The sequence below is a fragment of the Idiotropiscis lumnitzeri genome, unplaced genomic scaffold (assembly GCF_059441095.1).
Source record: "Idiotropiscis lumnitzeri isolate Australia: NSW breed Sydney's pygmy pipehorse unplaced genomic scaffold, RoL_Ilum_1.0 HiC_scaffold_34, whole genome shotgun sequence".
Taxonomy (NCBI): Eukaryota; Metazoa; Chordata; class Actinopteri; order Syngnathiformes; family Syngnathidae; genus Idiotropiscis; species Idiotropiscis lumnitzeri.
Window position 1 is genome coordinate 509,298 of NW_028283572.1, and position 72,089 is coordinate 581,386.

Below are 72,089 nucleotides of genomic sequence, written 5' to 3' on the forward strand. Positions count from 1 at the left end.
GAGGTTCTAAATATGAACGACAACTCGTGAAACTTTACACACACATCAGGCCGAGCAAATTTATCAATATTTTATACGTTAGTTGTGCAGCTTTTTTGAAATGGCTCGCCATGGCCCTCGAGAAATGTTCAAAAAAGCAGCCCTGATTGAGTGTTTCACCTCGCTTTTTGTAAATTTTATGGAGTACAGTGAACCCTCGGTTATCGCGGTTAATGGGGACCGAGACCACCCGCGAAAACTGAAAATCCGCGAAGTAGCGGCGCACCTTCAAAAATGCTTAAAAAAAATATACAATATATATATATATAGATATATATATATATATATATATATATATATACGGGGAGAGAGAGAGTGAAATTCATTTTATAACAAAAAAACCAAATTATTATTAAAACGTATTATTTTTTTATTCCCCAGCCATTCTTTTTGTATTTATTTAATTACTCCGACTTTTACCTGCTGGTACGCCGTCCGGTGTGCCCTGTGAAATGAAAGGTGGCATTCTTTATTTATTTATTCATTTATTCATTCATAACTGACAGCCTCGCGCTCCGCTCGTGCCCGGGCGGAAGAGGTGCTCCAATTCGGCTTAACTGTGACACACGCCCGCCCTCCTCCCCCGGAACTTCCATTCTGTTAAACTTAGGGGCCGCTTGGCACCGCCCGTGCCCGGGGAAGGTGCTCCTCTTCGGCTTACTGTGACGCGAGCATGCCCTCCTCCTCCGGAGCTTCCATTCAGTTAAACTTAGGGGCCGCTTGGAACCGCCCGTGCCCGGGGAAGGTGCTCCTCTTCGGCTTACTGTGACGCGAGCATGCCCTCCTCCTCCGGAGCTTCCATTCGGTTAAACTTAGGGGCCGCTTGGAACCGCCCGTGCCCGGGGAAGGTGCTCCTCTTCGGCTTACTGTGACGCGAGCATGCCCTCCTCCTCCGGAGCTTCCATTCGGTTAAACTTAGGGGCCGCTTGGCACCGCCCGTGCCCGGGGAAGGTGCTCCTCTACGGCTTAACTGCCACGCACGCCGGCCGGAGCTCTGGTACGGTCCGAACCGCGCGAAACGTCGCCACCGATCGTGTCCGGGAGAACGTGCTCTTCTTCGTCCACTCTCCTCTTCGCCCACGCTCTTCTTCGGCGCACGCCGGCCGTCTAACCGCTCCAGCGCCCCATTTGAGGATATTCAGGCCCTGAAGACGGCTGCCAACTTATTTTTGATCGCAGTGGTAGCGCCACCAACTGGTTAAAACAAATACAAATTATTTTCGTTGATTTTTTTCTCCGGGCAGGTTAACAAAATCTACCTTACATTTGCTCGGATGAGTGTTTAGGCCTTGAGGATGTCACAATACGAAAGTCTTTCGCCTTCTTCAGAGTGTCACATGATGGTGTCTTGTGGCCCGTCTTTATCAGCTGATGTTCCATGAGGGCGTGACTTACCTGTCACAAGAATGAAGGCAAGTCACGCCCCCCGCTGTCCGTTCACTCCGCCAAAATGCTGCTCCAGGTGGTAGGTGCTCCAATTCGGCTTAACTGTGACACACGCCCGCCCTCCTCCCCCGGAACTTCCATTCTGTTAAACTTAGGGGCCGCTTGGCACCGCCCGTGCCCGGGGAAGGTGCTCCTCTTCGGCTTACTGTGACGCGAGCATGCCCTCCTCCTCCGGAGCTTCCATTCAGTTAAACTTAGGGGCCGCTTGGAACCGCCCGTGCCCGGGGAAGGTGCTCCTCTTCGGCTTACTGTGACGCGAGCATGCCCTCCTCCTCCGGAGCTTCCATTCGGTTAAACTTAGGGGCCGCTTGGAACCGCCCGTGCCCGGGGAAGGTGCTCCTCTTCGGCTTACTGTGACACGAGCATGCCCTCCTCCTCCGGAGCTTCCATTCGGTTAAACTTAGGGGCCGCTTGGCACCGCCCGTGCCCGGGGAAGGTGCTCCTCTACGGCTTAACTGCCACGCACGCCGGCCGGAGCTCTGGTACGGTCCGAACCGCGCGAAACGTCGCCACCGATCGTGTCCGGGAGAACGTGCTCTTCTTCGTCCACTCTCCTCTTCGCCCACGCTCTTCTTCGGCGCACGCCGGCCGTCTAACCGCTCCAGCGCCCCATTTGAGGATATTCAGGCCCTGAAGACGGCTGCCAACTTATTTTTGATCGCAGTGGTAGCGCCACCAACTGGTTAAAACAAATACAAATTATTTTCGTTGATTTTTTTCTCCGGGCAGGTTAACAAAATCTACCTTACATTTGCTCGGATGAGTGTTTAGGCCTTGAGGATGTCACAATACGAAAGTCTTTCGCCTTCTTCAGAGTGTCACATGATGGTGTCTTGTGGCCCGTCTTTATCAGCTGATGTTCCATGAGGGCGTGACTTACCTGTCACAAGAATGAAGGCAAGTCACGCCCCCCGCTGTCCGTTCACTCCGCCAAAATGCTGCTCCAGGTGGTAGGTGCTCCAATTCGGCTTAACTGTGACACACGCCCGCCCTCCTCCCCCGGAACTTCCATTCTGTTAAACTTAGGGGCCGCTTGGCACCGCCCGTGCCCGGGGAAGGTGCTCCTCTTCGGCTTACTGTGACGCGAGCATGCCCTCCTCCTCCGGAGCTTCCATTCAGTTAAACTTAGGGGCCGCTTGGAACCGCCCGTGCCCGGGGAAGGTGCTCCTCTTCGGCTTACTGTGACGCGAGCATGCCCTCCTCCTCCGGAGCTTCCATTCGGTTAAACTTAGGGGCCGCTTGGAACCGCCCGTGCCCGGGGAAGGTGCTCCTCTTCGGCTTACTGTGACGCGAGCATGCCCTCCTCCTCCGGAGCTTCCATTCGGTTAAACTTAGGGGCCGCTTGGCACCGCCCGTGCCCGGGGAAGGTGCTCCTCTACGGCTTAACTGCCACGCACGCCGGCCGGAGCTCTGGTACGGTCCGAACCGCGCGAAACGTCGCCACCGATCGTGTCCGGGAGAACGTGCTCTTCTTCGTCCACTCTCCTCTTCGCCCACGCTCTTCTTCGGCGCACGCCGGCCGTCTAACCGCTCCAGCGCCCCATTTGAGGATATTCAGGCCCTGAAGACGGCTGCCAACTTATTTTTGATCGCAGTGGTAGCGCCACCAACTGGTTAAAACAAATACAAATTATTTTCGCTCGGCGAAACTACAATGCCCCCGAATATTTTTTAGACCCGCGAAGCACTGAACCCGCGAAAGGTGAACCGCGAAGTAGCGAGGGTTCACTGTATGTATAAGACCAAGACCTACAAAAAAGTCTCTTGGAGCAATGAGCTAGGTTTTACAGGAAGTCGGCCATTTTGAATTTACTTAAAAGGGGGCGGGTCACCACAATGGACTTTGTGTAGAAATTATTATTGGGGCCCGAGCAGCGACGGCGGCGAGGTCCCTATTGTTTTTGTAGAAATTATTATTAGGGCCTGAGCAGCGACCGCTACGAGGTCCCCATTGTTTTTGTGGAAATTATTATTATTTTTATTATTATTATTATTAGGGCCCGAGCAGTGACCGCTGCGAGGTCCCTATTGTTTTTCTAGAAATTGTTATTAGGGCCCGAGCTGCGACGGCTGCGAGGTCCCTATTGTTTTTGTAGAAAATATTATTACTTTTATTATTATTAATATTATTATTATTATTATTAGGGCCTGAGCAGCGACCGCTGCGAAGTCCCTATTGTTTTTGTAGAAATTATTATTATTATTATTTTTCCGATTGTTCGATCGCATTTTTGACCCCCGAAACATGCACAAAAACTCACCAAACTTGGCAGTCTCATCGGGCATGGCGAAAAATTTGATATTTTAACGTCTAATATGAACAGGAAGTGAGTTATGAATTTTTGAAAGTCCGACTTTTGCCCTTTTTTGCATGTTTACAGGGGTCATTCTTTTGCACCCTGATCCTAAAGGCTTCATCTGATTGCCTTAAAATTCTGTCTGTAGCATCTGAAGACCTGGGACAAACACTGGGGCTAAAATTTTTTGTTTCCGAAATACTATATGACGGGGGCGGGTCTTCAAAGTTTTCACTGAAGATTTCCTTCGCCGCAATGGACAAAATGCTTAATAACTCTCCTGCACATGCTGCTAAAAATCCAAAACTTCACATGTACATAAAAAGTCTGTACCTGAAGACATCTATATGTTTATATTCAGTTATACACCTTGCGCCAATCAATATCATTTTTTACATTTTGACGTACTGCACGGTGCCCTTTTAACGAATCTGATTGAAAATTGGCTAGAAAAGACTCAAGACATTGATCTTACTCTATCCCTATTTTTGTGACTTTCCTTCGAAGGGCGTGGCTATTACGGTGCCGCAGAGTCTGATTATTCTCCGTGGCAACAAAAGTTCCTGCAAAATGATTCAGATGATCCATCTTCTCGAAATTTTTCACATTTGAGGATATTCAGGCCCTGAAGACGGCTGCCAACTTATTTTTGATCGCAGTGGTAGCGCCACCAACTGGTTAAAACAAATACAAATTATTTTCGTTGATTTTTTTCTCCGGGCAGGTTAACAAAATCTACCTTACATTTGCTCGGATGAGTGTTTAGGCCTTGAGGATGTCACAATACGAAAGTCTTTCGCCTTCTTCAGAGTGTCACATGATGGTGTCTTGTGGCCCGTCTTTATCAGCTGATGTTCCATGAGGGCGTGACTTACCTGTCACAAGAATGCAGGCAAGTCACGCCCCCCGCTGTCCGTTCACTCCGCCAAAATGCTGCTCCAGGTGGTAGAGAGGATGAAGGCTCCCTTGTCTCTGTTCATGGTTTTTATGCCTCGCTTGCAGATCTCAATGGCCTCTCTGATCCAGCGCTGTTGTTTGTTCTCTTCGGTGCGGATGACCCTGCCCTTCTCCCGGTCCATGATGTGGTTTTCCCTTTTGCAGTGGTCAGTGATTGCTGATTTGTAATGTTCATGTTGTGCTTGTTCTTTTACTGCTCTGATTTTTTCATTTTTTTGACAGGTAAGTCACACCCTCATGGAACATCAGCTGATAAAGACGGGTCTCAAGACACCATCATGCGACACTCTGAAGAAGGCAAAAGACTCGCCGAAACATGTCAGGTAAAAAATTAACCTAAAACATAATTGTCTGCTTTTAATGAATCAGTCAAATATCAATAATAAGAAGACAAAATGAACCTAATACAAATAAATGAATGCTTAATAACTCCCCTGCACATGCTCCTAAAAATCCAAACCTTCACCTGTAAATAAAACGTCCCGACCTGAAGACATCTTAATGTTATTATTTTGTTATACACACAGCGCCGCCAAGTGGAATCAAAAATTTGTTTTTATTTTAATTTTCACGTACTGCACGGTGCCCTTTTGACGAATCCGACTGAAAATTAGTCAGAAAAGACTCAAGACAATGATCTTACTCTCTGCCGAATTTTGTGACGTTTTGGCAAAAGGCGTGGCTATTACGGTGCTGAAAAGTCCGATTGTACTCTGTGGCAACAAAAGCTCCGGCAACATGACTCAGATGATCCTATCTTCTCGAAGTTGTACACATTTGAGGATACTTCAGCCCAGAAGACATCTACCAACTTATTTTACATCGTAGTAGTTGCGCCACCAACTGGTAAAAGCTAATACAAGTTATTTTCTTGGATGTTTTTCTCCGTGCAACTCAACAAGGTCGCCCTCATATATGCTCGGATGACTGTTTCGGCCATGAGGATGTCACAATACGAAATTAGTCCTTTTTCGTGAAAAGTTGTGGGAGTGGCATTGCACTGTTCGGAAATAAAACAACGCTGATTATGAGGTTCTAAATATGAACGACAACTCGTGAAACTTTACACACACATCAGGCCGAGCAAATTTATCAATATTTTATACGTTAGTTGTGCAGCTTTTTTGAAATGGCTCGCCATGGCCCTCGAGAAATGTTCAAAAAAGCAGCCCTGATTGAGTGTTTCACCTCGCTTTTTGTAAATTTTATGGAGTACAGTGAACCCTCGGTTATCGCGGTTAATGGGGACCGAGACCACCCGCGAAAACTGAAAATCCGCGAAGTAGCGGCGCACCTTCAAAAATGCTTAAAAAAAATATACAATATATATATATATAGATATATATATATATATATATATATATATATACGGGGAGAGAGAGAGTGAAATTCATTTTATAACAAAAAAACCAAATTATTATTAAAACGTATTATTTTTTTATTCCCCAGCCATTCTTTTTGTATTTATTTAATTACTCCGACTTTTACCTGCTGGTACGCCGTCCGGTGTGCCCTGTGAAATGAAAGGTGGCATTCTTTATTTATTTATTCATTCATAACTGACAGCCTCGCGCTCCGCTCGTGCCCGGGCGGAAGAGGTGCTCCAATTCGGCTTAACTGTGACACACGCCCGCCCTCCTCCCCCGGAACTTCCATTCTGTTAAACTTAGGGGCCGCTTGGCACCGCCCGTGCCCGGGGAAGGTGCTCCTCTTCGGCTTACTGTGACGCGAGCATGCCCTCCTCCTCCGGAGCTTCCATTCAGTTAAACTTAGGGGCCGCTTGGAACCGCCCGTGCCCGGGGAAGGTGCTCCTCTTCGGCTTACTGTGACGCGAGCATGCCCTCCTCCTCCGGAGCTTCCATTCGGTTAAACTTAGGGGCCGCTTGGAACCGCCCGTGCCCGGGGAAGGTGCTCCTCTTCGGCTTACTGTGACGCGAGCATGCCCTCCTCCTCCGGAGCTTCCATTCGGTTAAACTTAGGGGCCGCTTGGCACCGCCCGTGCCCGGGGAAGGTGCTCCTCTACGGCTTAACTGCCACGCACGCCGGCCGGAGCTCTGGTACGGTCCGAACCGCGCGAAACGTCGCCACCGATCGTGTCCGGGAGAACGTGCTCTTCTTCGTCCACTCTCCTCTTCGCCCACGCTCTTCTTCGGCGCACGCCGGCCGTCTAACCGCTCCAGCGCCCCATTTGAGGATATTCAGGCCCTGAAGACGGCTGCCAACTTATTTTTGATCGCAGTGGTAGCGCCACCAACTGGTTAAAACAAATACAAATTATTTTCGTTGATTTTTTTCTCCGGGCAGGTTAACAAAATCTACCTTACATTTGCTCGGATGAGTGTTTAGGCCTTGAGGATGTCACAATACGAAAGTCTTTCGCCTTCTTCAGAGTGTCACATGATGGTGTCTTGTGGCCCGTCTTTATCAGCTGATGTTCCATGAGGGCGTGACTTACCTGTCACAAGAATGAAGGCAAGTCACGCCCCCCGCTGTCCGTTCACTCCGCCAAAATGCTGCTCCAGGTGGTAGGTGCTCCAATTCGGCTTAACTGTGACACACGCCCGCCCTCCTCCCCCGGAACTTCCATTCTGTTAAACTTAGGGGCCGCTTGGCACCGCCCGTGCCCGGGGAAGGTGCTCCTCTTCGGCTTACTGTGACGCGAGCATGCCCTCCTCCTCCGGAGCTTCCATTCAGTTAAACTTAGGGGCCGCTTGGAACCGCCCGTGCCCGGGGAAGGTGCTCCTCTTTGGCTTACTGTGACGCGAGCATGCCCTCCTCCTCCGGAGCTTCCATTCGGTTAAACTTAGGGGCCGCTTGGAACCGCCCGTGCCCGGGGAAGGTGCTCCTCTTCGGCTTACTGTGACGCGAGCATGCCCTCCTCCTCCGGAGCTTCCATTCGGTTAAACTTAGGGGCCGCTTGGCACCGCCCGTGCCCGGGGAAGGTGCTCCTCTACGGCTTAACTGCCACGCACGCCGGCCGGAGCTCTGGTACGGTCCGAACCGCGCGAAACGTCGCCACCGATCGTGTCCGGGAGAACGTGCTCTTCTTCGTCCACTCTCCTCTTCGCCCACGCTCTTCTTCGGCGCACGCCGGCCGTCTAACCGCTCCAGCGCCCCATTTGAGGATATTCAGGCCCTGAAGACGGCTGCCAACTTATTTTTGATCGCAGTGGTAGCGCCACCAACTGGTTAAAACAAATACAAATTATTTTCGTTGATTTTTTTCTCCGGGCAGGTTAACAAAATCTACCTTACATTTGCTCGGATGAGTGTTTAGGCCTTGAGGATGTCACAATACGAAAGTCTTTCGCCTTCTTCAGAGTGTCACATGATGGTGTCTTGTGGCCCGTCTTTATCAGCTGATGTTCCATGAGGGCGTGACTTACCTGTCACAAGAATGAAGGCAAGTCACGCCCCCCGCTGTCCGTTCACTCCGCCAAAATGCTGCTCCAGGTGGTAGGTGCTCCAATTCGGCTTAACTGTGACACACGCCCGCCCTCCTCCCCCGGAACTTCCATTCTGTTAAACTTAGGGGCCGCTTGGCACCGCCCGTGCCCGGGGAAGGTGCTCCTCTTCGGCTTACTGTGACGCGAGCATGCCCTCCTCCTCCGGAGCTTCCATTCAGTTAAACTTAGGGGCCGCTTGGAACCGCCCGTGCCCGGGGAAGGTGCTCCTCTTTGGCTTACTGTGACGCGAGCATGCCCTCCTCCTCCGGAGCTTCCATTCGGTTAAACTTAGGGGCCGCTTGGAACCGCCCGTGCCCGGGGAAGGTGCTCCTCTTCGGCTTACTGTGACGCGAGCATGCCCTCCTCCTCCGGAGCTTCCATTCGGTTAAACTTAGGGGCCGCTTGGCACCGCCCGTGCCCGGGGAAGGTGCTCCTCTACGGCTTAACTGCCACGCACGCCGGCCGGAGCTCTGGTACGGTCCGAACCGCGCGAAACGTCGCCACCGATCGTGTCCGGGAGAACGTGCTCTTCTTCGTCCACTCTCCTCTTCGCCCACGCTCTTCTTCGGCGCACGCCGGCCGTCTAACCGCTCCAGCGCCCCATTTGAGGATATTCAGGCCCTGAAGACGGCTGCCAACTTATTTTTGATCGCAGTGGTAGCGCCACCAACTGGTTAAAACAAATACAAATTATTTTCGCTCGGCGAAACTACAATGCCCCCGAATATTTTTTAGACCCGCGAAGCACTGAACCCGCGAAAGGTGAACCGCGAAGTAGCGAGGGTTCACTGTATGTATAAGACCAAGACCTACAAAAAAGTCTCTTGGAGCAATGAGCTAGGTTTTACAGGAAGTCGGCCATTTTGAATTTACTTAAAAGGGGGCGGGTCACCACAATGGACTTTGTGTAGAAATTATTATTGGGGCCCGAGCAGCGACGGCGGCGAGGTCCCTATTGTTTTTGTAGAAATTATTATTAGGGCCTGAGCAGCGACCGCTACGAGGTCCCCATTGTTTTTGTGGAAATTATTATTATTTTTATTATTATTATTATTAGGGCCCGAGCAGTGACCGCTGCGAGGTCCCTATTGTTTTTCTAGAAATTGTTATTAGGGCCCGAGCTGCGACGGCTGCGAGGTCCCTATTGTTTTTGTAGAAAATATTATTACTTTTATTATTATTAATATTATTATTATTATTATTAGGGCCTGAGCAGCGACCGCTGCGAAGTCCCTATTGTTTTTGTAGAAATTATTATTATTATTATTTTTCCGATTGTTCGATCGCATTTTTGACCCCCGAAACATGCACAAAAACTCACCAAACTTGGCAGTCTCATCGGGCATGGCGAAAAATTTGATATTTTAACGTCTAATATGAACAGGAAGTGAGTTATGAATTTTTGAAAGTCCGACTTTTGCCCTTTTTTGCATGTTTACAGGGGTCATTCTTTTGCACCCTGATCCTAAAGGCTTCATCTGATTGCCTTAAAATTCTGTCTGTAGCATCTGAAGACCTGGGACAAACACTGGGGCTAAAATTTTTTGTTTCCGAAATACTATATGACGGGGGCGGGTCTTCAAAGTTTTCACTTAAGATTTCCTTCGCCGCAATGGACAAAATGCTTAATAACTCTCCTGCACATGCTGCTAAAAATCCAAAACTTCACATGTACATAAAAAGTCTGTACCTGAAGACATCTATATGTTTATATTCAGTTATACACCTTGCGCCAATCAATATCATTTTTTACATTTTGACGTACTGCACGGTGCCCTTTTAACGAATCTGATTGAAAATTGGCTAGAAAAGACTCAAGACATTGATCTTACTCTATCCCTATTTTTGTGACTTTCCTTCGAAGGGCGTGGCTATTACGGTGCCGCAGAGTCTGATTATTCTCCGTGGCAACAAAAGTTCCTGCAAAATGATTCAGATGATCCATCTTCTCGAAATTTTTCACATTTGAGGATATTCAGACCCTGAAGACGGCTGCCAACTTATTTTTGATCGCAGTGGTAGCGCCACCAACTGGTTAAAACAAATACAAATTATTTTCGTTGATGTTTTTCTCCGGGCAGGTGAACAAAATCTACCTTATATTTGCTCGGATGAGTGTTTAGGCCTTGAGCATGTCACAATACGAAAGTCTTTCGCCTTCTTCAGAGTGTCACATGATGCTGTCTTGTGACCCGTCTTTATCAGCTGATGTTCCATGAGGGCGTGACTTACCTGTCACAAGAATGAAGGCAAGTCACGCCCCCCGCTGTCCGTTCACTCCGCCAAAATGCTGCTCCAGGTGGTCGAGAGGATGAAGGCTCCCTTGTCTCTGTTCATGGTTTTTATGCCTCGCTTGCAGATCTCAATGGCCTCTCTGATCCAGCGCTGTTGTTTGTTCTCTTCGGTGCGGATGACCCTGCCCTTCTCCCGGTCCATGATGTGGTTTTCCCTTTTGCAGTGGTCAGTGATTGCTGATTTGTAATGTTCATGTTGTGCTTGTTCTTTTACTGCTCTGATTTTTTCATTTTTTTGACAGGTAAGTCACACCCTCATGGAACATCAGCTGATAAAGACGGGTCTCAAGACACCATCATGCGACACTCTGAAGAAGGCAAAAGACTCGCCGAAACATGTCAGGTAAAAAATTAACCTAAAACATAATTGTCTGCTTTTAATGAATCAGTCAAATATCAATAATAAGAAGACAAAATGAACCTAATACAAATAAATGAATACTTAATAACTCCCCTGCACATGCTCCTAAAAATCCAAACCTTCACCTGTAAATAAAACGTCCCGACCTGAAGACATCTTAATGTTATTATTTTGTTATACACACAGCGCCGCCAAGTGGAATCAAAAATTTGTTTTTATTTTAATTTTCACGTACTGCACGGTGCCCTTTTGACGAATCCGACTGAAAATTAGTCAGAAAAGACTCAAGACAATGATCTTACTTTCTGCCGAATTTTGTGACGTTTTGGCAAAAGGCGTGGCTATTACGGTGCTGAAAAGTCCGATTGTACTCTGTGGCAACAAAAGCTCCGGCAACATGACTCAGATGATCCTATCTTCTCGAAGTTGTACACATTTGAGGATACTTCAGCCCAGAAGACATCTACCAACTTATTTTACATCGTAGTAGTAGCGCCACCAACTGGTAAAAGCTAATACAAGTTATTTTCTTGGATGTTTTTCTCCGTGCAACTCAACAAGGTCGCCCTCATATATGCTCGGATGACTGTTTCGGCCATGAGGATGTCACAATACGAAATTAGTCCTTTTTCGTGAAAAGTTGTGGGAGTGGCATTGCACTGTTCGGCAATAAAACAACGCTGATTATGAGGTTCTAAATATGAACGACAACTCGTGAAACTTTACACACACATCAGGCCGAGCAAATTTATCAATATTTTATACGTTAGTTGTGCAGCTTTTTTGAAATGGCTCGCCATGGCCCTCGAGAAATGTTCAAAAAAGCAGCCCTGATTGAGTGTTTCACCTCGCTTTTTGTAAATTTTATGGAGTACAGTGAACCCTCGGTTATCGCGGTTAATGGGGACCGAGACCACCCGCGAAAACTGAAAATCCGCGAAGTAGCGGCGCACCTTCAAAAATGCTTAAAAAAAATATACAATATATATATATATAGATATATATATATATATATATATATACATATATACGGGGAGAGAGAGAGTGAAATTCATTTTATAACAAAAAAACCAAATTATTATTAAAACGTATTATTTTTTTATTCCCCAGCCATTCTTTTTGTATTTATTTAATTACTCCGACTTTTACCTGCTGGTACGCCGTCCGGTGTGCCCTGTGAAATGAAAGGTGGCATTCTTTATTTATTTATTCATTTATTCATTCATAACTGACAGCCTCGCGCTCCGCTCGTGCCCGGGCGGAAGAGGTGCTCCAATTCGGCTTAACTGTGACACACGCCCGCCCTCCTCCCCCGGAACTTCCATTCTGTTAAACTTAGGGGCCGCTTGGCACCGCCCGTGCCCGGGGAAGGTGCTCCTCTTCGGCTTACTGTGACGCGAGCATGCCCTCCTCCTCCGGAGCTTCCATTCAGTTAAACTTAGGGGCCGCTTGGAACCGCCCGTGCCCGGGGAAGGTGCTCCTCTTCGGCTTACTGTGACGCGAGCATGCCCTCCTCCTCCGGAGCTTCCATTCGGTTAAACTTAGGGGCCGCTTGGAACCGCCCGTGCCCGGGGAAGGTGCTCCTCTTCGGCTTACTGTGACGCGAGCATGCCCTCCTCCTCCGGAGCTTCCATTCGGTTAAACTTAGGGGCCGCTTGGCACCGCCCGTGCCCGGGGAAGGTGCTCCTCTACGGCTTAACTGCCACGCACGCCGGCCGGAGCTCTGGTACGGTCCGAACCGCGCGAAACGTCGCCACCGATCGTGTCCGGGAGAACGTGCTCTTCTTCGTCCACTCTCCTCTTCGCCCACGCTCTTCTTCGGCGCACGCCGGCCGTCTAACCGCTTCAGCGCCCCGTCGTGCCGCTCGGCGAAACTACAATGCCCCCGAATATTTTTTAGACCCGCGAAGCACTGAACCCGCGAAAGGTGAACCGCGAAGTAGCGAGGGTTCACTGTATGTATAAGACCAAGACCTACAAAAAAGTCTCTTGGAGCAATGAGCTAGGTTTTACAGGAAGTCGGCCATTTTGAATTTACTTAAAAGGGGGCGGGTCACCACAATGGACTTTGTGTAGAAATTATTATTGGGGCCCGAGCAGCGACGGCGGCGAGGTCCCTATTGTTTTTGTAGAAATTATTAATAGGGCCTGAGCAGCGACCGCTACGAGGTCCCCATTGTTTTTGTGGAAATTATTATTATTTTTATTATTATTATTATTAGGGCCCGAGCAGTGACCGCTGCGAGGTCCCTATTGTTTTTCTAGAAATTGTTATTAGGGCCCGAGCTGCGACGGCTGCGAGGTCCCTATTGTTTTTGTAGAAAATATTATTACTTTTATTATTATTAATATTATTATTATTATTATTAGGGCCTGAGCAGCGACCGCTGCGAAGTCCCTATTGTTTTTGTAGAAATTATTATTATTATTATTTTTCCGATTGTTCGATCGCATTTTTGACCCCCGAAACATGCACAAAAACTCACCAAACTTGGCAGTCTCATCGGGCATGGCGAAAAATTTGATATTTTAACGTCTAATATGAACAGGAAGTGAGTTATGAATTTTTGAAAGTCCGACTTTTGCCCTTTTTTGCATGTTTACAGGGGTCATTCTTTTGCACCCTGATCCTAAAGGCTTCATCTGATTGCCTTAAAATTCTGTCTGTAGCATCTGAAGACCTGGGACAAACACTGGGGCTAAAATTTTTTGTTTCCGAAATACTATATGACGGGGGCGGGTCTTCAAAGTTTTCACTTAAGATTTCCTTCGCCGCAATGGACAAAATGCTTAATAACTCTCCTGCACATGCTGCTAAAAATCCAAAACTTCACATGTACATAAAAAGTCTGTACCTGAAGACATCTATATGTTTATATTCAGTTATACACCTTGCGCCAATCAATATCATTTTTTACATTTTGACGTACTGCACGGTGCCCTTTTAACGAATCTGATTGAAAATTGGCTAGAAAAGACTCAAGACATTGATCTTACTCTATCCCTATTTTTGTGACTTTCCTTCGAAGGGCGTGGCTATTACGGTGCCGCAGAGTCTGATTATTCTCCGTGGCAACAAAAGTTCCTGCAAAATGATTCAGATGATCCATCTTCTCGAAATTTTTCACATTTGAGGATATTCAGGCCCTGAAGACGGCTGCCAACTTATTTTTGATCGCAGTGGTAGCGCCACCAACTGGTTAAAACAAATACAAATTATTTTCGTTGATGTTTTTCTCCGGGCAGGTGAACAAAATCTACCTTATATTTGCTCGGATGAGTGTTTAGGCCTTGAGCATGTCACAATACGAAAGTCTTTCGCCTTCTTCAGAGTGTCACATGATGCTGTCTTGTGTCCCGTCTTTATCAGCTGATGTTCCATGAGGGCGTGACTTACCTGTCACAAGAATGAAGGCAAGTCACGCCCCCCGCTGTCCGTTCACTCCGCCAAGATGCTGGTCCAGGTGGTAGAGAGGATGAAGGCTCCCTTGTCTCTGTTCATGGTTTTTATGCCTCGCTTGCAGATCTCAATGGCCTCTCTGATCCAGCGCTGTTGTTTGTTCTCTTCTGTGCGGATGACCCTGCCCTTCTCCCGGTCCATGATGTGGTTTTCCCTTTTGCAGTGGTCAGTGATTGCTGATTTGTAATGTTCATGTTGTGCTTGTTCTTTTACTGCTCTGATTTTTTTCATTTTTTTGACAGGTAAGTCACACCCTCATGGAACATCAGCTCAAGACACCATCATGCGACACTCTGAAGAAGGCGAAAGACTCGCCGAAACATGTCAGGTAAAAAATTAACCTAAAACATAATTGTCTGCTTTTAATGAATCAGTCAAATATCAATAATAAGAAGACAAAATGAACCTAATACAAATAAATGAATGCTTAATAACTCCCCTGCACATGCTCCTAAAAATCCAAACCTTCACCTGTAAATAAAACGTCCCGACCTGAAGACATCGTAATGTTATTATTTTGTTATACACACAGTGCCGCCAAGTGGAATCAAAAATTTGTTTTTATTTTAATTTTCACGTACTGCACGGTGCCCTTTTGACGAATCCGACTGAAAATTAGTCAGAAAAGACTCAAGACAATGATCTTACTCTCTGCCGAATTTTGTGACGTTTTGGCAAAAGGCGTGGCTATTAAGGTGCTGAAAAGTCCGATTGTACTCTGTGGCAACAAAAGCTCCGGCAACATGACTCAGATGATCCTATCTTCTCGAAGTTGTACACATTTGAGGATACTTCAGCCCTGAAGACATCTACCAACTTATTTTACATCGTAGTAGTAGCGCCACCAACTGGTAAAAGCTAATACAAGTTATTTTCTTGGATGTTTTTCTCCGTGCAACTCAACAAGGTCGCCCTCATATATGCTCGGATGACTGTTTCGGCCATGAGGATGTCACAATACGAAATTCGTGATTTTTCGTGAAAAGTTGTGGGAGTGGCATTGCACTGTTCGGCAATAAAACAAAGCTGATTATGAGGTTCTAAATATGAACGACAACTCGTAAAACTTTACACACACATCAGGCCGAGCAAATTTATCAATATTTTATACGTTAGTTGTGCAGCTTTTTTGAAATGGCTCGCCATGGCCCTCGAGAAATGTTAAAAAAAAGCAGCTCTGGTTGAGTGTTTCACCTCGCTTTTTGTAAATTTTATGGAGTACAGTGATCCCTCGGTTATCGCGGTTAATGGGGACCGAGACCATCCGCGAAAACTGAAAATCCGCGAAGTAGCGGCGCACCTTCAAAAATGCTTAAAAAAATATACAATATATATAATAAATATATATATATATATATATATATATATATATATACGGGGAGAGAGAGAGTGAAATTCATGTTATAACAAAAAAACCAAATTATTATTAAAACGTATTATTTTTTTATTCCCCAGCCATTCTTTTTGTATTTATTTAATTACTCCGACTTTTACCTGCTGGTACGCCGTCCGGTGTGCCCTGTGAAATGAAAGGTGGCATTCTTTATTTATTTATTCATTTATTCATTCATAACTGACAGCCTCGCGCTCCGCTCGTGCCCGGGCAGAAGAGGTGCTCCAATTTGGCTTAACTGTGACACACGCCCGCCCTCCTCCCCCGGAGCTTCCATTCGGTTAAACTTAGGGGCCGCTTGGCACCGCCCGTGCCCGGGGAAGGTGCTCCTCTTCGGCTTACTGTGACGCGAGCATGCCCTCCTCCTCCGGAGCTTCCATTCGGTTAAACTTAGGGGCCGCTTGGAACCGCCCGTGCCCGGGGAAGGTGCTCCTCTTCGGCTTACTGTGACGCGAGCATGCCCTCCTCCTCCGGAGCTTCCATTCGGTTAAACTTAGGGGCCGCTTGGCACCGCCCGTGCCCGGGGAAGGTGCTCCTCTACGGCTTAACTGCCACGCACGCCGGCCGGAGCTCTGGTACGGTCCGAACCGCGCGAAACGTCGCCACCGATCGTGTCCGGGGGAACGTGCTCTTCTTCGTCCACTCTCCTCTTCGCCCACGCTCTTCTTCGGCGCACGCCGGCCGTCTAACCGCTCCAGCGCCCCGTTGTGTCGCTCGGCGAAACTACAATGCCCCCGAATATTTTTTAGACCCGCGAAGCACTGAACCCGCGAAAGGTGAACCGCGAAGTAGCGAGGGTTCACTGTATGTATAAGACCAAGACCTACAAAATAGTCTCTTGGAGCAATGAGCTAGGTTTTACAGGAAGTCGGCCATTTTGAATTTACTTAAAAGGGGGCGGGTCACCACAATGGACTTTGTGTAGAAATTATTATTGGGGCCCGAGCAGCGACCGCGGCGAGGTCCCTATTGTTTTTGTAGAAATTGTTATTAGGGCCCGAGCTGCGACGGCTGCGAGGTCCCTATTGTTTTTGTAGAAAATATTATTACTTTTATTATTATTATTATTATTATTATTATTAGGGCCTGAGCAGCGACCACCTTGCACCACCCAGTGGTGACAAAAATTATAATTTTTTACATTTTGACGTACTGCACGGTGCCCTTTTAACGAATCTGATTGAAAATTGGCCAAAAATGACTTTAGACATTGATCTTGTTGAATCCTTTTGGGCAATTTATCGATACTCATAGTGGTGTCTTTGAAAAAGGTACCGATGACGCGCTGGTCCAATGATCAGCATCTCGGTTTTATCTGAGTTAAGACGCAAAAAATTGAAAGACATTCATAGTTTAATTTCGGCAAGGCATGCCTCTAATTTATAGCAATCACACGGATTCGTTATATCCAACGGCATGTATAATTGCGTATCATCAGCATAACAATGAAAACTAATGTTATATTTCCGTATAATATCACCAAGCGGTAGCATCTAGTACCAATCCCTGCGGAACTCCGCGTGTGATCTTACAAAGATCAGAAGTCGCATTGCCATGAATTACACGGTGCCTCCTCTCCGACAGATACGAATTAAACCAAGAAAGCGCTGAACCTGAAATTCCAACACAAGTTTCAAGGCGTTTTAATAATATGTTATGATCAAGTGTCAAAAGCGGCGCCAAGATCGAGTAAGAGTAATACAGTGAACCCTCGGTTATCGCGGTTAATGGGGACCGAGACCACCCGCGAAAACTGAAAATCCGCGAAGTAGCGGCGCACCTTCAAAAATGCTTAAATTATATATATATATATATATATATATATATATATACGGGTAGAGAGAGAGAGAGTGAAATTCATGTTATAACAAAAAAAAATTATTATTAAAACTTCTTATTTTTTTATTCCCCAGCCATTATTTTTGTATTTATTCAATTACTTATTTTTGTATTTATTTAATTACTTCGACTTTTAACTTCTGGTACGCCGTCCGGTGTGCCCTGTGAATGTTATGATCCTCCAGCAGAGCTGGAGGATTGAGCAGGACTCTCCAAACGCAGACACAAGTAGGATAACAATCCGACGCCAGGTAGTCAGTGTAGGTGGTAGTGAGTGTAATCAGTGAGTGAATGGGAATCCGGTGCGGGGCTGGTGGGCGCGTCTCGCAGCAGCTGACCGCATGGCGCGAGACGATCGCTGGAGGAACGCCCACACAGCTGAAAAAACAAAAACACACGCGGCATGACAGGCACGGATCATGCCAGTGAAATGAAAGGTGGCATTCTTCATTTATTTATTTATTCATTTATTCATTCATAACTGACAGCCTCGCGCTCCGCTCGTGCCCGGGGGGAAGAGGTGCTCCTCTTCGGCTTAACTGTGACGCGAGCATGCCCTCCTCCTCCGGAGCTTCCATTCGGTTAAACTTAGGGGCCGCTTGACACCGCCCGTGCCCGGGGAAGGTGCTCCTCTTCGGCTTAACTGTGACGCGAGCATGCCCTCCTCCTCCGTAGCTTCCATTCGGTAAAACCTGATTGGAAAGGTTCAAATTGATTATTACTAGTCATATATTCATTAAGTTTTTCAAGATTTTTGCAATAAACGGAAGATTTGAAACCGGTCTATAGTTGTTGAGACTCTCTGGGTCGAGGTTTGGTTGCTTAAGTAGCGGTCGCATAATGGCGGTCCTAAAGCTGCTGGTACTATACCCGTGGTAAGTGATAGATTAATAATATTTAAGACAGACGGTCCTAGGGTCATAAACAGTTCTTTAATTAGTTTGCCAGGAAGCGGATCGAGCACACAAGTTGTCGGTTTTGCCCCACTAACCAATTTTGTTTGGCTTTCAAGAGATACTTTTTTAAATTGAGATAAGGTTATCGGACAGTTATCAGCCCTAATGTCCCTATTAACACCATTTATGACGGAATTCAACGGAATTGTAAGAACAGTGTCTTTAATCTCATCACGAATACACTCAATCTTCTGAGTAAAGAATTGCATGAAATCGTGAGCTGAATAGGAAGAGCTATCCGAGGTTGGTTGCTGTTGCGTTAGCATTGCTACAGTAGCAAATAAATATTTAGGGTTGTTTTTATGTAAAACAATTAATCTAGAGTAATAATTAGTTTTGGCTAGATTGAGCGCTTCCTTGTATAAACTAGCGCACCATGCCTGACGGAAGACCTCCAGTTTGGTCGCACGCCATTTGCGCTCAAGCTTCCTACAAGAATCGTTTCAGTATGCGTGTTTCCTCATAAAACCACGGAGTCAGCCTCTTTGGACAAGTTTTAGTTTTTAAAGGTGCGACGGAGTCAGGCGCATTTAACAGAGCGACATTAAAGTTGTTTGTAAGATCATCAATCGTACCAATATAATTAGGAAACGAATCGGTTACTAAAGGGAGTAGCTCAGAGAGCGCAGCGGTGGTTAAGGAGCTAATGTTGCGGCTGCTATAGCTTTGATCATGGTCAGAACGATGGCAATGCGCCAAGACTTCAAATTTGATTAAGTAATGGTCAGCTATAGCACTAGTATATGGTAATACAATTATTTTTGAGGATGCTAAGCCCCGGGTTAATACCAAATCTAACGTGTTACCATTTATATGCGTTGCTTCATCTATTATTTGCATGAAACCAAACATATCAATTATTGTCCGAAACGCCACGGTAAGTGGTTCCGACGGGAGATTCATATGAATGTTGAAGTCGCCCATGATATATTATCCGCATGAGTTACCAAATCAGCCACAAATTCAGAAAATTCATCTAAAAAGCCTGAGTAAGAGCCAGGGGGACGGTAAAAAACGGCAAGATAAAACGGCAGTGCGGCCGTGGATCGCATAATGAGAACTTCAAATGTTTTGAAGGAATTGCTAGGACGAGGACTAAGTTTTAGATTAAATTCGGAAATGAGGGCTACACCCCCATCTTTCTCATCATTGCCTCTCGCAGGCAAGGGGCCAGAGACAATTACTCGACTCAGACTCATCTTTCTGGCGAGATCACAAGTCCTTGCTATGTTTTTTCTTTGTGATCTCTGATTGCTTCATCCTAGTTGTTGGAGCAGTTTTCTTTTGAGTAATGCAGTATGGCAACACCACCACTAGGGCAATTGATGACGTCAGCACTGGTTGCGTTCATCCATAAATAACAAATGCAGGACAGGTGGGGGAACGCTGGTCGGATACCGTTTTTCAACCGCACTTACTCAAGACGCATTATTTATGTACAAACTGGAAGATAGAAGATAGTATATTGTATTGATTACCGCATATGCGCGGATGTTTTTGATTTGAAGTTTGGAAGACCGTAGCCATTGATTTATTTATTTGATTTACTTGACTTCACGGCATGACATCTGGACTGAAATGACTACGATTAAGACTAACCCTTGACTGTTTGACGTGACATACATAACTACACATCAACATCAAGACCAGTGAAGCCGAGCGAACGTCATCGCAACTTCAACCCATGGTGAGTGAGTGCGCGTTAAAACTTTCTTTAGCCAGCGTATCATTGAAACGGCAGTAACACTAGTGTCATTGGAGCCGACGTGTATTACTATATCTGAATAGCTAGCGTTGTTTGCACTGCGCTGGTGTCTAGGTCTCTTGTGTGCTAGCTCCATAAGATTAGCTTCAATGTCGGGTGCTCTGGCCCCAGCAATACACATTCTGTGGTTGGATTTTCAAGCTTAATGTATCGAGTAATGGAGTCACCTTTCACTAAAGTGCGGGAGCCAGGAGACCGAGGTGGAATGGAACTGCTCTGTGTCTTAACAGGCTCAACGCGATTAGCAAGCCGTTTACGGCCAATGCTAACCGGTGCTGTCCGCCACATTTACGCTTACCACAGTACTCTGCTCTAGCTGGCGGACACGTCCCTCCAGCAGGGAGAGTCTTTCCATGAGAATGGTGCAAGTGTTGCATGTGGTGGTGCACGAAACCATAGTTGCGTTTTCACTTACTTTTGATACATTGTATCTGATAGTCCCTTGCAGACTAACCATGTGTTGCACGTCATCGCCCAAACAGACTCTATTGTGAGCTACTTCTAATAATTTATTGACGTCCTATTTTGTTCTTCCAAATGTAGCAACCGATAATAATGTGCCCTTTTAAAGTTTTGACGTTTGTTTGAATTCGCCCTTGCTTATTGACTCTGATATTAAGGTCCAATTGTGTCAGTGTATCACGGCCTAATAAGTAAAACGCACGTTCATGTAGAACTGCTTCTCCACTTGCTTTTTTTGTTTGTTTTTTACGTCACGTGATCCTCCGTTGCTTTCACGACTGGTCCTGACAAATCACAAATTTCTTATCAAACTTGATTCTGTCTGTGTAAATTGTAATCGGTTTTCCTGGGTGGTTGACGGCAGTTTCGAGCAAAGTGGCCATGTTTCCTACAGTTGTAGCAGACGTCGTCTTTTGTTGGCAGGTGTCCTCTTCCTCTTCCACGTCCTTGGTAGAAGATCGGTGCTGACGGGGTGGTCGTGAGGCCCGCAGCCCATTTACGCATATTATCTTGGATTGGTGTGATTGTTTGGCAGGCCGCTTTGCATTCATCTCTTGTGGCAGGCTTCCCAGGGCGCTGTTGTCCACTTGTTGAGGCAATCCCGGCTCCTTTTCTCGCTGGCCCTCCTCCTCAGCTCTCTCACCCTGACTTCCTTTTTCACTGTCACTGTCTCTTTGATCCTCGGCTGGTGCATTTCCTCCTTTTTTTCTCGCTCCTGTTTCTTCGTCTTTCTTTATCTCCATATTAAGTACTTTCTGCTTCTTCTCTTAAACGTCTTTCACTCTCTTTCTAAATCAGCACACATCTTTCTTGGAGATGATAACCACCGGACTGCACCACTCCGACTTGGAAGGCTCAATGACTCCAAGCTTCAGCATTTCCTGGAGCTCCTTGGTTAGTCTCTCCACCAAGTGTTGCGGAACTCGGTAGGGGCGCTGACGAATTGGTAATCCTTCTTTGAGACGAATGACGTGTTCTACCACCGTCGTCTTCCCTGGGCTGGCGGAAAAAAGAGAAGGCACCGTCTTGAAAATTAAGCACATCTCTGTGACTTGCTTGGGTTTCCGACGTGCCAGTGCAGGCGCATCTGTCGTCGTCGAGGACTCCAGCTCTGCCTCGTCATCATCATCATCATCATCATCATTGTCGTCGTCCTCGTCCTTGTCGTCGTCGTCGTCCTCCTCCACCTTCCGCGCGAGTATGACCTCCTTTGGAGCCTGGTTTGAACGCTCCTTCCACTCTTTGAGGAGGTTCACATGATAAGTTTGTTTATTTTTTTTCTTCTCCGGATGGAAAACCTCATAGGTCACTGGACCCATCTTCCGGGTGACCTCATATGGCCCCTGCCACTTTACTAAAAGCTTGTTGTTGCATGTGGGGAGAAGCCGCAATACTTTTTGGCCGGGTTTAAACTCCCGGTGGCGAGCTTGCTGGTCATACCAGGTCTTCTGGCTTTTCTGGGCCTCCCGCAGGTTGACCTCTGCCTCCTACTGGTACCTGGCCAGTCTCTCCCTCATTTCCAGCACAAATTTCACCACCCCCCGATCACTTCACGTGGTGGAAGGTGCCTCCTAGGCCTTTCGGAGCAAGTCCAATGGCCCCTGAACCTCCCAAGCATGCAAGAGTTCAAAGGGAGAGAAACCTGTTGACGCCTGAGGAACTTCGCGATAGGCAAACAGCAAAAAGGGCAGCCACCGGTCCCAGTCTTTTCCAGTATCATCCACAAATTTCTGGAGCATCTTCTTTAAGGTCTGATTGAACCTTTCCACTAGTCCATCAGTCTATGGGTGGTATGGAGTGGTTTTGATGGCGGAGATGCCCAGTTGTTTGTTGAACAGTTGCATTAACCTTGAAGTGAAATTGGTTCCCTGGTCTGTTAGAATCTCATCTGGTATGCCAACTCTGGAAAGGAGTTGCACCAAGGCACAAAGTACTGCCGGAGCAGTGATTGTGCGCAATGGAAATGCCTCTGGGAAACGTGTGGCGTTGTCACACACTACACCACTGCTTTTTGTCAAAGGACCCACAATGTCCATAGCAATCCTGCGGAATGGAATGTGCAGCTTTTTTAAAATGGCTTGCCATGGCCCTCTAGAAATATTCAAAAACATCAGCCCTGGTTGAGTGATTCACCTACTTTTTGTAAATTCGATGGAGTATGTATAAGGCCAAGACCTACAAAAAAGTCTCTTGGAGCCATGCGCTAGGTTTTACAGGAAGTCGGCCATTTTGAATTTACTTAAATGGGGGCGGTTCACCACAATGGACTAAATGCTTAAAAACTCCCCTGCTCATGCTCTAAAAAAATCCCAAACTTACCCTGTACATAAGGTGCTAACTTTGATAGGTAAGCTAAACTTTAGCCACAGTAGACGCGTCAGCGACTATGCAATCGGTGGGTGGCATTCATGAGAATCGGGATCGCTCAACATACAGATAATAAATAAAATCACTGTAACTGGAGGGATTGTAAACTGCTAAAGCAGGTACAACAAGCGGATCCAAAAAATTTCTGAGAGTTACCGGTGAGCAGTGGCAGCCAAACGTGCCAGCGTCCACCCAACCGGGAGTTGATTCAATATTCACAATATTTTATTATTTTGTCGTACAGTTGTTTAAAAATGGCTCGCTATCGCCCCCTAGAAAAAAAAAACAACAAAAAAAAACAGCCCCATATCTCTGTTTCACCAAACTGAAAATTTGATGAAGTGTGTACAAAGCCAAGACCTAATAAAAAGTCTCATGGAGCCGTATGCTAAATTGAACAGGAAGTCGGCCATTCTAAATTTATCAGAATCCGAAATCCTTTTATTGTCATTGTACAGTGTGCAACAAGATTAGGGAGCTCCCCTCTCCAGTGCAATACAACAATAATTTAATCAAATATATAAATTAGATAAATAAGAGAATAAATATTGTGATGGAAAATAGTATGAAATTGGAGAAATACAACACAATACGTCGCTGTTCAGCAAGGTAAGGGTGGTCGTGTGTGTGTGCATGTGTGTGAGAGTTCAGAATGGTGATGGCTCTCGGAAAGAAAATGTTTTTCAGTCTATTAGTCTTTGATTTGATGCACCTGTAGTGCCTGCCAACAAATTTACTTCAAACATTGACGAGGCTTTGAAAACAAAAGCTGCTCTAACTTTAACTACAAGCAAATTCCTCTTGAAGATTCCTCACGTTATTTCTCGGAAATATTTCACATTTCCAACGTGCCAGTACCCCAACGTTGTCCGGGTGGCGAGGGCCCTTTATAGCTGCTCGCAGCTCTAGTTTTTAATTAATTTTTTAAAATCAATGGTGATGACAGTGAAATATGTCTGGTCTGGTATCATGATAGCTGGAGGATATTTTGTCATGATATTTTAGTCAGGCGTGATAACAGTGATGTATGCTGATTTCAGGCTACTTTTATTTTGAAATGCCGTATCACATTTTGGTGGGACCGCAATTGATGGACAACTGGGGTTGTCTAGTGTCCCCCAAAATGGGTCTGATATCACGATAGCTCGAGGGTATTTTGAAATGATTATTTTAAAATCAGTGTTGATGACAATGAAATGTGCATATTTCAGGTGTTTTTTTTTTTATTGTGAAATTACACCAGATTTTGATGGGACCACTTTTGATGAACAGCTGGGGTCGTCGAGTGTCCAACAAAACTAGTCTGGTATTACGACAGCTCCAGCTCTTTTATTTTAAAATGCCTCCTTACATTTTGATGGGACTACTTTTGGTGGAAAGCTGTGTTGTCTAGTGTCCTCCAAACCTGGTTTGGTATTACCATAGCTAGAGGATATTTTTTAATGAAATTTTAAAGTCAGGCATGATGACAGTGAAATGTGCAGATTTCAGGCAACTTTTAGTTTGAAATTACAAATTAGATTTCAATGGGACCACTTTTTATGGACAGCTGGGGTAGTCTCGTGTCCCACAAAACTGGTCTGGTATCACGAAAGCTCGAGCTATGTTTTTTTTTAACTCAGTGGTGATGACCGTGAAATAAGCGAATTTCAGGCTACTTTTATTTTGAAGTGCCACATCACATTTTGATGTGACCACTTTTGGTGGACAGCTGGTGTGGTCTAGTATCCCCAGTCCTGGTTTGGTATCACGATAGTTTGAGGATATTTTTTAAAGATTTTTCTTTTAAATCAGTGTTGATCACAGTGCATATTTCAGGTGATTTTTTTATTTTGAAATGCCACATCAAATTTTGAAGTGACCACTTTTTGTGGACAACTGGGGTGGTCTGGTGTCCCGCAGAACTCGTCTGGTATCACGATAGCTTGAGGATTTTGTAATGATTTTAATTTTTTTAATCATTGGTGACGACAGACAAATAAGCAAATTTTCACGCTTTTATTTTTAAATATCCAATCAGATTTTGATGGGACCACATTTGTTTTTCCGGTTCCGTCGCCACGCGAGTGGCTACCTGCTAGAGCAGCACGGCTCACTATTTGAGCCTTTTTCGCGTGTTTTTCCCTTTACCCAGTTTTATTTATTTTACCTCATCGCAGCAATGGACATCCAAATTGCGGTGGTTTTATTGCTGCTGAGGGCTGTTTTTTGCGTGATCGTGTCCGGAGATGTCACTGGGAGCTACGGATCAATCGTTTACACAAGAGATCAGCTGTTAGCACTTCGTGCTAACCCCGTGCCGACTCCCGGAGCGAGACCCGATATCCCCCACGAGTTGAGGAGGAAGAGACGGGGGATGTCGCGCGGGGGCGAAACGCCAGGCAAAGAGGAGGCGTGACCACCCCGTCCTCCCGTCCGTTTTTATGGGAAATGTTAGATACCTTCCCAAGAAAATGGACAAGCTAACAGCGCTAACGCGGCACGAGAGGAACTTCCAATGAGCTAGCTTGCTGATGTTCACGGATTCATGGCTAACAGAGCTAACGCCGGACACCGTTGTGGAATTTGACGGCTTCCAAATACTACTTGCGGACAGGACACTGGAAAGCGGTAAGAGGAAAGAGGAGGGCTGGCTGTGTTTGTTAATGATAGATAGTGTAACCCTAGGCACATCACAGCTAAGGAGCAACTTTCCAGTCGGGACAATGAGCTGCTAGCTGTTAGCATGCGTCCATACTTGACAAGCATCGCGAGTTAACAAGGACGCGCACGTAACAGGTGCGTGAGTAAACTGCTTAAAACTTTGATCGTTATTCGGCTGACCTGCAAATTGAGACGCTACAGTCAGTTTGACGTTTTTGTTTGCTTCATTGTGGATTGACATGGAGGAACAAGACAGTGGAAAGCGGACATTAAAAATGACGGAGAAAAGCTGTAGAAGATCACAAGCCTAAACGGATGCAGGCACGCAGCTGCAAATTTGCTCAATTGACCTCCATGCAACGTCAAATTGAACAATTGATGGAGGATGATGCAAATGTTGACGCTGTAAAAAACTGAGGTTCGTGTTTGCTTTAGCGGCATGGAGCAAGAATTTGTGGACCTCAATTCCGGTCTGCAAAATTTAAAGACTGAAGAGGATTTTGCCGATGACCAAAATAACTGGTTTGATCCAAAAAATGTAATTAATGGAAATGTGAGCAATGGAAGAAGGACGTTTTGAAACGTGCAGAGGAAGGATGCAATAAACAAATATCACCTGCTGATAGTAGATCTGCATCAACTAACTACACCCATAGAAGTAGAAGTAAAGAATCTAACAGACAGAAGCTCACTTCTGTCAACGTCTTCAATTAAATTAAAGGCTCAAATGGAACGAGCATGTTTAAAGGCAAAGGCTGCTGATTTACAACAAAGGTTGGCACTTGAGCAAGAAGAAGCTGCAATTAAAGCAAAGAAGGAAATGCATGCAATGCAAACGGCACTCCCTGAGTCTGATGCTAAATTGGATGTCTTGAGAAGATATGAAAATACCCAGGAGGATGGTATCCACATTCCTGATGAGTGTGTTACAATTTAAACAAGGAAAAACATTCAATTACCATCACAGCCTATCAGAGCAACAAGCAGTGTTGACCTGAAATGCTCCCACTTCGACTATTCCAATGGCTAGATTTCCACATCAGACAGAAAGTAGAGAACAACAGGGACATGTGATTGATGGCCTTTGCCACGCAATCTCACAGCAAGCCAGTGTCGCAGAATACTTAGCAAAGAGTCAAAAAGCATCGCTTCTTCCCGAACTTTCCATTCCTACGTTTTACAGGCGACCCTCTGCATTATAAAACCTGTATAGGTGCCATTGAACATGGGATTGAAGGCCGTACAAGTGATAACCGTGATCATCTTCAATTTTAGCTGCAGTATACTAGTGAACAACCACATGAGTTGGTGAAGAGCTGCATCCATATGGAACCTCTGACAGGATATACCAAAGCAAAACAAATCTTGAAGGAGTTTTATGGTGATGACTTCATGATAGCAGAAGCATATTTAAAGGAAGCCATGGATTGGCCAACAATCAAGTCTGAAGATGGTGTTGCACTTCAGTCTTTCACATTATTCCTTATGGGCTGTTCGAACATAATGGCAGATGTTAATTACATGGAGGACTTGGACAACATGGCTAATATAAAGGCATTGGCAAACAAACTTCCATACAGACTTATAGAATCTTGGAGAAAATTTGCCTGCAATCTCCAAGAAAGAACAAATAGAAGAGTGAAGTTTAAGGATTTTGTTGACTTTGTTGACAAGCACGAAAGATTTCTATAAAACAGAAAACAAAATCACAACACACAGAAACAACAAAATCAAAGAAAGTCTTCACAACAGTCATTGTGCCCGCCAAGATGGAAAACAACAAAACCACCACGCCAAAGGCAGAACCTGTTTCAGTGGATGCTATTGCCAAACCATGTGCTAATTGTAATGGAGAGCAACACAGTCTCACAATTGGTAAGGAATTTAGGAGAAAGCATCACAAGGATAAGATTGACTTCTTGAGGAGCAAGGGTCTGTGTTTTGCATGTTTGATGCACGGTCGCATTAGCAGTTGCTGGAAACAAAAGCTTCAATGTCAAGAATGCTCTAGACTGCATCCTACAGCACTACACATTGTCCATAAACTTCTGCAAAGAAACAGCCTAAGACGATTGTGAATAGCAGTACCTATTAAGCGCCCTCGTACAAACAACAGAAACCTGGGGTGTCACTTGGGCCTGTAAATAGGACTGCATCCTTTCAATAATTCCGGTATGGGTCAAGGCACAAAAAGGAACCAAGACAGTGGCGACTTACTGTCCGGTTTAAAAATGCCCTGACGCCTTTTTTAGACTGAAATAACTTACTAAAGTTTTCGTTTTGTGCCATTCAGAATGGGAGAGGGAGCCAGGAGGTGAAACAGCCGTCTTGCCAGTTCAATCCCGCACACCCTCTGACTCTCACCCTCCGTTCTGCCTTTTTATTGAAACTAACTCATCAATAACTAATCACCAGAAGACAGAAAAGCATCAACAACTAATCACCAAGAGACAGAAAACATCAATAACTCACGGTATAAAGGTCAGTTTAACTAAAGCATCAATAACTAATCACCAGGGACTCCAGCAGGCAGAAAATCATAACCCAAGGTCAGTTTAACTAAACACATCTTCAGGATACGGTGTCTGTGTGTGTGTGTGTTAAAATAACAAGTAAGTGTCTCTGTGTGTGTTCAACATTAATGAGTGTATAAAAACATGATTATGAATACACAAACTGATTACCTATCCTCAGCCCATCTTACATTTCCCCCCTGTTGTGGATTTAAAAATCATGTCCTTACGGCTTTAAGACAGATCATCATAATGAAATCATACAACAGTGTGATCATCAGTGGAGGAGCGAAAACCTCACATTAGGGAAAAATTCCCCTCCTCCCTTCCGGCGTAGAATGAGATCCTCATAATTTGATGACCATCAGGGAATAAAACTTGTCCCTGGGGTGACTTGGTGGAGGCCCTTGCCTCGTTGTAGGAGAGATAAGATAAGATAAGATAAGATAAGATGTCCTTTATTAGTCCCACAATGGGGAAATTTGAGGTGTTACAGCAGCAAAGATATAGATCACACAGAGTCGGCGGCGTAATGTAGCCGTTAATGTATAACATTAGCAGCAGACATTCAGAAAAAGCATGCAAATATACACAGTATAAACGTATCTAAGTGTAAGGAAACACTCCTAATGTTTGTCCATTATACGGAGGGGGAAACGCTGTAATGATAAAAACTACTGAATGATTGAAAATACTGCAATCATAAAAATATTGCAATGATAAAAGTACTGTAATGGTAAGAGTACTGAAATGATAGAAAAGTACTGCATGATAGAAAATACTGCAATGGTAAAAGTACTGTAATAGTAAAAGTACTGCAACGATAGAAAAATACTGCAATGATGAAAGTACTGCAATGGTAAAAGTACTGCAATGGTAAAAGTACTGTAATAGTAAAAGTACCGCAATGATAGAAAAATACTGCCATGATAAAAGTACTGCAATGATAAAAGTACTGTAATAGTGAACATCCTGCAGTGGTAGAAATACTACAGTGATAGAAGTATTGTAATAAGAATACTGTAATGGTAAACAAAATACATCATTGGTCAATATTTAAGTACACCCTTGGCTGAAAGTACAGTAGTAGTTAATATTGCATCCTAGGACTGCACAATTGCACTAATGCCCTCCCGTTTGTAGGCCTGACCCAATGTTCTTGTTAAAAAGTCTGACAGCAGTTGGCAGGAAGGAGCGGCGAAATCTCTCTTTGGTACAGCGAGGGTGTAAAAGTCTGTCACTGAAGGAGCTGTAAAGTGTTCTCAGAGTGTCATTGAATGGGTGGGCTGGTTTGTCCAGCATTGATGACAGTTTTGCCGTCATCCTTCTGCCCCCCACTGAGTCCACAGAGTCCAGGGAGCAGCCCAGGACAGAGCTGGCCCTCCTCACCAGTTTGTCCAGTCTCTTTTTGTCTCGGCCCGAGATGCCTCCTGCCCAGGAGACCACTCCATAGAAGATGACTGATGAAACCACCGAGTCATAGAAGTTCCTGAGGAGTGTTCCCCGAACGCCAAAGGACCTCAGCCGCCTGAGTAGGAAGAGTCTGCTCTGACCCTTCCTATAGAGAGCGTCTGTGTTGTCGCTCCAGTCCAGTTTATTGTTCAGATGAACACCCAGGTACTTGTAAGTTGAGACCCTCTCAACGTCTGTTCCCTGGATATTCACTGGTGCAGGTGGAGAGTGCCGACGCTTGCGGAAATCCACCACCAGCTCTTTGGATTTCCCAGCGTTGATTTGGAGGCGGTTCTGCTGACACCAGTCCACGAACCCCTGCGTAACCCCTCTGTACTCCCGATCGTCATCGTCAGTGATGAGGCCGACAATCGCAGAGTCATCAGAGAACTTCTGCAGGTGACAGGTTGTGGAATTGTATTTGTAGTCCGAGGTGTAGAGGGTGAACAGGAAGGGAGCCAGCACAGTTCCCTGCGGCGCTCCCGTGCTGCAGAGGAGCACGTCAGACACACAGTCCTGTGTTCTCACGTACTGTGGCCGGTTTGTGAGGTAGTTGTGAATCCATGTGATGAGGTGGTGGGCCACTCCCGCCTGCTCCAGCTTGTCTCCCAATAAGGCGGGCTGGATGGTGTTGAAAGCACTTGAGAAATCAAAGAACATGATCCTCACCGTGCCCCCCGCCTTCTCCAGGTGGAAGAGTGAAGTGTGGAGCAGGTAGATGATGGCATCATCCACACTGATGCCAGGCTGGTATGCAAATTGGAGTGGGTCCATTGAGGAGCTGACCAGGGGGCGCAGATGGACGAGGACCAGTCTCTCCAGGGTCTTCATCAGATGAGACGTCAGCGCCACTGGTCTGAAGTTGTTGAGCTCCTTCGGATGGGGTGTCTTTGGAACCGGAACCAGGCAGGATGTTTTCCACAGCTGGGGGACTCTGCCCAGCTTCAAGCTCAGGTTGAACATGTGCTGGACGATTCCACACAGCTGGTCTGCACAGGATTTGAGGAGCTGGGAGCTGGTCCCATCTGGGCCTGCCGCCTTCCTCGCCTTCATCTTCCTCAGCTGGTTCTTCACCTGAGATGTTGTGAGGAACAAGGCTGAGCAGGAGGAAGTGGTGGTTGTCTGATGAGGCTGGGAACTGGAGCCTGTGGAGAGAGAGAGGGGCGAGAGAGGGGGAGAGAGGGTCTTGTTCGCAGTGGCAGGAGGGGTGGGTGGGGGCTGCATCAGGGAAGCCTGAGCGGGGTCAGACATTTGATCAAACCTATTGAAAAATAGGTTCAACTCATTTGCCCACTGAAGCCCCCCCCCCTTCTGGGTCTTACCTGCTTGTCCGTGGCCTGAGATGGTCTTCAGGCCCCTCCAGACATCCCTGGCATTGTTCCGCTGCAGTTGTTCTTCCATCCGCATCCTGTAGGACAGCCGTCCTTACCTCCCGGATCTTCGTGTATGGTGTGTGTGTGTGTGCACGTGTGAGGACAGGGGCAAGAAGTCCATGTGTTTTTACGTTTCAGTGTCCAGTTTGAGTTCGTCATTCTCAACATTAATCAGGTTGTAATGGTACATTTGGGCAACAAACCTACGATTAACCATCGTCTTTGTCATAAAAATAATGCAACATGAACAGACTACACATAACAAAATGAAAACTATAATTATCCCTATATATTGTTTTTTAAATTCTTCATAGTGGTCATAACATCAATAATTGTTTCATTTTTATTAAAAATTTAAATGCAGTAATGTACTCCAATCAAGGCTGATATTCCTTTATGTACGTCATTAATTTCCAAACAATATCTAATCTTTTTGTTCTGTGGCTTCAACATATTTATCATCTCATCAATATTAGCACCACAGAGTACTGAGTTTCGAGATCCTCACAATAGTCGTTCTCAAAATGATATTTTATTTTTATCAATTTAGCTTTGTTAAGGTAAGATATTTTATTGACAATCTAACATTAATATGCAAAGAACATGTACATTAGTACGAAATGTAAAAGAAAATTGTGGTGGGGGGGTGTGAATTGTTTTCTTCTTGGTAGGGGGGGCATGACAGGAAATAATTGAGAACCACTGGTCTCGTCACACACCAGCTCGGGTTCATTCCCTACCAGAGAAATGACATTCCATGTCCCCAGAGCTAGGCGCTTTATGTTGCCGGGGATTGGACTGCCTTTGACTGCCTCCTAGCTCAAAGGAAACCCAAATTCTTTGGTCCCGCCCACTGGTAGTGAGCCGAAGCCCTTGTATTAAATAATAAATAAATACATAAAATAAAAAAATTAATAAATTTAAAAAACGGACCGATCCACTGCTTGGGTTAGTTTGACCCACCTTGAGATCCGTTCCCACTCAGTGACAGTGTCTACAAGCCACTGCCACCAGGCCAGTGAACCCAACGTCCAGGCAGTGACAAAAAACGTGATCAAATTACATTGCTCATCATAAGGTGTTTGTGAGACGCTCTTTGTATGTTTCCTCAATTAAGACCTGTTTTCCATTGGTGTATTTGAAAAAAGTGGTGAACCTGTTAAATTCACTACAAAACGTTAAGAAGATGAAAGTAATGTTTGAAGGAATATTATTTTTCTATCGACGTGCCGGCGGGCGGGCACAGATAGAGAGTGATAAAGCAGCACCACCCGCGCGGGGCGTGCTGACGAAAAGGCAAGCGCTCCTCCTCTCATCGCGTCCTTATTAAGACAGAAAAAAGACGCTGTTGAATTTGACCTATTCGCAGTTCGAGCAGGTGCTTAACGCTGGAGAATATCACCACTTCGAAGTTCGAACTGCTGTTGAAACGGAGAGGTAAGTGTTTTTCGTTGGGTTTTTTTCAAAACATGCGTCGAGTGCATTTGTTCATAGTTAGAGATAGTTGTGTGGAAAACACTATACAAAGTAGCACCATGGATGTGGGCCTACAACACTGGCCTAGCAAACATGTGCTCCTACATCGACATAATTGACGAGCTCCAGTTAAGCATTGAATAATTATAAAACGTCATGGTGCTTTTACTCATTTAAAGAACTAAACCGACGCGTATTGTCATCCGGTGGTCAGGTTTGCATTGAATGTGAGCACGAGGGACGCTAGCTTGTTGCGTTAGCTTTGCGGAGCTAACAGCTTGCACTTTTGTTATAGAACCACAGAATGCAAGTACCATGATAATTTCTGCCATTAATTTTTGTGTAAGACACGATGTTCACTGGTTAATTACATGATTCTTAAAGCAAAGGTTACTGTGAATGCAATTTTGGTAAGATTTTTGTAGTCGCACTGCATAAATCTGTCTGTGTCTGTTGTTTAAACTTCAATATAAACTATTATGGTTGAAATCGTTAATTGGGATGGAGGAATTGATATTTTTTTAATTTATAATTTATTTTTCTTACACTGATATTGTTAAAACTCCATTTAGCCCATAGTATTAATAATTCTCAACACAATACTGTCTTTTTTCTTTATAGAATAAACAATGCCTTCCCTGAGATGCAGGAAGTCCCCAAAGCAGGATACTATTGAACATGCAGTCAAGGGTCTGGACAAGACTGCAGAGTTAGAAGCGAAGTATATAAACTAATTTAAAGGTATGATGTTAACGCTTTTGCTAAGATATATTATTGTTTTCTGATAACCAAGCTGACATCGTTTTTTAAGTGGTTATTTTACATTAAGAGTGTCTTGACCTTTTCTTTTGCCACTTTTGTCAGTTTCAAGTTATTTCAGTGAGTGTGAAACCTGATGGTAGGAGTTCTATCTAAATTAAGGCTGTACTTGATGACGCCCTCCGGCATTTTTATACCACAATAGACCGGTGAACAAGTCCGATATTGATAGTCTAGTGTAAAGCACGTAATACGTCACAGAGATCACGTGACGCGATCCAATATGACTGTGTACAGTGTATGTCATTGTTTTGAAACTAAATAATCTTAAAGTTTTTTTTTTACGTAACCAGGTGCAATTGACATTTGTACTTTCAGTCCTAATACATACTGGCTAATGCAATGCTGGAAAATGAATTTTGGCTGGTCTGTTCCTTTAAAATCATAAAGAAGGGCTCTGCTCTATCCCTCACAAGAAGCAATGTTTCAAACCACCCTACATTAGTATAGTGGCCCAAATGAATATGATGACTCCTTATTTGTGTGCTTAAAAATATGACGAAGCTAACTTGATTTCCCTGTTAACTAGGTCGAGGAGTATTTACCAAGGCCCCTTTCAGGAAAGACGACTTTATTCTTTATTATGGAGTACAGAGGAAAATTGATAGATTCTGATGAATCTCAACGCAGGAAGATGGATGGAAGAGGCACTGTCTTTTTGTTTGACTTCCGCCGGCAAGAAAAAACTTGGAGGTGAGGCAAAGATTGAGATGTTATCTTATTTTTGTTTTTATTTAAAAAAATAAACACATACTCATCCCATAAGTGTTAGGGGAAAAATCATTCTCTAAGCAAAAATGTATAATTACTTTTATTCATGCGTTGAATCTGTACAAATGAAAATATAGATCATGAAGTCTCAAAGACAAGCTGTTAATAGGGTCTGATTCCAATAGAAATTTCTTGTATGATTTGATTTAGATTTAAAAATTGTGGATTTCCTATTTTTATGTTTTGTGTACACAAGATTGTCTCAAAGATTAATTTCTGACATTGATTGAATAATTGTTTTTTTTTTTTTTTAATCTATTTTAAGTGTTGATGCAGCTCAAGAAGATGGCAGTCTGGGAAGACTGGTTAATGATGACCACATGCACCCCAACTGTAAAATGAAGAAGATGACAACAGAGGACAGACCACACCTCTGTCTGTTTGCGCTCCGAGACATTGATGTTGGCGAAGAAATAACTTAAGACTATGGACCAGCTGGCCTTGGAGAACACAGGTTTGTAAGATGCATCTTTAAGTACAATAACAGAGCCCACTTGTGGTGTTCTGGTGATGTAGTTTCCAATTAGTTTGGCAATCTAATAAATGTATGTGAAGTTTCTATGGAAGTTGAACATGATGACTGACTGGGGGAGTTCTCCATTGTCCACTATCTGTAATTCAAATTTGTGGGTCTGAGTCAAAGTTTGGCTCTGCAGGAACAACGAACTGGTCAGGGAGTGACAGTATTACAAAGTTCTGCGTTACTCCTTTCTGGGCGGTGGCCCTGTTAGGCCATCATATGCCATATTGCAAATATCCCCATTGTGGGACTAATTAAGGACATCTTTATGTTGTGGTTTCCCTACCAGAACCAGCACCAACCCTGTATATTCATGATATAAAACACTGTTTCAATTTGATATTTAGCCTTTCTATACTGTAAAAATAGAAGACCCCAGGCTTTCCTGCGCGCCCTTGCCCAATTGGTGGTGTTCAGGAGACAACCTGGGACTGAAATATCAGTCACAACCAGTGTTGTTTTCGTCACTGATGACTATGACGAAAATACTTCGTTAACGCCCCTTTTTTAATGACGATGACAAGCTATACGAGGTTCTTTTATGACGAAAACATGACGTGATGTACATGAATTTTTTTCGTTGACTAGACAAAATTGTTAGCATGTGGTTCATAAATTATTTTATGTTGCTTTTAGTGAAATAAAGCCACAACAGTTGCCCAACAAAATGTTTTGCTTCTCTGCTTATTTTGGAGCAGTGAGTATTGATTCCACTGTTGCCACTTTTTTCTGTTTGTAATGAAGAATCCTTAGTAGTCCATCCAAAAGTCTTTGTTATTGGGTGGAAACCTTGAATGCCTTGTTTTAACTCAAATGGACTTAAACCCATCCATCCATCCATCCATCCGTTATCTGTACCGCTTCTCCTCACTAGGGTCGCGGGGGGTGTTGGAGCCTATCCCAGCTGTCTTCGGCAGTAGGCGAGGTACACCCTGAATTGGTGTCCAGCCAATCGCAGGACATGCATAGACGAACAACCATCCACGCTCACACTCATGCCTCGGGGCAATTAGAGTGTCCAAGCAACTTGCCATGCATGTTTTAAGAATATGGGAGGAAACCGGATTACCCAGAGGAAACCCACGCAGGAAGGCCGGAGCCAGAATCGTACCTACGACCTCAATATTGTGAGGCCATCATGCTAACCAGTTGGGCCACCGTGCCGCTTGGACTAAAACCTTTGTGAATAAATTGACGAAAACTAGGGTAAAACTTTTTTTGCGTTTCCGTCGATTAAAACTGGACTAAAACCCTTTTTTTAGTTTTCGTTGACTAAAACTGGACTAAAACTATAACGAATTGGGATGACTAAATGTGATGTAAACAAATCAGCACTTTGTCCAAATGACTTGGACAAAATCTAAAATGCCTGCCAAAAACAACACTGGTCACAACACGTGTCTACAGAAGATTAATTGGCATGGGCGAAATTAATTAGTTTTATTTCATTCATGAGCTTATGTTTTGTTTTGGGTGGCTAAGGCTTAAAATGTGTAAAAATCTAATCCAACCTCAAATATAATTAATTCAATAAATTTATGATGCTACTAAAACATCGAAGCAGCCTCCTCCAGGCTTTACAGACTCAGAAATGGAGGTATGCGTATCGTGTGCTCATCCTGTCGTGTCTCGAGATGTTAAAATTGCAGTTAGATAGACGTGTGCTGATTAGACAAGACTTCTAATATATCTGGTGTCACAGGATATTTGTCAGTGAATGTGTATGTCTGGTTTGAGGCTCACTCAGCTTTTTCTTGTGTTGTGGGGTCCAGTTGAGTTGAATTGCGAGTCAGGTATGTTGGCCATCTGACACCCAACTGTCAGGTTTGCGTTCGTGGGGACCCCGTAGAGCCATTTTTATTGTTGACATAAATCATAGCTAATCATCTTTTCCTTCATTATCATATGAAATACAGTTAGGAGTTGTATGTGCCTTTACTATGTTATAATCTTAGAACCTACCAGCCACTACAGCTGTCCGACAAGAAGACTTTTGGCTGTCCTGTGCTCCATTGCGGCCCTGGTGGCGTTCAAAAGACAACCTGTGACTGAAATATCAGTCACAACATATCTCTACTGAAGATTAATTGTCATGCGCTAAAGTAATTGGTTTTGTTTCATTCGTGAACTTGTTCGTTAAAATGTGTAAAATTCTGATCCATTTTCTTTTTTTGAATTCATTAAATTAATATTCAACTTGTTCATTAGGATGGAGGACAACCGACAATGACTGAATCGGCTGAGGTTGATGCCACCAGAACATCGAAGCAGCCTTCTCAAGGTTTGACAGACTCTGAAAAGGAGGTATGCGTATCATGTGGTCATCCTGTCGTGTCTTGAGATGTTAAAATTACAGTTAGATAGACCTGTGCTGGTTGGACAAGTTTTCTAATATATCTGGACATAAATCGTAGCTAATAATATTTTCCCTCATCATCATATGATATACAGTTATGCGTAGTGTATGTCTTTACTATGTTACAATCTAAGAACCTACCAGCCACTACAGTTCTCTCATTGGGAGACTTAAGCTTTCGTCAGGCTGTCGACTGCTGCATTGCCCTCTTATTGGCTTTAAGTACACAACCTGTAACTGAATTATCTGTCAGAACAGAACCTATGTGTCCACAGCAGGTGATTTGGCATGTGGATTCTTCAGATTTTTAGAAAATAGGTAAAATTGTGATCAAAAGTTTAAAATGTATAAAATTCTGGTATAGTTTGCAATAGTATATCTATTAAATCATTTCAAAACTTCTTAACAAGGATGGAGAACATTGGCTGTGACCGAATTGGTTGAGGTTTACATTACCAGGACCATTGAGCAGCCTCCTCGGGATCTACAAATTTAGGAATGAAGATATGCATCCCATGTTACAATCCTGTTATGGCCCGAGGTTTTGAAGTTGCAGTTACATATTGGGCTGGGCGATATGGCTGATAAGTACATAGCGATATAAGTATTTCATATGGGTCCATCGATACACATTGAATTCTTTTTTCGTATTATTTTATTCATTATTTTTTTTATTTTCCAATATTTTCACTGCCCTGTTAAAAAAACATTTAATGTAGTTTTCCTCCCGGGAGCTTTTTGTTACGGTCAATTAAGTGTTTTTGTTAAATATAGCTGCGTAGAATAATTATATGCATTATTATCGTACCACAATGTTTTGGTTTTGCAAATAATTTCCTAAAATCATTCTAATTTTATGACATTATTTTGTCATAATATCATTCATCAATATTTTAGTTTTTTTTTTTTTTCAAATAGAATTAAGACCTTTTTCTGTGCAGATTCCTCTGGGGATTAAGTATTTAATGGGTTCTCAATTTTCTCTTGGACTCTGATGCAACCCAGTCTCCTCCCTTGGACAAAAAATATGGGCTGAATCCTCCTTGGAATAACGACACAGATTCTGACGAATCATTGTCAAATCCTGCCCCTGAACTTTGTGCCTCAGACCCAGACCATATTACTATCCCAAGGCTCAGGAGGACCAAAAGTATACAGGTAAACAACCCATATAGATTTCAGGGAATCTTACAAGCAAATTGCATATATTTTATTGGTCTCCTGCCTTCTATCCTTTATATTTCGTTGTTGTTGTTGTTTTTTAGATTAAAAAAACAGGCTGACTTTGGAATGGAGAAGCATTATTACTCCAACTCAGATGACGGTGGAGATGAATATATTCCGGATACAAGTGAGGCCTCTGATTCAGACGGAAGTGAATCTTTGAAAATTGTGGACCCTCTCTTGAAGTCTAAGAATGCCTTCAGAGATTTTTCTCCCACACCACGAATCTCAAAAGCCACCTCAACGCAGGTTGTTAATCAAGGGCGTTCACCCGTTCGGAGGAGTAGCAGCACTGGTGTGATTCTTGAATTCTATGGCTCTTCAAATATTTGTGCAGTTTAACACAAATCATCCAAAATAGAATTCAAGCACATCTGTGACAGAAATTCAAATTCAGAAGTCAAAGAGAGAGAACAAAAAAAAAATCTAATGCTGCGCTTCTTCCGAAGACATATACTGTAAACAGTAAATGTATGTTAGGACAATCTTGAAAAAAGTATTAGAACACCCTTTACTTTTATTTCTTGTTAATTTTATTAACCAAAATATGTCCATTTTTATTACAGATTAATGAATACAAAATTAAAACTCTAATCAGCTACTTTTTAATCGTTATATTTGTATAAACAAATGTTATACATCTGTGTGTTAACTTATACAAGAAATGACGGAAAAGCAAGGGTGGTTTAGTATTTTTTTATCGTATATAGTCTGTATAATATCTTTAACCTATGCTGATGCTGTTTAATACTGATTTAAATAATAATAATAATGTCATAATCTGTTGGTTTTACATGAACAAAACCTTTCAAGCACTTTTTAAAATTCTAAATACTACCTCTTGTCAGTAAGTTGGTTCACAGCACTGCCTTGGAGTGAAAGTGTGTAGTGCTGAGACAGTCGGTATGTGCTGAGTCGTCTGACGTTTGTGTGACTGGTACCCAGGAAGGTAGCAAAACCAGGCAGTGTGTATGTCGTACCCAGGAAGGCAGAGAAACCAAGCAATATGTATGTGGTACCCACGAAGGCAGAGAAACTAAGCAGTGTGTATGTGGTACCCGGGAAGGTAGCAAAACCAGGGAGTGTGCATAGATACAGACCCCAAAAGTGATTAAAACCAAATAAAGTCCCCAGAAGATCATCTGTAGTCAGGTGAAGGACCCTGTACTTTGTTCAACTCATTTACTCCCTTAGACGTACAAAGACGTCTTTTAATGCAATGGCGCCCTCTACCAAAGACGTATAAGTACGTTTCCTGTCTTTTTTACGTCATAGTGTACATAAGGGTCTGATGCAACCTCTGACTGAGAATCAGCCTTGTCCGCATTGTGAATCATGTAAAAATCACCCAGCAGGGGGCAGAGGTGCAAAAGATCCGCCTTGAATCTGCGCCAGAGGTACAAATGGGGGGGCGGGATCCTGGGGTAGACTTATAAGTGTGGAGAGCAGCGTGGGTAGCAGCAGCATCGGCAGCACTAGCAGCAGTCGCATTAGTAGCGTTAGCAATGAAATCCTCCAAGCAAATGACGATCGAGGAATGCTTTTTTGTAAAAAAAAAGCTTCCTAAAAGCATCAAGGCGATGGAGACGCTTTGGTTGAGAGGATGACGCTTCGTCGTCGTCACAACAAAACGGCGTCTAAAGAGGGTGCGCGTGCCTTGCGGCCTGCATCGCCTGCCTTCGGACAATAGCCAAAGCAGCTGAGAGTCCTCACCAGATCCCCCCGAACGAGGAGGTAAGCGCTCGCAAGTTACCATTGAACATGTGGTTTTACCCCTCATGCTTTTATTGTACATATCATGCATCTTGCGGGCAGAAAATGTCGCGTAAATGTGCAGTTAGACGCGAGCTTGCTCGCTGACTTCCTCATCCGGCCGCCTCTATTGCACAATTACACGCGAGCGTAAGTCCTCGCCGACGAGGAAGTAAACGCTCGCAAGTTACCATTAAACATGTGGTTTTAGCCCTCATGCTTTTATTGTACATATCATGCATCTTGCGGGCAGAAAATGTCGCGTAAATGTGCAGTTAGACGCAAGCTTGCTCGCTGACTTTCTCGTCCGGGCGCCTATTGCACAATTACACGCGAGCGTAAGTCCTCGCCGACGAGGAAGTAAACGCTCGCAAGTTACCATTGAACATGTGGTTTTAGCCCTCATGCTTTTATTGTACATATCATGCATCTTGCGGGCAGAAAATGTCGCGTAAATGTGCAGTTACGCGCGAGCGCATCTCCTCCCCGACGAGGAAACAACAATACTGAATGGTGTGGTAATCATGCATACTTTCTAAAATTCACAGATTGTGCATCCCGCGGCAAGAAAGTTCCTCCTCGTCTTGTTGGTGTAAAGAAAGGTAAATTATAATATGAAACTTCACACGCCAGCAATAAAATGCAGCAATAAATATATATTTCCAATTGTTTGTATTTCTGTAATTTACAGGTTGTGCATCAGGAAGCAGTGGTTCCGGATGGCGTCACACTGGATGGCAACCGAGGAAAATCGACTTTACAGCAACCCCTGGACCACTGAATGCCGCTGCCCATTTGGAGTCTGAGGAGCCAGCTGATTTCCTGCAGCTGTTTCTCACGGATGAGCTTCTGCAGCACATCGCGGATGCCAGCAATCACTTCCCAGACAATTATTTTCACACAAACCCCAGTGGACAAACACAAGCTCGCCTATTTTCCACGGACCAGCAAAGCCAGACCACAACGAAAGTGTCGGGTCTGTTTGTGCAAAGGCAAACGGAGTGAAACAAGAATGTGGTGTGAACTATGTTGTGTGCCCTTGCATCAAGGCAACTGTTTTATTTTATATCACACAAAAAAAAAGTATGTATGACACTGATGTATTTCATTTTTGTACATAGTTCAACAGTTCAGTCGTTTAGTGTTATGTGCAAATAAATTTATTTTATCAAAAACATTTTTTGTGCTTTTTTTTGTTATTTTATAGAAGGCATGCATTATTTAGATGTTAGAGGTGTCATAAAAGCCATAAATAATAGTGTCAAAATTCAAATTATGGTCAAAATGCATCAGTTTACAAAAAGCTCATTTTCTCAGTTTTTTCCCCAGGGATTGGAGTTTTCATGAAATTTAGCTATTTTCAAATGCCGATTGCTCAAGAATGGAAAAAGATAGGAACAAACATTTTTTTCTGTTGAAAGAAGAGAGTCTCATCTTTCTTCGGGTGTGCTCCATGTCTATATAGCATTAGAATACTATATTCTGTGGGCCTTGCAATATTAGTCAAAACCCAGGAAAACGCTGGGATTGAGCGGGTTGCTCCAGTGAAAATGGCTGGTATTTAATGAGTTAAGACTGGTTAGGACATCCGGCTCGCAGTCCCAAGGTGCAGGGTTCGATCCCGGGACCCAGCTTTCCTGTGTGGAGGTTGCATTTGTGAGTGAGTTTGAGCGCAGATGGTTGTTCGTCTTTGCGTGCCCTGCGATTGGCTGGCAACCACTTCAGGGTGTGCCCCGCCTACTGTCCGTTGACAGCTGGGTAGGCTCCAGCACGCTATCCTTGTGAGAATAAGTGGATTGGATATTACATGTATGTGTTTATGCCCTAGGCCAGGCGAGGGCAAACTACGGCCCGGGGGCCACATGCGGCCCGTTAAGTTTTAATCCGGGCCGCCGAACTTGAAAAAAATTTAATGAATAAACCTTGTTAATGTTTTATTTTCTAAACACTGTGGTTTTCAAAGACAAATATTATTGTTGGAATGCTTTTATTCACTTTCATTTAAAATTAAATGTATTTTTTTTCTCAGATGAGGTGAGGTTTCCAAAACACTCCATCCATCTGCTCCTGGTCCGGCCCCTCTGTCATATTTTAGAACCCATTGTGGTCCTCCAATCAAAAAGTTTGCCCGCCCCTGCCCTAGGCTTTGTGTCTTTGCTTGGTTGACTGTGTAATGAGTGTATGAATGCATTTCTTTCTACCAGACACCTTGGACTTCCCATGGCAGATTAATAATCTATTTTATCTATCCATCAGGGTCACGAATGTCATTTGATGAGTAGAGAATTTAGAGTCTCCAATTAACCTAATATACATGGATTTGCGCATGGAAACCTGAGAAAAAGCCCTTAGTCCTACTTTTCCATCTGAACCACTTTATCCTCACGAGGGTCACAGCCGTGACATCCCAGCTGACTTCAGAAAGTAAGTGGGCGACGACTCATGATCTCTTGGTTGAATAATATTGTTAGGGGCTCAAAATGGCCCTCTACAATAAAATGGCAGAAGAATATTACATACACTCTGGCAGAAGAATATTGCGTTTTTTTTGTTTTGTCCAATTAACTTAAATAAAACTTGGGAAAATTTAATGATTACATGTAAACCAGCTGGTCTTCCCCATACCAAGCCCTGGCTAAAACTGACTGAAAAATGCATGATGTGTGCCTTTTAAACTCCTCGGCCCATCCACTATGCCAGGGATGGGCAAACTTTTTGATTGGGAGGGGGGGGGCACAATGAGTCCTAAAATACATTTAATTTTAAACGAAAGTGAACAAAAGCATTACAACAATATATATGTCTTTGAAAAACCACAGTATTTAGAAAATAAACCATTAACAAGGCTTATTCATTTAATTTTTTTCAAGTTTGGGGGGCTGGATTGAAACGTTTAACGGGCCACAAGTGGCCCCCGGGCCGTAGTTTGCCCAAGTGCCCTAAGCCAATTGATTCTAAAAAATAACAGTTTTCTTCATCAAAACAACATTTTATGATCAACATAAATGTTAGTGAGTACATAAAGGTATACTCATTCGATCTATCATAACCCCATGCACTTAGACTGTACAAAAAAAAGAAAATTTTTATTTTAAAACCTAGTATTTCGCCATGAGGTCACACGCTAGCGTCAAGTGCTTGGCGCTAAAAACCCGGAAGTAACAGCGGCGCTCGGTTTGAAAGTGGAGAGTTGTGCATGGTAGGCGAATTCGGGAGAAATGTTTGTTGAACACGAGGACTGTGGCGTAGAAGATGGTTTAACAGCGATCTAGTGCGCACCCAACCGTGATGGCTGACCAACGAAATAAATGCGGACCGACGGAGTGGACTGACAGGACGTGGAAAACAGGTGTGTGGCATGTGTGCGTGTGCACGAATGTGGGAGCGCGTTCACTATGGTGGCAGCGATCGCAAAGCAGCAGCACCACTCCTTGACAAAAGTATTGTACTTTCTCTGATGTTTTGGGTTTGCTCTGCTTTGGGGTTTGTAGTTCTGGCCACGCAAAAGTAACAAAGCAAGTTCTTGGATGTCTGCTTTTTTCTTGAACTGTTAATTGGTTAACATCGTGGCTCTTATTTTTATCTAATGTATGGAGTTTGGTGGCTATCTATATGCACAACTATATTAGTTGCACTTGAAATTGCATACAGAAAATTAGTATAAATAGGTTACGCTATAAAGTATAACAATATTAACAATCGTTATTGTTGTTACTGTTTATTTATTTTATTTTGCAATAACTGTGCTCCAAGCTTAGCTGTTGTGCCAGCTGCCAAGTAAAAATATGTAATCTCACTCAATAATAGGAATAAATACTTAACTAACATCTCAATTTTTCGGGTTGGGCTGTGGGGGAGGGGAGGGTGGCTGCCTGACATAAAGCAGACTGTCCTGCACATGCGCAGACCAGCCGAGTGTGTGAAGTGTGCGTAAGTGCAGTACCGGGACCGACCACTAGACAGCGATCCTGAGTAATTTTTCCGCACACACATTTCTAGCACACTCGTCTTGTTTTTGTGACCTTCCTGGGAAGCCCTGAAACTTTGACAGGACCTCCCCCTGAGCTTCTTATCACTGAATTCAATGCTCTTTTTTGTGGGGCCCAGATTTTTGGTCCCCACAAAAATTTTGGTCCCCTACAGTGGGTGTGCTGTCCGATGTTGGTCCCCAACATGTAGCTTATACAAACACACACACACACCCCTACTTGTTTTTGTGACATTGTTGGGCCACCTGAGCAAAACTCACATTGTGGGAACCACCCTTTCTAGTGGTTGTACAGCTCTGAAAAAAATCAGGCAGTGTCCAGGAATTTAGTTAAACACAAAAACCACTTCAAATTACCAATTAATGACCTGGAGGTCAAATGAGTGACTCAAGTGCATGTAATTCAGTCACTGTAGCCCAAAGATTCTCTGGGCCAGTGGATGAACCATTATTCGTCTTGGACAGCATTGAAGCAGGCCGTAGCCTGGTTTCTAAAGCTGAAAGATTTACTGACAGAGTAAAGGAAAATAGAAAGGAGTTAATCACATTAGGTGAAGAAGGCAAGATGAATTTATTCAAGAGAACAGTCAAAGGAAAGTATTTGACCTGCGACGACTTGGATAAAGCAGAAAGAGAACTTGTGAAATACTGTCAAAGGCGAAGTTTCAAAAAAGATTTAGCCATATTTGAAAAACAAAAAAGGGTGAAGAAAAGTAGCCCACTTTACAAGTTCAATATAGTACTTCAAGATGGTGTCATGAGGGTTGGTGGACAGTTGAGCCACGCAGCCATGCCTGAAACAGCAAAACAGCAAGCCATCTTGCCAAGGATTCACATAACACAAAGCTAGTCCTGAGATACATTCATGAGATTACAGCTCACGCTGGAAGGAACCACATGATGGCTAATCTGCATCAACAGTTTTGGATACCTCGAGCTGCTAGAGTCATCAGAAGAGTGCTACCTGACGATCCGCCTTTCAAGAGAATTGGCGTTGATTATTTTGGTCCATTCTAAGTAAGTAGGGTTAGAGGACAAGTAAAGAGATACAGCGTGATTTTTACATGTCTCGCTGTACGAGCCGTACATCTGGAAATTGCATCTTCACGTGACACAGATGCTTGTCTCAACGCAATCCGAAGATTTCTTGTCAGAAGAGGACAAGTGAGAGAGATGTATTCTGATAACGGAACCAACTTTAGATCAGCTGACAGTGAAATGAAGAAATCAATCAAAGAATGGAACACTAAGTAAATCGAGAAACACTTGCTGCAAAAAGGTATTCAGTGGCATAGCAATCCCCCAGCAGGTTCCCACCACGGAGGAAGCTGTGAGCGACTTATTTGGTCTGTGAGAAAAATCCTGAATGTCACTGTAAAAGAACAAATTTCGGGTGAAGAAAGTCAATATACCTTGCTTGGTGAGGCTGAAGCAGTTATAAACAGCAGGCCTATCACAAGGACATCTTCCGACCTCAACGACTTGGAAGCACTCACACCCAACACTCTGTTGTGGCTGAAGGTCAAACCTGAGTTACCTCCTGGAGTCTTCTGTAAAGACGACCAATACGCCCCAATACGTACCTCTGGGAATGAGCTGGTCAGCTCTTTAAAGAGTATTATGTAAGTTGAAATACATTAATCCATTTTTCTTTTTTGGACCATCTTTAACTGTGTAGTGTGTAATGTCTAAAATACAAAATGATCAGATTTTAGGGTGCAGTTGACGACTGTGGCACAGGTCCTCGCTCTACAAGTGCTAATAGTCTTCGGCAAAGAGAAAAATCTGCCATAAGGTACAGAAAACATTGGCATCAGAGTAAATGGATGCATGTTTTTGCAATGTGCGAGGAAACTGGCGAACTCAGAGAAAACTACGCAGGCTTGGGAGAACATGCAAACTCTACACAGGAAGGCCGGAGCCGGAATCGATCCCACAACCTCTGCATTGTGAGACCATCGTGCTCACAAGTCGCCCACCGTGGCGGCCGTCCATTATGAATGCCATCCCACCATCCATTATCTGTACGGCTTCTCCTCACAAGGGTTGCGGGGGGTGCTGGAGCCTATCCCAGCTATCTTGGGGCAGTAGGTGGGGTACACCCTAAACTGGTTGCCAGCCAATCGCAGGTCACACAAAGACAAACAACCATCCGCGCTCACACTCACACCAATTTAGGGTGTCCAAACAACCTGCCATGCATGTGTTTGGAATGTGGGAGGAAACCGGAGAACCCACGCAGGCGTGTGGGAAACATGCAAACTCCAAACAGGAAAGCCGGAATCAATCCCGCGACCTCTGCATTGTGAGACCATCGTGCTAACAAGTCGCCCACCATGCATCCCTGCTAAATAAATGATTAATTTTTACATTTTAGTATTTGTAAGCGATCTTGTGTTCATGACAGCATTTTCAACAGTGTGGGTGTTTGTATGAAAGCATTTCACTCGTGTATGGGCATGAGCATGTTTCAGTTGTATTTATGAATAACAATAATTTCACAATTGTGCCTGAGCGCCTTTCACTGGTGTGTATGAGAATGTTTCACCTATGTGTATGAGCGCATTTGACGAGTGTATGAGCAACAACTATTTCACTAGTGTGTATGAGAGCGTTTCACTCGTATGTATGATAGCGTTTCATAAGTATGCATGAGCAACAACAATTTCACTGGTGTGTAAGAGTGCATTTCAGAAGTGTGAAGCGATTCCTGACTTTTGTCCCCAACGGCACCTCATACTCCCCATCTCCCGCTCACTTCTCCTGACCCCATGAGCCATCCCCGTTGCTACTACATGGAGATTTGATGTGTTTTTTTGTTTTTTTTGTTATTAGCTTCTTCAACATCTCTTCTGATTCTCATCTCTTCTCTGGCGCTCGTCTCCGCCTGTCTGATTTGAAGTCGACCTCAGAATTTGCACTATTTTGACATGACTTCTGTGGTAATCACTACTGACATATTGTGTCATTTGCTCAATAATACATTAAAATTATAATAAATAATTAAAATGGGTCCGGTGCCGAGCTCTGGCTTCATATCTTTAAAAGTGGTCTTCTCAAATCTGTTACTAATGGCCTCTAAATCAGTTGTGGTAGAGAAGGGGCAAATTAGACCTTATGGCATCTTAATTTGGTCAAGTCTTGTACCCATTTTCAAGGCCAGCGACTATTGCTTTAGCTATATACAAGAAAAGGATTACTCTGAATATACACAACAACAAATCCCAGATGTCCAACCCAAATGTTGTTTCAAAATAATCCAGTTCAGATGATAAACAAATGTATTGGTATGTTGAGGTCATTATTTCAAATCAAAATATACACTTCTTTTTCAGACAATGGGGAGGATCGAAGAAGTGGAAAAGTTGCAGGAGTAACTTCAAAACAATGCAAAGAGACAGAATCTGGAAGAATGTCAAGTTTGTCCATGTTTATATTTCTGGAATTTAGTGGGCGTGCATCTCGAAATGTTTGGGGATGGTTCGGGCTGCCAGACAAGACTTTCACTGCGAGCGCTGGACCACTGGATGCTGCGGCAAACAGCGGACTTCTTGCAGCTATTTATTACCAACAAGCTACTCCTGCACATCAATGATGCGGATGGCACAGACTGCTTTGCAGACAATTATTTTGAGGCAAAACCAAGAGGTCTGTAAGCACTCTGAAAACAAAGTAAAATATTTGACACCCACGGCAAAAAAAGCCATGCTACAGCATAGGGCTGGGCGATAAACCGAAAATTTACCGTTACCGAAATTTATTACAATGACCGAAATCATTTTGCCCATGTCGGAAAATTCGATGAATAAAAAAAGAAAAGCCTTTTGTCTGCGGCAATGTTCATGCCCCTTTAAGACCGCTACAGCGCCTCTAGTCATGTGACTCCACCCGTCTGTCGCTCTCGTTGCTGGCGATTCAAATCCAGAAGCTTTCTCACCACCCACAACACAACCATGCTGTGCTGAAAGTTCAAAGTGAGAAGCAAGGTTCGACAAGTGACAACAGCCCATGAACGGAGGCGACACCATACGAGAGAACGTCTCAGAGGTGGACGCGATAGCTTAGCACATAGCTAAAGATAAAGCTCCTCTAGTTACGTGGCGCGCACAGGATTTAAACGCTTCATGAAAGCCGTATTTCCCGATATGGACTACATCGGGCCGGGAGCTTAGACATGTCAAGCATTTTGCATCTACATCCGACTTGTGGTCGGGTCGCAACATGGATCCCTGATTGAGCCTAACTGTGCATTACATAGATGACAAGTGGCGACTGCGCAGCAGAGTACTCGAGACGGCACATTTTCCCCGATAATACCCACTTGTTTATTTGGCTTGCATTGACATTTTCTTTCATTTTATTTAGCGTTTTTTTATTTGCCATTATTTACATCATGAGAGCATCTTGGCGCAATCTATTTGCAGAAAAAGATTTCGCAAGAGGTACCCTTTTTCTTTGTGACATTGTTCAAGTCATGCAAAGCAAGCTCAGGGTTCGCGGTTAACCGCTTCCCGATTGCCCGGGGCAAGTGAAATTTGGCCACGGGCAAGGTAAAATTATGGGCAACTTGCCCGACCGGGCAAGCATTTTTTAAAGCAGCCAAATATCTTTAATTTTGACGAAAACGGTGGTGTGATCTGTTTGTGTGCACTGTATGGTGATGGTTTAACCCAGACAACCCCTTATGTTTTGGTATGGTCCATTGGCCTTATCGGGGGCAATGGGCGGGCGCTACGGGGATCAGTTAGTTCAGTGAATGTCGAGTTAAAGTGGACGTCAATAAATCCCGCAGTATTGGAACTCGCTGTCGTAGCATCCTCATTTGAAGTTTGAAAAACACAACAAAAACCTACGATATTTTGGCCGAAAATTGGCGACGAGTTCGTTCAAATCCGAACATTTCGGATTCCTCTGACATGACTAAAATAGCTCGAATATTTTTAAGTAGACAATTCAGTTGTGAGTAAGGAAGGGAGTAATATTTGATTATTGGCTGTTAATTCATTAGCTCCATGATGTGACCTGACATAGTGTCAGTGACTGTGTTCTGTTTATGCTATGAAACTTATGGAGGCAGCACCACAGGCACTGGTCTTAAAGGAATACACAAATTTGCCACACTCATAATTTACTCATGTGATTCCTCAATTAATACGCTCTCCTGGACTTAAAATTGATCATCTGGATTGCTGTAATATCATTTTCCCAATTTAACATGCAGATTTGTTAATTATTAAAACTACAATTAACATTTTCAATAACTGCACAGGATGATACATTTGCTCTTGTGAGTAGGGTTTCATGGTTGACGATGAAAACAAGATTAATTTATGCTTATCAGATTATATGTTTATTTACATTTGTGGCGCACATTTTACAACCATAAACATTTTATTCTTAGAGAAAAAAAATTGTCACTTGCCCAAGTCGGGCAAGTAATTTGGCCACTCGGGCAAGGCAAATTTTAGTGGCACTTGCCCTATGGGCAAGCAGTTTTTAAAGTTAACCGCGAACCCTGCAAGCTATTTGGAATGTTCATACAAATGATTTTTGTACTTTTATTTTTCATTGAAAGTAAAGTGTACCAGTTGGTCAATAAAAAAAACAGTCAATATGCAATTCCTGCATTTATTTTGATTTTAGTCCACGTGGGAATTTATTGTGCATTTATCGTTATCGAGGTAAAATTGCTCGATTTCTCGCGATATTGATTTGAGGTTATATCGCCCAGCCCTTCTACAGCATGTATACAGTGTGAGACGTGTTGTGTTCACTTGCTCCAAGGCAATTGTTTTTAAGTGTATACCACATACCCAACGAATTGTGTAATTTGTATGGCGGGGTGTACACATGCGTTGCAAAAACACATGCACACACTGTCACTCACGCACTTCCGTATATAGTTTATTTCAGCACCTTTTGTCATGCTGTTTTTATTTTATAGAAGGAAAGCATTATTTTGATGTCTGAGCTGTCACAAAAGAAAAAATAGAACTGTTGAAGTCAAGTCAAGCTTGTGCTTGAAATGTTTGTTCTTAGTTTCTCAGTTTTTCGTGAGCAATGGGAATTCAGTTATATTCAAACGCTGTCAGGTAAAGGCTCCATATTTTTATAGCATTATAGCACACTATTCTGTGGGCGCTAGAATTGAAGGGTTTGCGTTAGTAAAAATAGGTGGGATTAAATGAGCTGAAGTGTATCTCTTGAGTGCTCCTTAAATATTTGCCTGTGTTGGTATATTTTATTTTGGTCGTGTCGTGTTTATTCTTACGCTGAAAGAGACATGAGGTGTTCGAAAAAAATAAATGATTTTTTTTCCCGGTCAAAACTACCAATGGTGTCTGTTTTTTTTCCCTCCGTGAAATGTACGAGTTATCACTTTGACGCGCATGATGTCACGTGGCTGGAGGACTGGAAACTTGCACGAACAACATTTACGTTGAAATGTAACAATGACACATATATCGACATCTAACAAACATGCATGGGCATCTAACATTGACACTTACATTGACGTCTATAACATAAACCATTACAATCACATCTAACAAACACGGACATCTAACAGACACATCGACATCCATCATAAACATTTACATAGACATCGACATCTAACCAACCTTTACATAGACATCTTACACACATCGACATCTAACAAACATTTACATAGACATCTAACATAAACACATCTAATATAGACACATAGATTGACATCTAACATCGACACATTGAGATCTAACATAGACATACATTGACATCTAACAAAGACTGTTACATCGACAACTAACATCGACACAAGGCTTTGTCAAATGACACGTCATGACGACATATACAGAGACACAAGGCACAACAGCATATTTTTGGTACAAATTGAACCCGATATGTTAGCTACCTCGTTCGACTTAAAGGGTTAGCGAACTTGTTATGGTGGTTGAGGCGTGGTGGCTACCCAGCTCGTGTAGTGTATATTAAACTTAAGTTAATAATTTATGACCAGTAAACACGGATGTTGTAACGCAAAACAATGTTCAAATGTTAGTTTTTTTTCAACACATTTCATGAGAAAAAGCTCTACTTGTCTGTGAGAAATGTATGTTGTAGACCCATTATATAACACAATATTACACAATTTTACATTGGAATTTCATTTAATAAAACATTGACAATTATCTTTACAAACACTGTGTATGATTCATCTTTTCATTTGTAGTTCAATGAGCAAAACAGTGGCGATCAAAACAGTGCAAATTAAATGACATTTTATAGGTATCTGGCTGCAATACAGTGAACCCTCGCTACTTCGCGGTTCACCTTTCGCGGGTTCAGTGCTTCGCGGGTCTAAAAAATATTCGGGGGCATTGTAGTTTCGCCGAGCGGCACGACGGGGCGCTGGAGTGGTTAGACGGCCGGCGTGCGCCGAAGAAGAACGTGGGCGAAGAGGAGAGTGGACAAAGAAGAGCACGTTCCCCCGGGCACGATTTGGGGCGACGTTTCGCGCGGTTCGGACCGTACCAGAGCTCCGGCCAGCGTGCGTGGCAGTTAAGCCGAAGAGGAACAACTTCCGCCCGGGCACTAGCGGGGCGACATTTCGCTCCGTTCGGGACCGTGCGAGAGCTCCGGAGGAGACCGGCCGGCGTGCGTGGTTGTTAAGCCGAAGAGGAACACCTTCCGCCCGGGCATGAGCGGAGCGCGAGGCTGTCAGTTATGAATGAATAAATGAATAAATAAATGAAGAATGCCAGGGCACACCGGACGGCGTACCAGCAGGTAAAAGTCGAAGTAATTAAATAAATACAAAAAGAAGTAATTGAATAAATACAAAAATAATGGCTGGGGAATAAAAAAATGTTTTAATAATTTTTTTTTTTGTTATAACATGAATTTCACCCTCTCTCTCTCTACCCGTATATATATATATATATATATATATATATATATATATAATTTTATTTATTTATTTTTTTAAGCATTTTTGAAGGTGCGCCGCTACTTCGCACTTTTTTTTTTTAAGCATTTTTGAAGGTGCGCCGCTACTTCGCGGATTTTCAGTTTTCGCGGGTGGTCTCGGTCCCCATTAACCGCGATAACCGAGGGTTCACTGTAGTAAGTTACATTCTAATTTACATTTACAGGTAATGGAAATGACTACTGGTAACCTCAATTTAACTGTATTTCAGTCAGAATGCCTCAAACATCATAAAAAAATAAAACGTTGAGTATTATTTCTCCTTCAAAATGTCAGAAGAAATACTCTATAATGGCCTGACGACATCAACATAGTTTATAGTATATAGCAGGGGTGGGAAAACTTTTTTATTGGCGGGCCACAATGGGTTCTAAAATTTGACAGAGGGGCTGGACCAGGAGCAGATGGATGGAGTGTTTTGGTAACCTCATCTCATCTGAGAAAAAAAATACATTTAATTTTAAATGAAAGTGAACAAAAGCTTGTCTTTGAAAAACCACACTATTTTGAAAATAAAACATTAACAAGGTTTATTTTTTTTTTTTTCAAATTCGGCGGGCCGGATTAAAACGTTTAACGGGCCGCATGTGGCCCCCAGGCCGTAGTTTTCTCACGACGGTATATAGCATAGCGGCATAGGTTCCCTCGTCAACATCAAGTGAGTTACCCTCTTACCAAGACCAAAATACGGGGCTCCCCATCTCCCGGTCACTTCTCCAGACCCCAACAGTCACCCTCGTTGCGAGAACTTTAAGATTCGATGTTTATTTTTTTTCGCTTCTTCAACTTCGTGTCTGATTCTTTTCTCTTCTCTGGCTCCAGGATTCCGCTGTCAATCAGATGACGATTGAGGCGGGACTTCCGGTTCAAAGTCACCCTCAGAGTTTGCAACCATTTGAGATGGCTTCTGTGGTAATAACAACTGTCATAGGTGCAATTTGCTCTATAAAGCATTAAAAAAAAAAAATAATAATAAATTACAAAAAATAGTCAAGTACAGCACTCGTCTCATAAACTAGGTAAGAATTTAGCGTTACTAACGTTGCTACACTATAAAGAGTGTTTTACTGACTAGCTAAACCCAGTTTTGGTTTAGCTGTTATAAAAGTTTGGTTTTTTAGTGCTGTAAATGCATTTTCAGCTCGCGCTGTACACATTTGCTATGAGAGGCATTATCTCATAAGGGAAATATTGGACAATCAAATGACTGCCCAGGCATCAGGATGTCTTTTTACACTATATAAAGGAGGAAATTTACATTGGAAACGTTTAGTTTAGCTGTTAATGAAGTTTCGTTTTTTTTAGTGCTGAAAATTCATTGTCTGCTGGCGCTGTACACTTTTTCTAAGTGTTGCAATATCTCATGAAGGAAATACTGGACAATCAAATTAATGACTTTCCAGGCTTCAGGATGCCTTTCTACACTATATAAAGGTGGAAATTTACATTGGAAACGTTTGGTTTAGCTGTTATAAAAGTTTGTTTTTTTAGTGCTGTAAATGCATTTTCAGCTCGCACTGTACACATTTGCTGTGAGGCATTATCTCATAAGGGAAATACTGGACAATCAAATTAATGACTTCCCAGGCTTCAGGATGCCTTTTTACACTCTATAAATGTGGAAATTTACATTGGAAACGTTTGGTTTAGCTGTTAATGAAGTTTCGTTTTTTTAGTGCTGAAAATTCATTGTCTGCTGGCGCTGTACACTTTTTCTAAATGTTGCAATATCTCATGAAGGAAATACTGGACAATCAAATTAATGACTTTCCAGGCTTCAGGATGCCTTTCTACACTATATAAAGGTGGAAATTTACATTGGAAACGTTTGGTTTAGCTGTTATAAAAGTTTGGTTTTTTAGTGCTGTAAATGCATTTTCAGCTCGCGCTGTACACATTTTCTATGAGAGGCATTATCTCATAAGGGAAATATTGGACAATCAAATTAATGACTGCCCAGGCTTCAGGATGTCTTTTTACACTATATAAAGGTGGAAATTTACATTGGAAACGTTTGGTTTAGCTGTTATAAAAGTTTGGTTTTTTTAGTGCTGAAAATGCATTTTCAGCTCGCACTGTACACATTTGCTATGTGAGGCATTATCTCATAAGGGAAATACTGGACAATCAAATTAATGACTGCCCAGGCTTCAGGATGTCTTTTTACACTATATAAAGGTGGAATTTACATTGGAAACGTTTGGTTTAGCTGTTATAAAAGTTTGTTTTTTTGTGCTGAAAATGCATTTTCAGCTCGCACTGTACACATTTGCTATGTGAGGCATTATCTCATGAAGGAAATACTGGACAATCAAATTAATGACTTTCCAGGCTTCAGGATGCCTTTTTACACTATATAAAGGTGGAAATTTACATTGGAAACGTTTGGTTTAGCTGTTATAAAAGTTTGGTTTTTTAGTGCTGTAAATGCATTTTCAGCTCGCGCTGTACACATTTGCTATGAGAGGCATTATCTCAAAAGGGAAATATTGGACAATCAAATTAATGACTGCCCAGGCTTCAGGATGTCTTTTTACACTATATAAAGGTGGAATTTACATTGGAAACGTTTGGTTTAGCTGTTATAAAAGTTTGGTTTTTTAGTGCTGAAAATGCATTTTCAGCTCGCACTGTACACATTTGCTATGTGAGGCATTATCTCATGAAGGAAATACTGGACAATCAAATTAATGACTTTCCAGGCTTCAGGATGCCTTTTTACACTATATAAAGGTGGAAATTTACATTGGAAACGTTTGGTTTAGCTGTTATAAAAGTTTGGTTTTTTAGTGCTGTAAATGCATTTTCAGCTCGCGCTGTACACATTTGCTATGAGAGGCATTATCTCATAAAGGAAATATTGGACAATCGAATTAATGACTGCCCAGGCTTCAGGATGTCTTTTTACACTATATAAAGGTGGAAATTTACATTGGAAACGTTTGGTTTAGCTGTTATAAAAGTTTGGTTTTTTAGTGCTGAAAATGCATTTTCAGCTCGCACTGTACACATTTGCTATGTGAGGCATTATCTCATAAGGGAAATACTGGACAATCAAATTAATGACTTCCCAGGCTTTCAGGATGCCTTTTTACACTCTATAAATGTGGAAATTTACATTGGAAACGTTTGGTTTAGCTGTTAATGAAGTTTCGTTTTTTTAGTGCTGAAAATTCATTGTCTGCTGGCGCTGTACACCTTTTCTAAGTGTTGCAATATCTCATGAAGGAAATACTGGACAATCAAATTAATGACTTTCCAGGCTTCAAGATGCCTTTCTACACTATATAAAGGTGGAAATTTACATTGGAAACGTTTGGTTTAGCTGTTATAAAAGTTTGGGTTTTTAGTCCTGTAAATGCATTTTCAGCTCGCGCTGTACACATTTGCTATGAGAGGCATTATCTCATAAGCGAAATATTGGACAATCAAATTAATGACTGCCCAGGCTTCAGGATGTCTTTTTACACTATATAAAGGTGGAAATTTACATTGGAAACGTTTAGTTTAGCTGTTATAAAAGTTTGTTTTTTTAGTGCTGTAAATGCATTTTCAGCTCGCGCTGTACACATTTGCTATGTGAGGCATTATCTCATAAGGGAAATACTGGACAATCAAATTAATGACTGCCCAGGCTTCAGGATGTCTTTTTACACTATATAAAGGTGGAAATTTACATTGGAAACGTTTGGTTTAGCTGTTATAAAAGTTTGTTTTTTTAGTGCTGAAAATGCATTTTCAGCTCGCACTGTACACATTTGCTATGTGAGGCATTATCTCATAAGGGAAATACTGGACAATCAAATTAATTACTTCCCAGGCTTCAGGATGCCTTTTTACACTCTATAAATGTGGAAATTTACATTGGAAACGTTTGGTTTAGCTGTTAATGAAGTTTCGTTTTTTTAGTGCTGAAAATTCATTGTCTGCTGGCGCTGTACACTTTTTCTAAGTGTTGCAATATCTCATGAAGGAAATACTGGACAATCAAATTAATGACTTTCCAGGCTTCAGGATGCCTTTCTACACTATATAAAGGTGGAAATTTACATTGGAAACGTTTGGTTTAGCTGTTATAAAAGTTTGTTTTTTTAGTGCTGTAAATGCATTTTCAGCTCGCGCTGTACACATTTGCTATGAGAGGCATTATCTCATAAGGGAAATATTGGACAATCAAATTAATGACTGCCCAGGCTTCAGGATGTCTTTTTACACTATATAAAGGTGGAAATTTACATTGGAAACGTTTGGTTTAGCTGATATAAAAGTTTGGTTTTTTAGTGCTGTAAATGCATTTTCAGCTCGCGCTGTACACATTTGCTATGAGAGGCATTATCTCATAAGGGAAATATTGGACAATCAAATTAATGACTGCCCAGGCTTCAGGATGTCTTTTTACACTATATAAAGGTGGAAATTTACATTGGAAACGTTTAGTTTAGCTGTTAATGAAGTTTCGTTTTTTTAGTGCTGAAAATTCATTGTCTGCTGGCGCTGTACACTTTTTCTAAGTGTTGCAATATCTCATGAAGGAAATACTGGACAATCAAATTAATGACTTTCCAGGCTTCAGGATGCCTTTCTACACTATATAAAGGTAGAAATTTACATTGGAAACGTTTGGTTTAGCTGTTATAAAAGTTTGGTTTTTTAGTGCTGTAAATGCATTTTCAGCTCGCGCTGTACACATTTGCTATGAGAGGCATTATCTCATAAGGGAAATATTGGACAATCAAATTAATGACTGCCCAGGCTTCAGGATGTCTTTTTACACTATATAAAGGTGGAAATTTACATTGGAAACGTTTGGTTTAGCTGTTATAAAAGTTTGGTTTTTTAGTGCTGTAAATGCATTTTCAGCTCGCGCTGTACACATTTGCTATGAGAGGCATTATCTCATAAGGGAAATATTGGACAATCAAATTAATGGCTGCCCAGGCTTCAGGATGTCTTTTTACACTATATAAAGGTGGAAATTTACATTGGAAACGTTTAGTTTAGCTGTTAATGAAGTTTCGGTTTTTTAGTGCTGAAAATTCATTGTCTCCTGGCGCTGTACACTTTTTCTAAGTGTTGCAATATCTCATGAAGGAAATACTGGACAATCAAATTAATGACTTTCCAGGCTTCAGGATGCCTTTCTACACTATATAAAGGTGGAAATTTACATTGGAAACGTTTGGTTTAGCTGTTATAAAAGTTTGGTTTTTTAGTGCTGTAAATGCATTTTCAGCTCGCGCTGTACACATTTGCTATGAGAGGCATTATCTCAAAAGGGAAATATTGGACAATCAAATTAATGACTGCCCAGGCTTCAGGATGTCTTTTTACACTATATAAAGGTGGAATTTACATTGGAAACGTTTGGTTTAGCTGTTATAAAAGTTTGGTTTTTTAGTGCTGAAAATGCATTTTCAGCTCGCACTGTACACATTTGCTATGTGAGGCATTATCTCATGAAGGAAATACTGGACAATCAAATTAATGACTTTCCAGGCTTCAGGATGCCTTTTTACACTATATAAAGGTGGAAATTTACATTGGAAACGTTTGGTTTAGCTGTTATAAAAGTTTGGTTTTTTAGTGCTGTAAATGCATTTTCAGCTCGCGCTGTACACATTTGCAATGAGAGGCATTATCTCATAAAGGAAATATTGGACAATCGAATTAATGACTGCCCAGGCTTCAGGATGTCTTTTTACACTATATAAAGGTGGAAATTTACATTGGAAACGTTTGGTTTAGCTGTTATAAAAGTTTGGTTTTTTAGTGCTGAAAATGCATTTTCAGCTCGCACTGTACACATTTGCTATGTGAGGCATTATCTCATAAGGGAAATACTGGACAATCAAATTAATGACTTCCGGGGCTTTCAGGATGCCTTTTTACACTCTATAAATGTGGAAATTTACATTGGAAACGTTTGGTTTAGCTGTTAATGAAGTTTCGTTTTTTTAGTGCTGAAAATTCATTGTCTGCTGGCGCTGTACACCTTTTCTAAGTGTTGCAATATCTCATGAAGGAAATACTGGACAATCAAATTAATGACTTTCCAGGCTTCAAGATGCCTTTCTACACTATATAAAGGTGGAAATTTACATTGGAAACGTTTGGTTTAGCTGTTATAAAAGTTTGGGTTTTTAGTCCTGTAAATGCATTTTCAGCTCGCGCTGTACACATTTGCTATGAGAGGCATTATCTCATAAGCGAAATATTGGACAATCAAATTAATGACTGCCCAGGCTTCAGGATGTCTTTTTACACTATATAAAGGTGGAAATTTACATTGGAAACGTTTAGTTTAGCTGTTATAAAAGTTTGTTTTTTTAGTGCTGTAAATGCATTTTCAGCTCGCGCTGTACACATTTGCTATGTGAGGCATTATCTCATAAGGGAAATACTGGACAATCAAATTAATGACTGCCCAGGCTTCAGGATGTCTTTTTACACTATATAAAGGTGGAAATTTACATTGGAAACGTTTGGTTTAGCTGTTATAAAAGTTTGGTTTTTTAGTGCTGAAAATGCATTTTCAGCTCGCACTGTACACATTTGCTATGTGAGGCATTATCTCATAAGGGAAATACTGGACAATCAAATTAATGACTTCCCAGGCTTCAGGATGCCTTTTTACACTCTATAAATGTGGAAATTTACATTGGAAACGTTTGGTTTAGCTGTTAATGAAGTTTCGTTTTTTTTGTGCTGAAAATTCATTGTCTGCTGGCGCTGTACACTTTTTCTAAGTGTTGCAATATCTCATGAAGGAAATACTGGACAATCAAATTAATGACTTTCCAGGCTTCAGGATGCCTTTCTACACCATATAAAGGTGGAAATTTACATTGGAAACGTTTGGTTTAGCTGTTATAAAAGTTTGGTTTTTTAGTGCTGTAAATGCATTTTCAGCTCGCGCTGTACACATTTGCTATGAGAGGCATTATCTCATAAGGGAAATATTGGACAATCAAATTAATGACTGCCCAGGCTTCAGGATGTCTTTTTACACTATATAAAGGTGGAAATTTACATTGGAAACGTTTAGTTCAGCTGTTAATGAAGTTTCGTTTTTTTAGTGCTGAAAATTCATTGTCTGCTGGCGCTGTACACTTTTTCTAAGTGTTGCAATATCTCATGAAGGAAATACTGGACAATCAAATTAATGACTTTCCAGGCTTCAGGATGCCTTTCTACACTATATAAAGGTGGAAATGTACATTGGAAACGTTTGGTTTAGCTGTTATAAAAGTTTGTTTTTTTAGTGCTGTAAATGCATTTTCAGCTCGCGCTGTACACATTTGCTATGAGAGGCATTATCTCATAAGGGAAATATTGGACAATCAAATTAATGACTGCCCAGGCTCCAGGATGTCTTTTTACACTATATAAAGGTGGAAATTTACATTGGAAACGTTTGGTTTAGTTGTTATAAAAGTTTGGTTTTTTTCGTGCTGAAAATGCATTTTCAGCTCGCACTGTACACATTTGCTATGTGAGGCATTATCTCATAAGGGAAATACTGGACAATCAAATTAATGACTGCCCAGGCTTCAGGATGTCTTTTTACACTATATAAAGGTGGAAATTTACATTGGAAACGTTTGGTTTAGCTGTTATAAAAGTTTGGTTTTTTAGTGCTGAAAATGCATTTTCAGCTCGCACTGTACACATTTGCAATGTGAGGCATTATCTCATAAGGGAAATACTGGACAATCAAATTAATGACTTCCCAGGCTTCAGGATGCCTTTTTACACTCTATAAATGTGGAAATTTACATTGGAAACGTTTGGTTTAGCTGTTAATGAAGTTTCGTTTTTTTAGTGCTGAAAATTCATTGTCTGCTGGCGCTGTACACTTTTTCTAAGTGTTGCAATATCTCATGAAGGAAATACTGGACAATCAAATTAATGACTTTCCAGGCTTCAGGATGCCTTTCTACACTATATAAAGGTGGAAATTTACATTGGAAACGTTTGGTTTAGCTGTTATAAAAGTTTGTTTTTTTAGTGCTGTAAATGCATTTTCAGCTCGCGCTGTACACATTTGCTATGAGAGGCATTATCTCATAAGGGAAATATTGGACAATCAAATTAATGGCTGCCCAGGCTTCAGGATGTCTTTTTACACTATATAAAGGTGGAAATTTACATTGGAAACGTTTAGTTTAGCTGTTATAAAAGTTTGTTTTTTTAGTGCTGTAAATGCATTTTCAGCTCGCGCTGTACACATTTGCTATGTGAGGCATTATCTCATAAGGGAAATACTGGACAATCAAATTAATGACTGCCCAGGCTTCAGGATGTCTTTTTACACTATATAAAGGTGGAAATTTACATTGGAAACGTTTGGTTTAGCTGTTATAAAAGTTTGGTTTTTTAGTGCTGTAAATGCATTTTCAGCTCGCGCTGTACACATTTGCTATGAGAGGCATTATCTCATAAGGGAAATATTGGACAATCAAATTAATGGCTGCCCAGGCTTCAGGATGCCTTTTTACACTATATAAAGGTGGAAATTTACATTGGAAACGTTTAGTTTAGCTGTTAATGAAGTTTCGGTTTTTTAGTGCTGAAAATTCATTGTCTCCTGGCGCTGTACACTTTTTCTAAGTGTTGCAATATCTTATGAAGGAAATACTGGACAATCAAATTAATGACTTTCCAGGCTTCAGGATGCCTTTCTACACTATATAAAGGTGGAAATTTACATTGGAAACGTTTGGTTTAGCTGTTATAAAAGTTTGGTTTTTTAGTGCTGTAAATGCATTTTCAGCTCGCGCTGTACACATTTGCTATGAGAGGCATTATCTCATAAGGGAAATATTGGACAATCAAATTAATGACTGCCCAGGCTTCAGGATGTCTTTTTACACTATATAAAGGTGGAATTTACATTGGAAACGTTTGGTTTAGCTGTTATAAAAGTTTGGTTTTTTAGTGCTGAAAATGCATTTTCAGCTCGCACTGTACACATTTGCTATGTGAGGCATTATCTCATGAAGGAAATACTGGACAATCAAATTAATGACTTTCCAGGCTTCAGGATGCCTTTTTACACTATATAAAGGTGAAAATTTACATTGGAAACGTTTGGTTTAGCTGTTATAAAAGTTTGGTTTTTTAGTGCTGTTAATGCATTTTCAGCTCGCGCTGTACACATTTGCTATGAGAGGCATTATCTCATAAAGGAAATATTGGACAATCGAATTAATGACTGCCCAGGCTTCAGGATGTCTTTTTACACTATATAAAGGTGGAAATTTACATTGGAAACGTTTGGTTTAGCTGTTATAAAAGTTTGGTTTTTTAGTGCTGAAAATGCATTTTCAGCTCGCACTGTACACATTTGCTATGTGAGGCATTATCTCATAAGGGAAATACTGGACAATCAAATTAATGACTTCCCAGGCTTCAGGATGCCTTTTTACACTCTATAAATGTGGAAATTTACATTGGAAACGTTTGGTTTAGCTGTTAATGAAGTTTCGTTTTTTAGTGCTGAAAATTCATTGTCTGCTGGCGCTGTACACCTTTTCTAAGTGTTGCAATATCTCATGAAGGAAATACTGGACAATCAAATTAATGACTTTCCAGGCTTCAAGATGCCTTTCTACACTATATAAAGGTGGAAATTTACATTGGAAACGTTTGGTTTAGCTGTTATAAAAGTTTGGGTTTTTAGTGCTGTAAATGCATTTTCAGCTCGCGCTGTACACATTTGCTATGAGAGGCATTATCTCATAAGGGAAATATTGGACAATCAAATTAATGACTGCCCAGGCTTCAGGATGTCTTTTTACACTATATAAAGGTGGAAATTTACATTGGAAACGTTTAGTTTAGCTGTTAATGAAGTTTCGTTTTTTTAGTGCTGAAAATTCATTGTCTGCTGGCGCTGTACACTTTTTCTAAGTGTTGCAATATCTCATGAAGGAAATACTGGACAATCAAATTAATGACTTTCCAGGCTTCAGGATGCCTTTCTACACTATATAAAGGTAGAAATTTACATTGGAAACGTTTGGTTTAGCTGTTATAAAAGTTTGGTTTTTTAGTGCTGTAAATGCATTTTCAGCTCGCGCTGTACACATTTGCTATGAGAGGCATTATCTCATAAGGGAAATTTTGGACAATCAAATTAATGACTGCCCAGGCTTCAGGATGTCTTTTTACACTATATAAAGGTGGAAATTTACATTGGAAACGTTTGGTTTCGCTGTTATAAAAGTTTGGTTTTTTAGTGCTGAAAATGCATTTTCAGCTCGCACTGTACACATTTGCTATGTGAGGCATTATCTCATAAGGGAAATACTAGACAATCAAATTAATGACTTCCCAGGCTTCGGGATGCCTTTTTACACTCTATAAATGTGGAAATTTACATTGGAAACGTTTGGTTTAGCTGTTAATGAAGTTTCGTTTTTTTAGTGCTGAAAATGCATTTTCAGCTCGCACTGTACACATTTGCTATGTGAGGCATTATCTCATAAGGGAAATACTGGACAATCAAATTAATGACTTCCCAGGCTTCAGGATGCCTTTTTACACTATATAAAGGTGGAAATTTACATTGGAAAGTTTGGTTTAGCTGTTATAAAAGTTTGGTTTTTTAGTGCTGTAAATGCATTTTCAGCTCGCGCTGTACACATTTGCCTATGAGAGGCATTATCTCATAAAGGAAATATTGGACAATCGAATTAATGACTGCCCAGGCTTCAGGATGTCTTTTTACACTATATAAAGGTGGAAATTTACATTGGAAACGTTTGGTTTAGCTGTTATAAAAGTTTGGTTTTTTAGTGCTGAAAATGCATTTTCAGCTCGCACTGTACACATTTGCTATGTGAGGCATTATCTCATAAGGGAAATACTGGACAATCAAATTAATGACTTCCCAGGCTTCAGGATGCCTTTTTACACTCTATAAATGTGGAAATTTACATTGGAAACGTTTGGTTTAGCTGTTAATGAAGTTTCGTTTTTTTAGTGCTGAAAATTCATTGTCTGCTGGCGCTGTACACTTTTTCTAAGTGTTGCAATATCTCATGAAGGAAATACTGGACAATCAAATTAATGACTTTCCAGGCTTCAGGGTGCCTTTCTACACTATATAAAGGTGGAAATTTACATTGGAAACGTTTGGTTTAGCTGTTATAAAAGTTTGGTTTTTTTAGTGCTGTAAATGCATTTTCAGCTCGCGCTGTACACATTTGCTATGAGAGGCATTATCTCATAAGGGAAATATTGGACAATCAAATTAATGACTGCCCAGGCTTCAGGATGTCTTTTTACACTATAAAAAGGTGGAAATTTACATTGGAAACGTTTGGTTTAGCTGTTATAAAAGTTTGGTTTTTTAGTGCTGTAAATGCATTTTCAGCTCGCGCTGTACACATTTGCTATGAGAGGCATTATCTCATAAGGGAAATATTGGACAATCAAATAAATGGCTGCCCAGGCTTCAGGATGTCTTTTTACTCTATATAAAGGTGGAAATTTACATTGGAAACGTTTAGTTTAGCTGTTAATGAAGTTTCGTTTTTTTAGTGCTGAAAATTCATTGTCTGCTGGCGCTGTACACTTTTTCTAAGTGTTGCAATATCTCATGAAGGAAATACTGGACAATCAAATCAATGACTTTCCAGGCTTCAGGATGCCTTTCTACACTATATAAAGGTGGAAATTTACATTGGAAACGTTTGGTTTAGCTGTTATAAAAGTTTGGTTTTTTAGTGCTGTAAATGCATTTTCAGCTCGCGCTGTACACATTTGCTATGAGAGGCATTATCTCATTAGGGAAATATTGGACAATCAAATTAATGGCTGCCCAGGCTTCAGGATGTCTTTTTACACTATATAAAGGTGGAAATTTACATTGGAAACGTTTAGTTTAGCTGTTAATGAAGTTTCGGTTTTTTAGTGCTGAAAATTCATTGTCTCCTGGCGCTGTACACTTTTTCTAAGTGTTGCAATATCTTATGAAGGAAATACTGGACAATCAAATTAATGACTTTCCAGGCTTCAGGATGCCTTTCTACACTATATAAAGGTGGAAATTTACATTGGAAACGTTTGGTTTAGCTGTTATAAAAGTTTGGTTTTTTAGTGCTGTAAATTCATTGTCTGCTGGCGCTGTACACCTTTTCTAAGTGTTGCAATATCTCATGAAGGAAATACTGGACAATCAAATTAATGACTTTCCAGGCTTCAGGATGCCTTTCTACACTATATAAAGGTGGAAATTTACATTGGAAACGTTTGGTTTAGCTGTTATAAAAGTTTGGGTTTTTAGTGCTGTAAATGCATTTTCAGCTCGCGCTGTACACATTTGCTATGAGAGGCATTATCTCATAAGGGAAATATTGGACAATCAAATTAATGACTGCCCAGGCTTCAGGATGTCTTTTTACACTATATAAAGGTGGAAATTTACATTGGAAACGTTTAGTTTAGCTGTTATAAAAGTTTGTTTTTTTAGTGCTGTAAATGCATTTTCAGCTCGCGCTGTACACATTTGCTATGTGAGGCATTATCTCATAAGGGAAATACTGGACAATCAAATTAATGACTGCCCAGGCTTCAGGATGTCTTTTTACACTATATAAAGGTGGAAATTTACATTGGAAACTTTTGGTTTAGCTGTTATAAAAGTTTGGTTTTTTAGTGCTGAAAATGCATTTTCAGCTCGCACTGTACACATTTGCTATGTGAGGCATTATCTCATAAGGGAAATACTGGACAATCAAATTAATGACTTCCCAGGCTTCAGGATGCCTTTTTACACTCTATAAATGTGGAAATTTACATTGGAAACGTTTGGTTTAGCTGTTAATGAAGTTTCGTTTTTTTAGTGCTGAAAATTCATTGTCTGCTGGCGCTGTACACTTTTTCTAAGTGTTGCAATATCTCATGAAGGAAATACTGGACAATCAAATTAATGACTTTCCAGGCTTCAGGATGCCTTTCTACACTATATAAAGGTGGAAATTTACATTGGAAACGTTTAGTTTAGCTGTTATAAAAGTTTGGTTTTTTAGTGCTGTAAATGCATTTTCAGCTCGCGCTGTACACATTTGCTATGAGAGGCATTATCTCATAAGGGAAATATTGGACAATCAAATTAATGACTGCCCAGGCTTCAGGATGTCTTTTTACACTATATAAAGGTGGAAATTTACATTGGAAACGTTTAGTTTAGCTGTTAATGAAGTTTCGTTTTTTTAGTGCTGGAAATTCATTGTCTGCTGGCGCTGTACACTTTTTCTAAGTGTTGCAATATCTCATGAAGGAAATACTGGACAATCAAATTAATGACTTTCCAGGCTTCAGGATGCCTTTCTACACTATATAAAGGTGGAAATTTACATTGGAAACGTTTGGTTTAGCTGTTATAAAAGTTTGGTTTTTTAGTGCTGTAAATGCATTTTCAGCTCGCGCTGTACACATTTGCTATGAGAGGCATTATCTCATAAGGGAAATATTGGACAATCAAATTAATGACTGCCCAGGCTTCAGGATGTCTTTTTACACTATATAAAGGTGGAAATTTACATTGGAAACGTTTAGTTTAGCTGTTAATGAAGTTTCGGTTTTTTAGTGCTGAAAATTCATTGTCTGCTGGCGCTGTACACTTTTTCTAAGTGTTGCAATATCTCATGAAGGAAATACTGGACAATCAAATTAATCACTTTCCAGGCTTCAGGATGCCTTTCTACACTATATAAAGGTGGAAATTTACATTGGAAACGTTTGGTTTAGCTGTTATAAAAGTTTGGTTTTTTAGTGCTGTAAATGCATTTTCAGCTCGCGCTGTACACATTTGCTATGTGAGGCATTATCTCATAAGGGAAATACTGGACAATCAAATTAATGACTTCCCAGGCTTCAGGATGCCTTTTTACACTCTATAAATGTGGAAATTTACATTGGAAACGTTTGGTTTAGCTGTTAATGAAGTTTCGTTTTTTTAGTGCTGAAAATTCATTGTCTGCTGGCGCTGTACACTTTTTCTAAGTTTTGCAATATCTCATGTAGGAAATACTGGACAATCAAATTAATGACTTTCCAGGCTTCAGGATGCCTTTCTACACTATATAAAGGTGGAAATTTACATTGGAAACGTTTGGTTTAGCTGTTATAAAAGTTTGTTTTTTTAGTGCTGTAAATGCATTTTCAGCTCGCGCTGTACACATTTGCTATGTGAGGCATTATCTCATAAGGGAAATACTGGACAATCAAATTAATGACTGCCCAGGCTTCAGGATGTCTTTTTACACTATATAAAGGTGGAAATTTACATTGGAAACGTTTGGTTTAGCTGTTATAAAAGTTTGGTTTTTTTAGTGCTGAAAATTCATTGTCTGCTGGCGCTGTACACTTTTTCTAAGTGTTGCAATATCTCATGAAGGAAATACTGGACAATCAAATTAATGACTTTCCAGGCTCCAGGATGCCTTTCTACACTATATAAAGGTGGAAATTTACATTGGAAACGTTTGGTTTAGCTGTTATAAAAGTTTGGTTTTTTAGTGCTGTAAATGCATTTTCAGCTCGCGCTGTACACATTTGCTATGAGAGGCATTATCTCATAAGGGAAATATTGGACAATCAAATTAATGACTGCCCAGGCTTCAGGATGTCTTTTTACACTATATAAAGGTGGAAATTTACATTGGAAACGTTTAGTTTAGCTGTTAATGAAGTTTCGTTTTTTTAGTGCTGAAAATTCATTGTCTACTGGCGCTGTACACTTTTTCTAAGTGTTGCAATATCTCATGAAGGAAATACTGGACAATCAAATTAATGACTTTCCAGGCTTCAGGATGCCTTTCTACACTATATAAAGGTGGAAATTTACATTGGAAACGTTTGGTTTAGCTGTTATAAAAGTTTGGTTTTTTAGTGCTGTAAATGCATTTTCAGCTCGCGCTGTACACATTTGCTATGAGAGGCATTATCTCATAAGGGAAATATTGGACAATCAAATTAATGACTGCCCAGGCTTCAGGATGTCTTTTTACACTATATAAAGGTGGAATTTACATTGGAAACGTTTGGTTTAGCTGTTATAAAAGTTTGGTTTTTTAGTGCTGAAAATGCATTTTCAGCTCGCACTGTACACATTTGCTATGTGAGGCATTATCTCATGAAGGAAATACTGGACAATCAAATTAATGACTTTCCAGGCTTCAGGATGCCTTTTTACACTATATAAAGGTGAAAATTTACATTGGAAACGTTTGGTTTAGCTGTTATAAAAGTTTGGTTTTTTAGTGCTGTTAATGCATTTTCAGCTCGCGCTGTACACATTTGCTATGAGAGGCATTATCTCATAAAGGAAATATTGGACAATCGAATTAATGACTGCCCAGGCTTCAGGATGTCTTTTTACACTATATAAAGGTGGAAATTTACATTGGAAACGTTTGGTTTAGCTGTTATAAAAGTTTGGTTTTTTAGTGCTGAAAATGCATTTTCAGCTCGCACTGTACACATTTGCTATGTGAGGCATTATCTCATAAGGGAAATACTGGACAATCAAATTAATGACTTCCCAGGCTTCAGGATGCCTTTTTACACTCTATAAATGTGGAAATTTACATTGGAAACGTTTGGTTTAGCTGTTAATGAAGTTTCGTTTTTTAGTGCTGAAAATTCATTGTCTGCTGGCGCTGTACACCTTTTCTAAGTGTTGCAATATCTCATGAAGGAAATACTGGACAATCAAATTAATGACTTTCCAGGCTTCAAGATGCCTTTCTACACTATATAAAGGTGGAAATTTACATTGGAAACGTTTGGTTTAGCTGTTATAAAAGTTTGGGTTTTTAGTGCTGTAAATGCATTTTCAGCTCGCGCTGTACACATTTGCTATGAGAGGCATTATCTCATAAGGGAAATATTGGACAATCAAATTAATGACTGCCCAGGCTTCAGGATGTCTTTTTACACTATATAAAGGTGGAAATTTACATTGGAAACGTTTAGTTTAGCTGTTAATGAAGTTTCGTTTTTTTAGTGCTGAAAATTCATTGTCTGCTGGCGCTGTACACTTTTTCTAAGTGTTGCAATATCTCATGAAGGAAATACTGGACAATCAAATTAATGACTTTCCAGGCTTCAGGATGCCTTTCTACACTATATAAAGGTAGAAATTTACATTGGAAACGTTTGGTTTAGCTGTTATAAAAGTTTGGTTTTTTAGTGCTGTAAATGCATTTTCAGCTCGCGCTGTACACATTTGCTATGAGAGGCATTATCTCATAAGGGAAATTTTGGACAATCAAATTAATGACTGCCCAGGCTTCAGGATGTCTTTTTACACTATATAAAGGTGGAAATTTACATTGGAAACGTTTGGTTTCGCTGTTATAAAAGTTTGGTTTTTTAGTGCTGAAAATGCATTTTCAGCTCGCACTGTACACATTTGCTATGTGAGGCATTATCTCATAAGGGAAATACTAGACAATCAAATTAATGACTTCCCAGGCTTCGGGATGCCTTTTTACACTCTATAAATGTGGAAATTTACATTGGAAACGTTTGGTTTAGCTGTTAATGAAGTTTCGTTTTTTTAGTGCTGAAAATGCATTTTCAGCTCGCACTGTACACATTTGCTATGTGAGGCATTATCTCATAAGGGAAATACTGGACAATCAAATTAATGACTTCCCAGGCTTCAGGATGCCTTTTTACACTATATAAAGGTGGAAATTTACATTGGAAAGTTTGGTTTAGCTGTTATAAAAGTTTGGTTTTTTAGTGCTGTAAATGCATTTTCAGCTCGCGCTGTACACATTTGCCTATGAGAGGCATTATCTCATAAAGGAAATATTGGACAATCGAATTAATGACTGCCCAGGCTTCAGGATGTCTTTTTACACTATATAAAGGTGGAAATTTACATTGGAAACGTTTGGTTTAGCTGTTATAAAAGTTTGGTTTTTTAGTGCTGAAAATGCATTTTCAGCTCGCACTGTACACATTTGCTATGTGAGGCATTATCTCATAAGGGAAATACTGGACAATCAAATTAATGACTTCCCAGGCTTCAGGATGCCTTTTTACACTCTATAAATGTGGAAATTTACATTGGAAACGTTTGGTTTAGCTGTTAATGAAGTTTCGTTTTTTTAGTGCTGAAAATTCATTGTCTGCTGGCGCTGTACACTTTTTCTAAGTGTTGCAATATCTCATGAAGGAAATACTGGACAATCAAATTAATGACTTTCCAGGCTTCAGGGTGCCTTTCTACACTATATAAAGGTGGAAATTTACATTGGAAACGTTTGGTTTAGCTGTTATAAAAGTTTGGTTTTTTTAGTGCTGTAAATGCATTTTCAGCTCGCGCTGTACACATTTGCTATGAGAGGCATTATCTCATAAGGGAAATATTGGACAATCAAATTAATGACTGCCCAGGCTTCAGGATGTCTTTTTACACTATAAAAAGGTGGAAATTTACATTGGAAACGTTTGGTTTAGCTGTTATAAAAGTTTGGTTTTTTAGTGCTGTAAATGCATTTTCAGCTCGCGCTGTACACATTTGCTATGAGAGGCATTATCTCATAAGGGAAATATTGGACAATCAAATAAATGGCTGCCCAGGCTTCAGGATGTCTTTTTACTCTATATAAAGGTGGAAATTTACATTGGAAACGTTTAGTTTAGCTGTTAATGAAGTTTCGTTTTTTTAGTGCTGAAAATTCATTGTCTGCTGGCGCTGTACACTTTTTCTAAGTGTTGCAATATCTCATGAAGGAAATACTGGACAATCAAATCAATGACTTTCCAGGCTTCAGGATGCCTTTCTACACTATATAAAGGTGGAAATTTACATTGGAAACGTTTGGTTTAGCTGTTATAAAAGTTTGGTTTTTTAGTGCTGTAAATGCATTTTCAGCTCGCGCTGTACACATTTGCTATGAGAGGCATTATCTCATTAGGGAAATATTGGACAATCAAATTAATGGCTGCCCAGGCTTCAGGATGTCTTTTTACACTATATAAAGGTGGAAATTTACATTGGAAACGTTTAGTTTAGCTGTTAATGAAGTTTCGGTTTTTTAGTGCTGAAAATTCATTGTCTCCTGGCGCTGTACACTTTTTCTAAGTGTTGCAATATCTTATGAAGGAAATACTGGACAATCAAATTAATGACTTTCCAGGCTTCAGGATGCCTTTCTACACTATATAAAGGTGGAAATTTACATTGGAAACGTTTGGTTTAGCTGTTATAAAAGTTTGGTTTTTTAGTGCTGTAAATTCATTGTCTGCTGGCGCTGTACACCTTTTCTAAGTGTTGCAATATCTCATGAAGGAAATACTGGACAATCAAATTAATGACTTTCCAGGCTTCAGGATGCCTTTCTACACTATATAAAGGTGGAAATTTACATTGGAAACGTTTGGTTTAGCTGTTATAAAAGTTTGGGTTTTTAGTGCTGTAAATGCATTTTCAGCTCGCGCTGTACACATTTGCTATGAGAGGCATTATCTCATAAGGGAAATATTGGACAATCAAATTAATGACTGCCCAGGCTTCAGGATGTCTTTTTACACTATATAAAGGTGGAAATTTACATTGGAAACGTTTAGTTTAGCTGTTATAAAAGTTTGTTTTTTTAGTGCTGTAAATGCATTTTCAGCTCGCGCTGTACACATTTGCTATGTGAGGCATTATCTCATAAGGGAAATACTGGACAATCAAATTAATGACTGCCCAGGCTTCAGGATGTCTTTTTACACTATATAAAGGTGGAAATTTACATTGGAAACTTTTGGTTTAGCTGTTATAAAAGTTTGGTTTTTTAGTGCTGAAAATGCATTTTCAGCTCGCACTGTACACATTTGCTATGTGAGGCATTATCTCATAAGGGAAATACTGGACAATCAAATTAATGACTTCCCAGGCTTCAGGATGCCTTTTTACACTCTATAAATGTGGAAATTTACATTGGAAACGTTTGGTTTAGCTGTTAATGAAGTTTCGTTTTTTTAGTGCTGAAAATTCATTGTCTGCTGGCGCTGTACACTTTTTCTAAGTGTTGCAATATCTCATGAAGGAAATACTGGACAATCAAATTAATGACTTTCCAGGCTTCAGGATGCCTTTCTACACTATATAAAGGTGGAAATTTACATTGGAAACGTTTAGTTTAGCTGTTATAAAAGTTTGGTTTTTTAGTGCTGTAAATGCATTTTCAGCTCGCGCTGTACACATTTGCTATGAGAGGCATTATCTCATAAGGGAAATATTGGACAATCAAATTAATGACTGCCCAGGCTTCAGGATGTCTTTTTACACTATATAAAGGTGGAAATTTACATTGGAAACGTTTAGTTTAGCTGTTAATGAAGTTTCGTTTTTTTAGTGCTGGAAATTCATTGTCTGCTGGCGCTGTACACTTTTTCTAAGTGTTGCAATATCTCATGAAGGAAATACTGGACAATCAAATTAATGACTTTCCAGGCTTCAGGATGCCTTTCTACACTATATAAAGGTGGAAATTTACATTGGAAACGTTTGGTTTAGCTGTTATAAAAGTTTGGTTTTTTAGTGCTGTAAATGCATTTTCAGCTCGCGCTGTACACATTTGCTATGAGAGGCATTATCTCATAAGGGAAATATTGGACAATCAAATTAATGACTGCCCAGGCTTCAGGATGTCTTTTTACACTATATAAAGGTGGAAATTTACATTGGAAACGTTTAGTTTAGCTGTTAATGAAGTTTCGGTTTTTTAGTGCTGAAAATTCATTGTCTGCTGGCGCTGTACACTTTTTCTAAGTGTTGCAATATCTCATGAAGGAAATACTGGACAATCAAATTAATCACTTTCCAGGCTTCAGGATGCCTTTCTACACTATATAAAGGTGGAAATTTACATTGGAAACGTTTGGTTTAGCTGTTATAAAAGTTTGGTTTTTTAGTGCTGTAAATGCATTTTCAGCTCGCGCTGTACACATTTGCTATGTGAGGCATTATCTCATAAGGGAAATACTGGACAATCAAATTAATGACTTCCCAGGCTTCAGGATGCCTTTTTACACTCTATAAATGTGGAAATTTACATTGGAAACGTTTGGTTTAGCTGTTAATGAAGTTTCGTTTTTTTAGTGCTGAAAATTCATTGTCTGCTGGCGCTGTACACT

General features: G+C 41.5%; 1 long non-coding RNA gene across 3 annotated transcripts; it reads left to right on the forward strand.

Moving 5' to 3' along the window:
• The first annotated feature begins 34,371 nt into the window (after nt 1-34,371).
• Nucleotides 34,372-39,009, forward strand: LOC148315928 (uncharacterized). 3 transcript variants are annotated; one of them, XR_015840518.1, is made up of 4 exons: nt 34,372-34,583; nt 36,858-36,953; nt 38,011-38,163; nt 38,271-39,009. It is a non-coding gene; the product is annotated as an uncharacterized LOC148315928 (long non-coding RNA). The 3 variants fall into 3 exon arrangements; XR_015840517.1 differs by having other exon boundaries at nt 36,858-38,163; XR_015840516.1 differs by lacking the exon at nt 34,372-34,583 and having other exon boundaries at nt 36,692-38,163.
• Nucleotides 39,010-72,089: the final 33,080 nt, after the last annotated feature.